Below are 72,089 nucleotides of genomic sequence, written 5' to 3' on the forward strand. Positions count from 1 at the left end.
GTTGGGTGGCACGGGATACATGCGGACGTGCATTGTCCTGTTGGAACAGCAAGTTCCCTTGCCGGTCTAGGAATGGTAGAACGATGGGTTCGATGACGGTTTGGATGTACCGTGCACTATTCAGTGTCCCCTCGACGATCACCAGTGGTGTACGGCCAGTGTAGGAGATCGCTCTCCACACCATGATGCCGGGTGTTGGCCCTGTGTGCCTCGGTCGTATGCAGTCCTGATTGTGGCGCTCACCTGCACGGCGCCAAACACGCATACGACCATCATTGGCACCAAGGCAGAAGCGACTCTCATCGCTGAAGACGACACGTCTCCATTCGTCCCTCCATTCACGCCTGTCGCGACACCACTGGAGGCGGGCTGCACGATGTTGGGGCGTGAGCGGAAGACGGCCTAACGGTGTGCGGGACCGTAGCCCAGCTTCAGCTTCATGGAGACGGTTGCGAATGGTCCTCGCCGATACCCCAGGAGCAACAGTGTCCCTAATTTGCTGGGAAGTGGCGGTGCGGTCCCCTACGGCACTGCGTAGGATCCTACGGTCTTGGCGTGCATCCGTGCGTCGCTGCGGTCCGGTCCCAGGTCGACGGGCACGTGCACCTTCCGCCGACCACTGGCGACAACATCGATGTACTGTGGAGACCTCACAACCCACGTGTTGAGCAATTCGGCGGTACGTCCACCCGGCCTCCCGCATGGCCACTATACGCCCTCGCTCAAAGTCCGTCAATTGCACATACGGTTCACGTCCATGCTGTCGCGGCATGCTACCAGTGTTAAAGACTGCGATGGAGCTCCGTATGCCAACACCGCGGTTCCTGGTGTGTCCGCTGTGCCGTGCGTGTGATCATTGCTTGTACAGCCCTCTCGCAGTGTCCGGAGCAAGTATGGTGGGTCTGACACACCGGTGTCAATGTGTTCTTTTTTCCATTTCCAGGAGTGTATATATCAGGTCGACAGACACACAAACAAACACAAACATACACACAAAATTCAAGCTTTCGCAACAAACTGTTGCCTCATCAGGAAAGAGGGAAGGAGAGGGAAAGACAAAAGGATGTGGGTTTTAAGGGAGAGGGTAAGGAGTCATTCCAATCCCGGGAGCGGAGAGACTTACCTTAGGGGGAAAAAAGGACGGGTATACACTCGCACACACACACACACACACACATATCCATCCACACATATACAGACACAAGCAGTTTGTTTGTGTGTCTGTCGACCTGCTAGCACTTTCATTTGGTAATTCACATCATCTTTGTTTTTAGATATATTTTTCCTACGTGGAATCTTTCCCTCTATTTTTTATATATATATATATATATATATATATATATATATATATATATATATATATATATATTAGGCCAATGTCAACATACCGTCTTCATACCCAGACTCATGAACAGGGGTCGATAAGAGGTTTGTGAACTTACACCACTTATTGCCCAAACCACCCGTTTCTGAGCCAAAATATCGTTTTATAATGGGAAGAGTTACCCCAGAATATAATACCATATGGCATAAGCAAATGAAAATAAGCAAAGTAGACTACTTTTCGTGTCGAATGATCACTTTCTTCAGATACTGTTTGCATAGGAAAAATGGCAGCATTAAGTCTTTGAACAATATCCTGAACGTGGGCTTTCCGTGACAGTTTACTATCTACCTGAACACCTAGAAATTTGAACTGTTCAGTTTCACTAATCATATGCCCATTCTGTGGAATTAAAATGTCAGGTTTTGTTGAATTGTGTGTTAGAAACTGTAAAAACTGAGTCTCAGTGTGATTTAGCATTAGTTTATTTTCTACAAGCCATGAACTTAGGTCATGAACTGCACTATTTGAAACTGAGCCAATGTTGCTCACAACATCCTTTACTACCAAGCTAGTGTCATCAGCAAACAGAAATATTTTAGAGTTACCCGTGTACTAGAGGGCATATCATTTACATAAATAAGGAACAACATTGATCCCTGGGGCACTCTCCTCTTGACCATACCCCATATCACAGCCATTCTCGACACTGTGAACAATGACCTATTGCTGTCTGTTGCTAAAGTAAGAGGTGAACCAATTGTGAGCTACTCCCCGTATTCCGTAATGGTCCAACTTCTGAAGCAATATTTTCTGATCAACACAATTAAACGCCTTAGTTAAATAAAAAAAAATATGCCTAGCATTTGAAACCTTTTGTTTAACCCATCCAGTACCTCACAGAGAAAAAAAGAATATATCATTTTCAGTTGTTAAACGACTTCTAAAGCCGAACTGTACATTTGATAGCAAATCGTGTGATGTAAAATGATCTATTATTCTTACATACACAGCCTTTTCTATAACTTTAGCAAACACTGATGGCATAGAAATAGGTCTAAAAATTACAAATATGGCTAAATACAGGGCTAACATGTGCAGCACACTACTTTAATATTCTGCTAAGCACTCCATCATAACCATGAGTGTCCTTAGTCTTCAGTGATTTAATTATTGACTCAATTTCCCCCTTGTCTGTATCACAGAGGAGTATTTCAGACATCAATATCGGAAAGGCATTTTCCAAGAAAGTTATATGATTCCCAGTAGAAACTAAATTTTTATTTAATTCACCAGCAATGCTCAGAAAATGATTGTTAAATACTGTATATATATCTGATTTATCAGTAACAGAAATATTTTTACTGCGAACTGACTTTATATTGTCGACCTTGTGCTGCTGATCAGACACATCCTTCACAACTTACCATATGGTTTTATTTTTATCCTGTGAATTAGCTATTCTATATACATACCACATACTCTTTGCCTTCCTAACAACATTTTTAAGCGCCTTACAATATTGTCTATAATGGGCTACTGCAGCTTGATTGTGACTACTAACATTTTGATATAGTTCCCTCTTTGTTCTACATGCAATCCTTATCCCACCAGTTAGCCACCCCAGGCTGCCTATTACTGCTAGTACCCTATTTAGAATGTTCGAATGGAAAGCAACTCTCAAAGAGCACAATAAATGTGTTAAGGAAAGCATTGTACTTATCATCTATGTTATCGGCACTATAAACAACCTTGAGAAGGTTTAAAAAATTCTCTACTGCTGTTTGATTAACGTTCCTACATAGTTTGTAATTATATGTGACGTTTGAGTACAAAAGCCATTTAGTTTTAAAATTTGTGCATCATGGTCTGAAAGGCCATTCACCCTTTTACTACTAAAGTTTATTTATTTATTTATTCTCCATGGACAAATACAAGGATTTGTTTTGGATAGTTTACATATTGATCATTTCCCCTTATAACATTGTGGGAAACAATTATATAAAATAGGTCTAACAGATAAAAAATTATGTTGCTTTTTTTGTACATGTAAATACTATTTATACAAATGAAAGTATTCCACTCCTCTGAGAGGAATTCCTTAGTGCTATAAAAACACTTATTGCTGAGGAACTCCTTCAAGGCAGCTTCCACTTAAGGTTTTTAATTTTTTTGGAAGTTTGTTATAAAATGCCCATCTAGTAATGAAGAATGAATAAAAATATTGTCTATGGCTGTGCTACTGTTCTCCTCCACCCTAGTTGGAAAAAACACAATCTGCATCAGATCATACGAATTTAGGAGATCTACCAACATCCTTTTTCTTGCACCATCATACACAAAATTTATAATGAAGTCACCACGCATAACTAATTTCTGGTACTTCCTACAAAGTGAATCAACAGACCTCTCTAGCTTGAGCAGAAATGCTCTGAAGTCAGAGTTAGCGGGCCTATAAACAACAACAATTAGAAGTTTAGTTTCACTAAATTCAACTGCCCCTGCACAACATTCAAATATCTGTCCAGTGCAGTGATGTGATATGTCTATGGACTCAAATGGAATACTGTTTTTTAATTACATAACCACTCCCCCACCCCACAAACTGAGAACTGCAACATTATCAGCATATACAGCCAACTTTGTGCTCCTTACATCTGTGTGTCCCGATATTTGTAGTTTTCTAAGGTCAAACTGAAAAGTGTTGTCAAAATAACAACAACATCTCTAACTCCTTTATTGCTGCTGGAACAGATAGTTAATTCACTATCCACTGTCACCATTGCCTTGGAGCGTGCCAAGATTGCTTTAATAACCAAAATCTATTTGGACGGTATACCAAGCAGTTCTATATTTTCTAACATCCCTATGGATTGACAGTAAACCAGAAAAAGTCAAAAGTAATGAACAGTGACATAAATGAGAATAGTAATTGACTTAACATCAAAATTGGTAATCATGAAGTAGATGAGATAAGGAATTCTGCCATCTTGGAAGCAAAATAACCTATGATGGACAAAGGGAGGAGGACATGAAAATCAGACTAGCGCAAACAAAATGGTCATTCCTGCCCAAGAGACGTCTACTAGTATCAAACATAGGCCGTAACTTGAGGAAGAAATTTCTGTGACTAAATGTTTGGAGCACAATATTGTATGAAAGTGAATCATGGACATTGGAAAAACTGGCACAGAAGAGAATCAAAGCACTGGAGATCTGGTGCTATAGAAGAATGTTGAAAACTTGGTAGACTGATAAAATGAGGAATGAGGAGGTTCTCCGCAGAACTGGCAAAGAAATGAACATATGGAAAAATGGTAAACACTGAGAAGGAGAAGAAGAAGAAGAAGAAGAAGAAGAAGAAGAAGAAGGGACAGGATGAGAGACAATGTGTTAAGACATTGGAGAATAACTTCCATGGTACTAGAGGGAGCTGTGGAGGGTAAAAACTGTGGGAGAAGAAAGAGAGAATAAATCCGACAAATAATTGAGGTCATAGGGTGCTAGTTCTAGTTTGGTGTTAGTTGAGGAGATAAATTCATGGTGGACTGCCCAAACCCATCAGAAGACTGACACAAAAAATAAATGAATATAAAATAAAAAACTAAAGTCCATACACATCTCTTCCCTATTTCAACTATTGAAGGCCTGGTTGAAGTCCACATAGCTATTTTTGACTTCTATATTATAATCATATATTTTCTCCAGTCCCTGTCTCAGAATGAATAATTGGTCCACAGTTGATCTATTAGATCTAAAGCTGCACTGATAATAACCCACATGGGGCTAGTCAACAGTACAGGATTCTGGATAAAACCTTAAATGCCACATTCAATAGAGTGATTCTTCTCCGTTAGAGCAACGCGACTTGTCACATTTCTCATATACGGACTGAATCACATCTATAGTCCATTCTTCTGGAATTCTTTCGTGATTTTAATTCCATATTAAACAGATTAGCAGTTCGGAAATTATTCCATCATTTACTGGAGGTTTGCATTTTTTATTTTTATTTTATTTTTTTTATAGTTCAACACCTTCTGTACTTTTGCAAGATTACGAGCTTCTATTTTTTGTCCTACTGTAAGCTACAACTGTTGCTCTCTGCCAGTGAAATAACTGTCCAACATTTCTTTGAAATATTCTCTACACCTGTCCTTCACTCTCCACTATTCTGTCAGCAGGTTTCCATCTTTATCCTTCCAACCTATTATTTTAGGCCTGTACCCATGTGTTCCTTCTTTTAACATCTTTTAAAACTTTCTACTTTCATTCCTATTATAGTACCCTTTAATATCTTATTTTCCTCTTTAAGGCTTCTCTTTTCTTTCTTCTGAATATCCCTGCCACTTCTATCCTATTTTCATTATACATAGCCCGGTTAATTCTTGTATTTTGTTGGAGACATTTTAAACTCGCTCCTTTCTTCCACTGCACCAACTGTCTACATTCTTCATCATGCCACTCACTATTTCTAGGTCTTCTAGATTCCCCCATTATGTCCTTTACCACAGTAATTTCTGGGATTAAAATGGGATAATGATGCATAAAACATGACTTTAGACAAGATAAAAATCACATAGCGTCTTCTACTCAATCCTGCCCTCACCTCCAAGGTGGCAAATCCTGAGAAGCTGAGCAACCCTGTGGAAGACTGGGTGCCCAACCACAGTGGTGAACAGTGGCAGGGGCAGATGAGCATGGGAGAAATAGTCCTCCAAAGATAGAAGGTTGAGTGGAGGGCCAACACCCCTGCCTTGGAAAAAAAATTACTGTTGCAAATAACTTAACAGAGAAACTTGGAGTGACCTCACAAAGACAAAATAAGTTAAGGAACAAGGATACACAAACAGAACTCTTAAATTTGGAACATGAAATATACTTACCCTGCTACAACCAGAAGCAATGAATATTGTAGCCTAAGAAGTGTTGAAAAACAGGCTGGACTTAGTTGCCCTCCAAGAGATCAGATGGATGTGTAAAGGAGAGATACAGAAGCAAAATTTTACATTAGATTACTCTGGGAGAAATGATACACAAGATCAGGGCATTGCATTGATTGCAGCAAAAGATATGCACAAATCTATTCCCACATTTACACCATTTAAGTATAGAATATTCATCCTCAGAACAAAAGGTAGATTCCAGAATACAACTTTTGTAAACATATACGCTCTAACAGAAGGATCAGATGAGGATCTGGTGGACAGCTTTTACATCAGCTGCACCAAGTCTGTGAAAAGATCTTTGCACATGATTTAGCTGCACCAAATCTGTGAAAAGATACCTGCACATGATTTAGCTGCACCAAGTCTGTGAAAAGATACCTGCACATGATTCAAGAATAGTCCTGGGAGATAATAACACAAAGCTTGGAAAATAAGAATCTTTCATTGCCCTTTTTGGTAAAGAAAGCTTGCATGAGAGAACACGTACTAATGAGCTGAGAGCTGCCCAGTTTATAGCTGCCAATTATATTAAAGCAGTAAGCATGTATTTTCCAAGATAAAATATTAACAAAGGGGCCTGTAAAATTCCAGGAATGAATGAAACAAATCAGAGGGACCATGTATTGGTGTCCAAAAGATAGGTGAGTGACATTGAAAATGTACTTAGGTTTTGTGGATGAAACTCGAGACTTGGGCCACAACCTCGTAGCTGCAAAAATGAGGCAAAAGATTGGTATTGCATATAAAGGAAAAATTATGAGAATGCTGAAATGGAAGTTAGACTAACTGAAAGACAGAGATACTGATTTTGGATATCAGAACAAATTGAAACAGAAATTACAGATAGTGGTGCACAGTAATTTCAGTTATATTTACAACACTGTAAGATAGATTAAATATCACTGATGTACATGGAAAAATGAGGAGAGCTGAGAGTGAAGTCCAGGGGACTCCAGAAAGCACAGTTTTCCTTTGTGACTTCTCCTCTGTGCACTTGAACCATTTCATTAAAAAAAAAAAAAAAGAAAAAAAAATCTCCCCAAACTGCAGCAGTGTTAAAATCATAATTTGACATCTGAATATGACTTATTTGATAGAGCCCATCGATTTGATTAATGTAGTTGCTGTGCTATGGTGTTACAGAAGCATTATTGATATTTATCATGGATCTAATGCGATTCAGGGTAGTCCATTGGCTGTTCGTGAACTATTTACTCCACAGCTTTAGATACTGCAGGTAATATGCTGACTGACCTGAAATTACACAGTGATTTTAATTTAGAACTCTCTTGCATTGGTCTAAAAATATAATTGTCATGTCATTTGTGTGAAAGTGCCTCCTTAAATTCCCTCTAGAATAATATTGTAGCTACTGGTCTCTATTGGAGCCACCAATAAAAACGTAATCTTTCTGAGATATAAGCAAGGACAAGCTTTATTGGAAAAGCTATACCACACTAATTTTGGGTTGTACATTGATGGCTCCAATTATTTTTAATGTGAAATCCATTTTGGAACATAATAACTCTGCTTCTCTTTCACCATTAATGTCCAACACATATAATATTTTGAATTTTAAATAACAGTGACCATATGCAACTGTGTACTACTTGCAATCAGCTTATGACCTCAGAAATAAAGTGAGTTTGAGGAAATACTTGGTTTGAGCCACACATCAGCAAAGGAACTATTAGGAAGATCACCTGAAACAAGCAGCTCTGTGATATGTCCCCAGCATGTTACCAACAAGCTTGCCTGAATCACCACTACCTGCTGCCAGGAAGGGAGAAATGACAGGTATTTGTTCAGGAAAACAGAAAGCATCATTTCGGGAAACTTCGTCTGAGAAACTTGATCCAATAGGAGATCTGAAGTCCCTAGAAGTAAATGAACTTGCTGAGAAAATTACACCAAACATCCAAATTGCGGCAAAAGGGGTCTCACTCCAGAAATCTGACAAGAACAGCCGACTTTCAGTTACTATCATTCAGAAGAAAGGAATACAATGGACACAGATGCAGCAGAATACACAACTCCTAATAAGATTATCTGGAAAGAAATAAGGAAAGATCTGAGGAAATTTTATAATAATTTGATCATACAAGCTTTTGGAAACCACCAAAACATGAAATTTTTAAAGACCAGTATGTCTACGGGAAGATATAAAATTATGAAACTCAAGAACAAGAAAGGAGATGTAGTCACAGACATGGTGAAATTGTTACAGATTTCTGCCAAGAGTTGTATATCATAGCCATTACAGAATGCCCAAGGAAGAACAAGTGGCTCTGAATGTTACACAGGAAGAAGTGCTGGAAGTAATCAGTGCTGAAGTTGAAAATGCACTTTAAAAAAAAAAGTCTCCTGAAGAAGATAGGATAGTGAAGGTTTGAGCGCACAGAATAGGTTTTAGATATATGAATGGCTTGAAGACTTCTCAAGTAACAGAGCCCAGTATGTTGTCTTGATGGCGAGTGTTCATCACAGACAAGGATATCATCATGAGTGCCCCATGGAAGTGTGATATGACCACTATTATTTTCTATGTACATAAACGATCTGGTGGACAGAGTGGGCAGCAATCTGCAGTATTTTGCTGATGATGCTGTGGAGTATGGAAAGGTGTTGAAGATGAGTGACTGTAGCATGATACAAGATTGGTTAAGACAAAATTTCTACTTGGTGCGATGAAGGGCAGCTGGCTCTAAATGTAGAAAAATATAAGTTAATGAAGCTGAGTAAGAAAAACAAACCCTTAATGTTCAGATACAGCATTAGTAGTGTCCTGCTTTACACAGTCACATCATGTAAATATCTGGGTGTAAAGTTGCAGTGCAATATGAAATGGAACAAGCATGTGGTAAAGAAGGTGAATGGTCAACTTCAGTTTATTGGGAGAATTTCAGGAAAGTGTGGTTCTTCTGTAAAGGACACTGCATGTAGGATGCTAGTGCAACCTATTCTTGAGTACTGCTCAAGTGTTTGGAATCCACGCCAGGTCAGATTAAAGAAATACATTGAAGCAATTCAAAGGCAGCCTGCTAGATTTGTTCTCAGTAGGTTTGAACAACACACAAGTGTTATGGTAATGTCACGAAGTCAAATGGGAATTTGTGGAGGGAATGTGATGTTCTTTTCAATGAGCACTATTCAGAAAATTTTGAGAACCAGCATTTGAAGATGACTGCACAACGGTCCTACTGCCACCAACATACATTTCACATAAAAACCATGAAGGTAAGATACGAGAAATTTGGGCCGATATAGAGGCATTTAGACAGACATTTTTCCCTTGCTCTACCTGTATCTGAGAGTGGAACAGGGAAGAAGACAACCCTCCACTGTGTGTCATATGATGGCTTCCAGAATAGAAATGTAGATAACAAATGAAATGCTGAAACTAGGTGGAAGCAACCTGCTTAAAGCTGTGAGGATGTACATCTACGAAGGTACTAGATGTTAGAGTTCATGGTGTTGAAGTGTTTAGTTTCGAGCTTCATGAAAAGAACATGTATGAGGCCACGGTTTGACTCTCGTTCAGACTTAATTTTTAATCTATATTTTTATGACTGGTCATATTATTTAATTTATATGACATCTGAGAGGTAATATAATTAAAGAAAACACATTTGTTTCCATGAAGTTTTAGTGAATTTCACGTTGTTTGTCTACTTACTATTTTTAATTAAATTTAATTATTAGAAGAAGCAAATTTATAACTATCGACAAGTAAATGAACAAACACACAGAGTTTTCCTGAAAATGTACGCCCATTGAGATTTGTGATATTTCTTATACATGCAAACTGGTAATGTACCCAGAACTACTTTGCATCTTGATGCTTCAAGCAGCAGACAAAAAGCAGCCCCCATTTGGCAGTTATCTGCGTAGTGGTGAGACATTGCTAACGTAGCAAGAATGAATAGTGGAGGTGCTAATGTTTTGAATACCACAAAATTTACACTTGTACTACAAAAATGAAGTTTTGAATGGGCGTTGAACCATTGCCTCATACATGTTTGTCTTACGAAGCTCGAACGCTAACCACTGGACCACAATGAACTCCACAATCTGGTGCCTATGCATAGATACAGCAGTTACACAACAGACATAAAACTTCTCTTGCGATGTTCTTGGAATTGCCAGTGTAGTGCACCTTACCACCTGCACATTATGTTGTTTTAATGGCTTATTAAAGATGTACAAAGTTTGAAGTAAATCCGTGATCCCAACATCGTGGCTTCCCCTTGTTAGATTTATCCTGACCAGCAAGGATGTCCCAAATAAACTGAAAGCTAAGATCTATTATATGTGAATACTACCACTTATAACCTACAGTCTGCAAACTGTGACTCTGACTAAGGCAAGTGCTTGTAAACTAAATTGCACACAATGATGCATAGAACGACATACACTAGAAGTCAGCCTCAGATATAGGATTTGATCAGGGGCCACTGGAAACATATGGAGCCGGTCTACATCCAGCAGTGGATTGAGATAGGCTGAAGAAGAAGAAGAAGGAGTTCAAGAACGATGAAATTTGTTATCATTCCACATATGTACCAAACGTCATCTGCAGGTCTTGGTGAATTATGTACTGGATAAAATAAAATGTGGAAAGGAGGAGATTGCTGAATTACCAGAAGTAGTTATGGGGAAGGGATTAAATGAAACTGATTTATGTAATCACAGGAAGACATCAAAAGTTCAATGTGTTGCCAGTCGAGATTCACTAGAAATAAATAGAAATATAGCCATCAATCTAGATTTAGCTTGCTGTGAAATTGTAGATAACACAAAACTAGTGATTAAAAAGAAAGTTATCTAGTTACGAGGTCAGACTGAGACAACAAAGTTTAAAGTAACAGGTCTCAGACTAATTAGGCTGTCATATGTATAAAAAATAAACTAACTAATAATACAATGTAACAGGACATACACAAACATTTTAATGTGTATCCCTTGTGTTTCCAGAATTTCATTCCACGTCTGTAATGTTCATTACTGATTTCCTGGCCTACACTGTATTAACTTCAAAAAGAGTATCCTGAGTTCATAAACTGCAAAACAGAGATGATGATGTGGAGTAAAGGTAACAACTCAATAACAGAGGTGTCAAGTCATCTTATTTATAGAAGGCCGAGACCCATTATAGCTTTAGTATGAAACCTTTTTACACACCTGTATAGCTACAATGTGCTGGCTGAATACACTGTGCCAGAACTGCAGCTTGGCTGAGTGTCGGGTGAGGGGTGAGGGGAGATGGGAGGCAGGGGGCAGATGGGAGGGTTGGGGAAGAATGGCTGGTGGTTGGGAGGGAGGTAGCCAGTGTAAGTGATAGGAATGTGGGTGTGAGAGGTAGCAGGTACACCAGATAGGAGGGAATGTGATATGAGCACCTGCAATGGTGAGTTTGTGCAGCACTCGATGATGTGCAGGAGTGGATTGGGAGGGGGACACAGAACAAAGGAAAGGAAGACTTCAGGGAGGAGGGTTTGGAGGCAGGATGAGTGAAGTTAGGATCCTGGGGCAAGATGGAGGTGGGTGTGGGGAAGAGTACTAGCAGTGACTGAAGCCAAGAGGATTACGGGAACAAATGATGTGTTGCAAAGAAAACTCCCATCTACATAGTTCACAGAAGCTGGTATTGGGGGAAAGGATCCCGATGATACGTGTTGTGAAGTAGTCATTAAACTCAAGCCTGTTGTGCTCAGTAGTATATTGTATCACTGGGTGGTCAACTCTGCTCTTGACCACAGTTTGGCAGTGGTCATTCATTTCAGTAGTGCATTTGTTGGTGGTCAATATGCTGTGCAGAAATTGAGCAGAGTTGGTATATGACACGACTGCTTTCACACGAGGTACTGTCCATGGTGAGTTTGGCTAAGCCTGTGACAGGACTCGAATAGGGTATGCTGGATGGGTCTATCAGACAGGTCTTGCACAGGGTTATGGCCCATATTGCATGAGGTTGGGACTGGGTGTGGCACAGGGATAAACTATGATATTATATAGAATGGGTGGTCAGCAGCATACCACAATTGTGCACCCCAAAGTGGTGTTAAAGGTACAAACGAGCATTATGTATTTTTCCAAATTTTGCAATACTTTCTTGCGATTACCAATCCGCCCCAGCGGCTCTGCAGCAATGAAGATGGATCCCACACTTGGTTCCACTGAGCTAGGGATGCTATCAACAAGGTTGCTGAGTAAGTAACGCCTTCAAAATATTCAAAGCCAACCAATGACAGAGTAGAAATCAGTCATGTATGGTGCGCTGGTGAGACAGTGGCTGCAGCTGCGGATCTCTCTCGTCTACTAGCCCTCCCATACACCATGGATATATCTGCCTGCTCCTCCCATCGAGGGCAAAATACTCTCAACCATTAGGCTCAGTTCCCTACGCGGTCGTAGCAGATGATAGACCAAATGCACCGTATAGAATAGGAGAAGTAGAATGAATCTCCATTTTTTTGGCAACTTCCTTTTTCATTTCATATGCTAGAGTGAACGGGATTGGTCCTGGATGCCCACTTACGCTCCTTAATCCATCCTGACACATGCACTATTCAATGAGTTATCTTTACTCATATTATTTATATTCCACCAGAGCTTTAAATTACCTTAGTCAGATCTTTCACCAGAGTTATTCCTGTCTTGGTAAGTTCTTTCACTTCCGCTCTTTTCTGACTGAACGTAAATTTAGCTAGGTTTCATGGCATCTTGTAGTCCGCATTATACTTGATGGCTTCTGTCTGTGTTCATCATGTTTACCTATATGTCAAGCTTAGCAGTTACGAGAAACAAATAATTTGCATTCTTCCAGTAACTTTGTGGTAATCTGTAAATCCATAACTGTTCTTCATGCTGTGGTGACAAGGATCGTTGGAGCAAGACAGAATCATTTTGCAACATATTAGACTTTCATTTTTGTGAAAAGTTAAAATTGTGTGCTATCAAAGACATTATATGAGAATGCTTCACAGATAAATTCACAGTTTTAAATTGTTACTTGTTTTCCTTCTTAGGTTCAAAGCTACACTAGCATCACTAGGAGAATTTAACAACAGATGACAAGGAAACAATCTCAGGGTTGTTACCGAGAAATTGTTTACACTATGAGAAATATACAGTTCAGTTAACATTTCTGAATAATGTTAATCTCTACCTTTGTAAAGCATCTTCCTTATTTTCTTTTTACCAGTGAATCCTTTACGTTCTCAATTCCAGTTTGTATGATCACCCAGAAAGTTCATGCACTTGTTTAGCTTCATACAAGGAGTTTTTGACTCTTGTGCAGCTTGTCCAATATTTTCCCCATTAGTATCTGTCCTTTTCACACAATAAGTGTGTGTCCATCTGCATGAACAAAAACCCAAGTGGAAGTTGAGCATTTGTTGACTTCCCATTTTATCAGATATGCAAACAGTGCTTTTGTACTCTCTGTGTTTGTATCCTGACAAAAAGTAGGTTGTCTACTGACAACTTCTTTAAAGACTTCATCATATCCGCTACAAACTAGACACCTTTCTGTGTATAAAAGGGAAATATTTTAAAATGATCCTTCTAACAACCAAGAATACCTTTTTAGAAATACTTTTATGATAAAATTCATGTTTTGAACTGAAAGCTGCTGAGTTTTCTAAAACCCTTTTCACTGAATGGGTGTTGCTGCTGCCAGGTGGTTCATCTATCATGTTGAAGTCGTTTTCATTAGAGGGATCTGAAACTAAGCATCATCATATTATTTGTGCTAGCCTAACTCAACTGAGGTGCACCCGATATTGCCCAGTAACTTGTTTCAATTCAATAGCCACCCACATCACGACATTTAACACTGAGATTAGGGCCATTTCTATTAAATGATCAAAATCTGTGTCATTAAACATTGATCCTCATGCACCATGAGACACAGTTTCAGACTTCACACCACACAGTGATTACTAGAGTATGTCCAGAGCTTACAGTCAGAGTGGTGGCCCAGACCAGCCTCCAGCTTAGGTCCCCTAGGTTCACCACCAGCATACTTGGCCAAGATGTTGCAATCTCTATGGTGCCTGCCATGTGGCACAATGCAGGACACATGTTGCTAACTGTATGTCACAAATGTGCAGTCTTAACACCATTATAATATTCAAGAACACTTTGGCAAAATTTCTGTACAACTATTTGATGGCTGTACAAATTGTGGAAATGTGAAGCCTTCTCAGTTGAATGCGACATCTGTAGACAAATCAGTGTGCCCATGGCCTTCATTTGTGTGAGAGCTGTTATTTTGTTTTACCAGAAAAATGATAACTGCAATAAGAGAGAAACAAATTGTCATAAATTTTTGCATAACTTGGAAAACTGCAACCAAAACATATCTTTTACAAAAAGAATTGCATAGTGAAGACTGTTTACTATATATGAGTTTTTTAGCCGTTCATGCATTACCAAGATGGTCAAGACGACGTTGAGGATGACACACACCTGGGACGCTCTTCAACAACAAAATGGATGAAAATATCGAAAAAATAGGTAATCTCATGTGATCTGACCATCAGCTGAGTTTTTGATCAATTGCTGGAACTGTAGGAACTGACAAAGAATGCACAAGACGAATTTTACATGACCAATTTAACAGGAGAAAAGTGTGCGTGAAACTGGCGCTGAAAATTCTCATGATCGAACAAAAAGCAGCTCACGAAAATGTTTGTACTGACACTTTTAATACTATTGAAATTGAATTTAATTTCTTGGAAAGCGTGATAACATGTGATGAATCTTCGTGTTTTACTTATGATCCAGAAACTAAGAGCCAGTACATGCACTGGAAGGGCCCAACTACATAAAAAAAGAGCTTGAATGAGCAAATCAAGATTCAAAGCAATGACAACTGTTTTTACTGACATTCAAGCATTCTTATGGTTCTTGCTCTCTTCCAGAGGAGATTACCGATTAATGTCCCATTGACAATGTGATCATTAGAGACAGAGCAGAAGCTCAGATTAGGGAATGATGGGGAAGGAAATCGGCCAGGCCCTTTCAGAGGAACCATTCTGCCATTTGCCTAAAGCAATCTAGGGAAATCATGGAAAACCTAAACAGGATGGCCAGATGCGGGTTAGAACCATCATCCTCCCGAATGTGAGTCCAGTGTGCTAACCACTGTGTCACCTCGCACTTGCTCACTTCCATGGGGGGAGTGGGGGAAAGACCCCAAATTGTGGAAGAACAAATCACAGCTTCTCCATCAACACAACACATCAGCTCATCCCATTGTTAGGCCACTGACCTTATTCATCTGACCTAGTACCATGTGACTTATCTTCTCCCATAGGTCAAATCTACATTAAAAGGATCAAGATTTCATACTGCTGAAGCAATGAAAGAAAAAGCGGCATGTGTTATGAAGGAGCTCACTGAGGAAGACTTCCAGCACTGTTCCCATAAATAAATAATTTGCGTGGTGTTTTGTAGGGATAGAGGATGGGAATATATTGAGGATGACAATAACTAAATAGTATGTTTTTTAAATAAAATTTTTTACAGCAGTAGTCCCATTATTTTACAGCCACGCCTCATAGGTGTGTAATACATTCATGGAATGAACAAAATCTACCAAATATACAATTTTACACAAACTTATCCAAAATGTCTTGACATTGTAGCGATATGATCATAGGTTCAAGTTTGTAACACAGGAGTTGATACGTTTTGTTCTCACACAAGTGTCTTCTAATAGTTGACTACAGGAAACAACTGAATAATATAAGCAGCTCATGGTGGTCAGAAGACAAATCTCTTAACATTTAGTCTCAGTTAAGAAATTCAAAGTTACTTCTGGTTTTCTCAGCAGGAATGATCTGTCAGCAGCCCACATCAGATGTTTCATTTTGGGTGGTTGAAACACATTCAATTATAGCTTGCAGTTTCGAGTACCATAGGGGCAAACTGCTGCTGAGATGAAATGTGGCAACATCCGCATAAAAGGTAAAAAATGGCCAGCAGTAATGCAAAGCCAATTCAGAATGATGTAAACAACTAGTATCAAGTTTACTATCTCACCCATAGCACAAAACACTTTTGCACTGATCACAAGGATGTTTCACATTAAATTATCACAGTATCTGGCAAATTGACTAGTTAGTCAACATGAGGTTCAGAATCCATTATGAGACCAATTTCTACATCAGGAACAACAGAATGTGCATCAAAAAATTTCAATCAACTACTAGGAACCAGACATTTATTCTAAAAGATGTTTTCATAGTAGCATTATAACTCTTGGCGAAAATCTGTGAACATTAACTGGGTATCCATCAACAATATGTACTCAGTTTTCATGTATCTGTAATACTTTCTTGCACTCAACACAAGTTATTAAAGCAACAACAGAAATTCTCCAGACAACACTTTACTGTGTATTATCACACTGTTTATTCAGTCTCCTTACTGTTTCTCGTCATTTATATTTTGCAGCCAGCTCAATACAGCAAGTGGGTTAACAGCATCTAACAAAAACTAAATGGAACATTGAGCACAAATACAAAATAATAGAATACTTGGTAATGAAATATGCAAAATATAATAATAATAATAATAATAATAATAATAATAGCTTTATAACTTTATGGTCATGAAGCATTCCATCAGTTGAAAAACTTCTATCACAATAATACTTATCAGAAACTGAATGCTAAAAATCCTATTACATACTTTGAAACCATCAGTACAATTTAAAAGTTCCCTTCATACTAAATTAACAACAGATGCATGTAATGCAAATTCTTCACTGCTTGTACACCATTTAGAAAAGTTACTTACAAATACAGAGTTCTGGAAGTAGAACATGTGTATTATCATTCCCAACACTGAAAACAGGTACTATCTTGATACAATGGGTGAAACGACAATCATCCAGAAAATACATAGACACTTATAGGATAATGATTTATGTGAACTACACCACAAAAAACTTATACACAAGAAATGAAATAATCTGTTGTGGCACACACAGCTGTCTGTGTGAAAAAATGATTCTGTCTATTTTGTTGCTGGTCATTCAGAGACACAGTTATTTAAGACAGATTTTATCCATGTGTTTGACTGCTTCTTTTAGTTTCCACACCAAGTTCTGTAGCTCACCCACAGAACAGGAGAAAGTTATTGTATTTTCCTCTATGTCTGTTTTGCCCTGACATCTTTCAACTTCAAGTTGTATGTTGTAAGTGGCTTCACGGACAAGACCCAGACTGCTCACCTACAAATATCAAGAAAAATGTAAGTGATAACAAAATGCCAATAAGCATAAATCATAATGAAGAATAAATATGCAGGGCAAATAATTATCACTCATATTACCAAAATAACACACACTAAGTGTGTGTGTGTGTGTGTGTGTGTGTGTGAGAGAGAGAGAGAGAGAGAGAGAGAGAGAGAGAGAGAGAGAGAGAGAGAGAGAGAGAGAGATTGATTTAAGTCTATCATTCCTGCTTGTTATGTTACATTTGATGTTTTTCTATCAACAGAGTAGAGTAGTTAAAAATATATCAATGAATGTGCACAAGAATCAGTTAGTTTGCAAACTGAAGTACATGTGATAGTCTGACTTGCTGTGTTGTTGCTGCCCTTTGGTATCCATCAACACTTCCATAATAATATGCAAGCCACTCTAAAATGAGGCTAAGCTCAGTTGCCCATAAAATACTTCTACATATATTCTCATTTGTAGAGGTTTCAAGGGAATGCAGGAGGAGTGGAAGTAGTATTTAAGGCTAACATTAAAATCTGAAGCATCATGGCAATCTATAAAAGCATCTAAGCATCTACTTTGGTAAAACAATAATTTTTAATATTTTATGTACTAATACCCTCAAATATTTTTAATCTACTATTTGCATCAGACATGTGATTCATGTAATCACTGATAGTTTTGTGAAGAGAATACTTACAAACATTCTGAAAACAAACTTTTCAGCACACTGATGATATATTTTCTACTGCCCATCATAAATGGTTCAGTCTATTACTTTCATTTTAATTACATACCTTATAACTATTTCTTTAGTAATCATCATACAAGTTCCTAAAAAAGAGCCCTTTCATTTGCTTTTCCAATCTGGGTATAAGGAAGTTTTAAAACCACCAAAATGTGCAATTAAATCAAATACGTTCTAAAAATTAAGTCATATGAAGTAATGCAGAGAGGATAATACCAAGGTAGCTATCATTTCTTAACCAAGTTGTCACATACTTTCCATCCCAAATGAATATGTTATATCCAATTAACTACAAAGCAATTACACTTATTTACAGAGAGGAACCATAATGTTCTAACAAAACATTAACAACATATTTAGTTTAAAATTTCATGAGTAACCAGTTCCTAGGATGGGACTTGACTTGTTTGTCTCAAAATGATGGATATTTCAGTACAAGTCTGTTTTATGTATCATAAGAAGTGTCTAACAAACTGTTCCGTAATGTTTAAAATATGAACTGTTGAACCATGATAAATACATCTGCCTCTGGGAGTAACTACAATTAATTACAGAAATATGGTTTAGAGCAATACTCTACCTTAACACAGTAATCCATTTCCCATTTCACATCAGTAACATGTGGAGGATGCTGTCCAAAGTTAGTAAGTGCAGCCCTTATTTTGTTTTTATTGTTAATATATGATTGCATTACACTACTACATCGCTTAGCATTAAAGCTGTACTCTTGCTGCAGTGCAGTTCCAAGTGAATCTGGTGTTAAATTAAATCTTGAAGCTTCCACAAGCAAAATTAAAAGAGCACCATAAGCACCACTTATAGGAGATTGACTGTTCACCTGCTCATCCAACTCAGCTGAAAATGAAATGGCAATATGTAAAATGTTTCACTGCAACATATTTTAAACCCAATTACAGTGCAAGAGACACAAAAAGGAATGTAGACTAGTGTATAATTTCTCATATACATCAGTTGGAGAGATACAAAGGATCTTCAATAAGAATTGGAACTTTAAGGATTTCAGATACTTAACCTTCTTGCACAGAATGTCATTGACAATGAACTGTATATCAGCATTTCTTTCACATTAGTTATTATTTACCTCAAAAGAGTCTACAACATTCACATATACATATATATATATATATATATATATATATATATATATATATATATATATATATATATATATATATATATATATATATATGTATAGGATTCTGTCTTTTGTATCATCTCAGAATGATTCTTTCCTCAAAATGATGTGGAACGAGTGAGTTTACAGGATGTGGATGCATGATTAGTGTTAACATTAATGACCACATTATTTTTTAATCTTACTCGTGCAACTGAACTTAAAAACTAGTGTTTCTTTCCCAGGCCACCACAGTTTACCAGATAGTTAAGTGCAGGCTGGGCGTTTAATTATTACCAAATAATGTTCATAAAAGGATTACTGAGTGATTTTCTACAAATTGCCTCATTCTCACTTTCAAAAAGACAACATTCAGTTCTAAAGGTACGACACCAATGATAAGTGAAATACACTGTGAGGAAATCATAACTAGCGTGGAAAAATTTTGGGTGTCCGAATAGGTGCAAATTAAAACTGGAAAAAGGCGTGCTTTAACCCCTAAAACAACTCAGTTCATCCACATTCGCACTTCAAATCATTGCAAATCTTAGGGAGAAAAAAATTAGTATGTTGATATATTTTCATTCAACAATGTCATATGGAATAGTCTTCTGGGGTAACTCACCTTTAAGAAAGTCTTCATTGCTCACCCATGATCATCTTGTGGACATCTGTTTAAGGAAATTAGTAATCTACGGCTACACATTATAGTTATTTCTTCATGAAGTTCGTTGTAAATGATCCACTGCAGTTCAAAATCAACAATGGCGTACATAATTATAAAATCAGAAGAAATACGGCATTACTCTAAATTACAGTTGTCTTTAGAACAAAAAGGGGTGCACAATGCTGTCAACAATATTTTTGATCACCTAACCAATGACATATAATGTGTGACAGGCAGCAAAGTTAAATTTGAAAACATACTGAAGAAGTTTCTCCTTCAAAATTCCTTCTATTCCATGGAATAATTTCTATTTTTTTATCAAACTTGTAAATGGTCATATGTAGCAATATTAACATATGAATGTAAAATTCCACATAATTATGATTTGTGCAAATGATCCATGGAACATGAAATTAACTAATGGTCAAAGCATCGACACATTCTATCCACTGACAATTTGGGTGTTATACATGCTCGATACGATTGTCAGTCCCTCCATCCTTGTGAAAGTCAGCTGTTAATGGTGCTGTGAAGGAGAAGCAGAGACCTTTCCTGATATGTGGGGTCTCATTACAATGCTCAGTTACTGCAGTCAGTCACTTGAACAAGGTGACAAATGGAAGGACAGGGACTCCAGATACAAAAAAGTGTTTACTGAGACTAAAAAGTAATTGGAGTAAACTAGGAACAGTGTTTGGGAAGGAGAACTCAGTGCACAGGCGGGTCCAGTGAGAGGCCGCCCAGGGCCAATTACTGCAGCAAGAGGTATGCCCTCCATGCCCATTGAAGGGTCCAATATACACTCCTGGAAATGGAAGAAAGAACACGTTGACACCGGTGTGTCAGACCCACCATACTTGCTCCGGACACTGCGAGAGGGCTGTACAAGCAATGATCACACGCACGGCACAGCGGACACACCAGGAACCGCGGTGTTGGCCGTCGAACGGCGCTAGCTGCGCAGCATTTGTGCACCGCCGCCGTCAGTGTCAGCCAGTTTGCCGTGGCATACGGAGCTCCATCGCAGTCTTTAACACTGGTAGCATGCCGCGACAGCGTGGACGTGAACCGTATGTGCAGTTGACGGACTTTGAGCGAGGGCGTATAGTGGGCATGCGGGAGGCCGGCTGGACGTACCGCCGAATTGCTCAACACGTGGGGCGTGAGGTCTCCACAGTACATCGATGTTGTCGCCAGTGGTCGGCGGAAGGTGCACGTGCCCGTCGACCTGGGACCGGACCGCAGCGACGCACGGATGCACGCCAAGACCGTAGGATCCTACGCAGTGCCGTAGGGGACCGCACCGCCACTTCCCAGCAAATTAGGGACACTGTTGCTCCTGGGGTATCGGCGAGGACCATTCGCAACCGTCTCCATGAAGCTGGGCTACGGTCCCGCACACCGTTAGGCCGTCTTCCGCTCACACCCCAACATCGTGCAGCCCGCCTCCAGTGGTGTTGCGACAGGCGTGAATGGAGGGACGAATGGAGACGTGTCGTCTTCAGCGATGAGAGTCGCTTCTGCCTTGGTGCCAATGATGGTCGTATGCGTGTTTGGCGCCGTGCAGGTGAGCGCCACAATCAGGACTGCATACGACCGAGGCACACAGGGCCAACACCCGGCATCATGGTGTGGGGAGCGATCTCCTACACTGGTCGTACACCACTGGTGATCGTCGAGGGGACACTGAATAGTGCACGGTACATCCAAACCGTCATCGAACCCATCGTTCTACCATTCCTAGACTGGCAAGGGAACTTGCTGTTCCAACAGGACAATGCACGTCCGCATGTATCCCGTGCCACCCAACGTGCTCTAGAAGGTGTAAGTCAACTACCCTGGCCAGCAAGATCTCCGGATCTGTCCCCCATTGAGCATGTTTGGGACTGGATGAAGCGTCGTCTCACGCGGTCTGCACGTCCAGCACGAACGCTGGTCCAACTGAGGTGCCAGGTGGAAATGGCATGGCAAGCCGTTCCACAGGACTACATCCAGCATCTCTACGATCGTCTCCATGGGAGAATAGCAGCCTGCATTGCTGCGAAAGGTGGATATACACTGTGCTAGTGCCGACATTGTGCATGCTCTGTTGCCTGTGTCTATGTGCCTGTGGTTCTGTCAGTGTGATCATGTGATGTATCTGAACCCAGGAATGTGTCAATAAAGTTTCCCCTTCCTGGGACAATGAATACACGGTGTTCTTATTTCAATTTCCAGGAGTGTATGATAACTGTCATCTTTCCTTCCATTATAAACACTATCAGTGAGCAATCTATGTCTTCCTGTGTGTCCTCAGACACATATGATTGGTTAAATTCCCCCAAGTTTCGCTCTCATCCTTCTTTGCGCAGTACTGTCTAATTTCAATTTCTTACAAATTTTCATGACACATCCTACTGTAGACTACCATTATACAGCTGGCTGCCCTCCACTGCACTCCTTTTATCTGTTTTGACAGGTATCTTTGCTGGGAATTTTATATCCCTCCATGTCTCATACTGAGCATGTAAGCTTTCTCCTATATGTCCTCACCTGCACCCTACAGAGCCCTCATCAGCATGTGCAGACACTTTTACAGCTTGTTTACTGACTCACCTATGTGTAACCCCCACTGCAGTTTGCCAGCACTTTGTGTTACAACTACGTATGAACACTGTTGTCCTGTGACGTCAGATCCCAGCTGCTCAGGAATGTACAGCTGTGCACACCTCAAAACAAAACAAAAAAATGTAATATCCTATGGCTATAACATCACTGAGTCACAGTTGGAATTTGCCAACTCATACAACTACCTGGGTGCAACACTTTGTAGGGATGTGAAATGAAATGATGGCATAGGCTCAGCTATGGGTAAGGCAGGTGGTAGACTTCTATTTATTTGTAGAATACTGGGGAAATGCAGTCAGTATAAAAAGGAGACTGCTTACAAACCACTTGGGTGATCCATTCTGTAATACTGTTCAAGTGTGTGGGATCCGTATCAAATAGGACTAGTAAGGAATATTGAATGTATACAGAGAAGGGCAGTCTGAATGGTTACAGGTGTGTGTGTGTGTGTGTGTGTGTGTGTGTGTGTGTGTGTGTGTGTGTTGTGTGTTTTGTGTTTTGTGTTTGTGTTTGTTTTTTCTACCCACAGAAGAGAGGGAAGAGTGGCACAGAAATGTTGAAAGTGAACTAGCCCAAAAAAGGCTGCTTACAAGTGTTCAGGAACCAGCTGTAAATGATTACTCCTGGAAGACACTACAACCCACTACATATCCTCATATAGGGGCTGTGAGGATAAGATTAGATTAATGACAGCATGTACAGAGGAATTTAGATATCATTCTTCCTGAACTCCATTGTGAATCAAATGGGAAGAAACCCTATTAATTGGTAGATGGGACGTAGCCTCTGCCATGCACTTCACAGTGGTTTGCAGATTACAGATGCAGATTTAGATGTCCTCATCAAATCTTCTAGCACTCCTGTTGTTTGAGAAGGTAGCCATTTGACTCTTACCTGTATTTTCTAACACCTCATTTCTCGGGATCCAGTTTCTAGTGACTTCTAGATCCTTTTGCAAGACTTTAACATCTTCTAAGTGTCGTCCCACCCCCCCCCCCTTGCAAATTGTCATCAGCAAACAGTCTTAATTCTGAATTTACACTTACCCCAATATCACACACATAACTGAGAAACAGCAAGCACCCTAACCTACAGCCTTGTGGTACACTTTTCTATAACACTGGTACCCTTGAAGTGAAGTGTCCCAGTCACCCCTTCCGTTTCCCATGATTTAGATATCTTGGTTAAAAGGTGCTTGCTGTAACTCACAAAAAATCTTGTTCTGCATCCTTGTTGGCTCCTACACCTCTGCCCACATTTCTGCTAAAATTCTCTTACACACTGAAGCGCCAAAAAACTGGTATAGGCATGCATATTCAGATATAGAGATATGTAAACAGGTAGAAAATGGCACTGCAGTCGGTATCAAGTGTCTAGCGCAATTGTTAGATCAGTTACTGTCATTAAAATGGCAGGTTATCAAGATTTAAATGATTTTGAATGTGGTGTTATAGTCGGAGCACAAGCGATGAGACTCAGTATCCCTGAGGTTACGATGAAATGGGGATTTTCCCATTCAACCATTTCACAAATGTACCATGAACATCAGGAATCCAGCAAAACAATGAATCTACAATGTCGCTGTGGCCGGGAAAAGAACCTGCAAGAACGGGACCAATGACGACTGAAGAGAACTGTTCAACGTGACAGAAGTGCAACCCTTCCGCAAATTGCTGCTGATTTCAATGCAGGGCCATCAACAAGTGTCAGTGTGTGAACCATTCAACAAAACATCATCAATATGAGCTTTCGGAGCCAAAGGCCCACTCGTGTATCCTGCATGACTACAAGACACAAAGCTTTACGCCTCGCCTGGGCCCGTCAACAGTGACTTTGGACTGATGATTACCGGAAACATGTTGCCTGGTTGGACGAGTCTTGTTACAACCTGTATAGAGCGGATGGACATGTACGGGTGTGGAGACAACCTCACGAATTCATGGACCCTGCATGTCAGCATGGGACTGTTCAAACTGTCAGGGGCTCTTTAATGGTGAGGGGCGTGTGCAGTTGGAGGGATATGGAACCTCTGATATGTCTAGATATGACTCCGACAGGTGATACATACATAAGCATCCTGTCTGATCACCTGCATCCATTCATGTCCATTGTGCATTCTGAGAAACTTTGGGAATTCCAGCAGGACAATGTGATATCCCACACATTCAGAATTGCTACAGAGTGACTCCAGGAACACTCTTCTGGGTTTAAACACTTCTGCTGGCCACCATACTCTTCAGATATGAACATTAATGAGCATATCTACGATGCCTTGCAACATGCTGTTCAGAAGAGATCTCCACCATCTCGTATTCTTACAGATTTACGGACAGCCTTGCAGGATTCATGGTGTCAGTTCCCTCCAGCACTACTACAAACGTTAGTCGAGTCCATGCCATGTCGTGCTGCAGCACTTCTGTGTGCTCGCGGGGGCCCTATATCATATTAGGCAGGTGTACCAGTTTCTTTGACTCTTCAGTATATATTTATCACAGATCTCATCAAATATTTTACTTACAATATAGGTAACACTTTTCCTTTGCTGCTTTTCCTTATATACAGATATTATTACAGCTTCTTTCCGCTTATCCACTTATTTATACACAAGTGAAATCGAAACCACAAGGCCTTATATGTCAACTCTCAATTTTCAGAATTTCTCTACTTATTCTGCCCCTTACTGCCTTCCTTGCAACAATTACTTCTCTGGCAATATATACATATATATTCCCATATTTTCAAATGCAAACCCTCTGATGACAATACTCACTTGTCCCTTCACTTCTTCCACCCGCCCTTCACCAGCCTTAACGTCTATTTTACAGTATTCCAGGTTAAATAGTTCTGCCTTTTCTGCATCCCTTGGGGGACACTCAAATGAAACAGAAAGAACTTAAGTAAACTGTTCAATATTTTGAAAGTAATTGCCATAACCATTAATACATTTATCCCATTATGAGACAATATAGGCAATGCCTTCATGGAAATATGTTTGAGGTTTCCTGTGGATCCATGATGGCACCCAGGTGTGCACCTCTTTGCCCAAAGCCAATTGACAGCCAAAAATGTCTTGCTTCCCAGCTATAAAATTATGGAAATTACATGGGGAGAGATCGGAACTGTAGGGGGATGTTGTAAGTGCTTCCCAACAAAACTTCTGCGGCATAGTCAAAACAACCTTGGTAACATGTGGGCTCACTGAAGAAAGACACTTGTGGCTGTCTATTGCTGTGGACAAAGAGGTGCTTGCCCAGATATAATCATGGTTCCATAAGGAACCACAAAAAATTTTCCATGAAGTCACTGACTGTCTTGTTTCACAGTGCAATAAATGTATTAACATTTATGGTGATTGCTTTTGAAAAAATAACCATTTTACTTAAATGTTTTCCATGTCTCATTTTCATTTGCCTGCCCCATATACTTAATGGAAATACGGAAGCGTCCGATCCCACCCGTCTGCTTTGACCCATGACGTCACAAATATGGCGGCAACAAAAACAAACACACACACACACTTTCCACAAGAAGCCTAATGACACTAACGGGACAAGCGCGGGAAATGGGGTGTTTTGGGTGGGGGGGCAAACTAAATATAAACAAATTTAGACTTCTTGCGTAGCTACAACGTGTAAGTGAAGACAGCCATGCATGAATACCCACCCACCTCCCCAGGGGTCGTAACCCCTGCAACCCATAGAAGATAAAGATGCTTCAGTAGCTGATTAGTGTTTTTTGTCTTTTTAAAAAAAAAATCTCACGGGATAGAACAAACAGATCAGAAAGATAAATATAATAAACTAAAACAGAAATTGGAGGAAACAGATAATTAAAATAAGTAATAAGTGTTTTTAAATTTTAAAAAAATCTCACGAGATAGAACGAACAGATCAGAAAAGTAAATAAAATAAGATAAAACAGAACTGGAGACAGCCACACTCAAACCAAACTCCGCGCCGTCATGACGTCACACACGACAACACCCTTACGTCACGGGTCAAAGCCGACGCGTGGGATCGGACGCTTCTGTCGACCCTACTTAATTTGCAGCTTAAGTGTTTGGAAATGTCCTTTGTTTTCCTTCATGACTTCTGTTATACCTTAACATGCTTCTGCAGCTCACTTGGTACCCCGCCCCCCGCAACAAGCAACTGTTTCAAGTAGCACTTTTTTTTACTTTTCTCAATCATATTCGTCTTTCATTATGACTTTCAGACAAACTGAGCTATCCTGTTCCTTCCTGACCTTATTACTCTGCATTCTCATGACTAACTCACCAACTTTTACAATCAATAAATAATAAATAGCCCCATTCGGTAGTTCCTGTGACCTAAGGCATCTGACTGAGTGAATCGCAATATTCTCTTAACTAAACTGAAGTTCTATGGGACTGATGGTATAGTCAACCAATGGATTGTATTGTATGCGACCAAAATACTTAAGAAATTGTACTTAGTAATTCAACCAATATTCCATCTAATATACAACAAGTAGAATTAGTTCTTTTGCAGATGACAATAGTGCTGTATTCAGTCCAAGCACACATAAAGCAATAGAAGATATGCCAAACAATGTTCTTAAAAGTATTGTTGACTGGTTTTCCGTGAATGGTCTCACTCTTAAGTTTTAAAAAGACGTAATATAATCAGTTTTGCAAATCTAGGGGTATTGTACCAATGGTAAGTGTAACATATTGAGAGGAGCCAATCAATAGGTTGTAAACTTTAAAACTTTTAGATGTACATGTTGTTGAGAATTTAGCCTGGAAAAAGCACTCTCTGGAACTCCTAAAACAACTTAGTTCAGTCATATTTGCACTTAAAATCACTGCAAATCTTTTGGGAGAGAGAAACCAGTAAGCTGACATATTTTCATTCAATAATGTCACACACAATAAAACTCATCTTTAAGAAGAAAGACTTCCATCACTGAAAAATATGTTATAGGATATGTGGTGCTCACCCATGGTCATCTTGTACACATCGCTTTACGGAATGTAGAAATTTGACTTCTGCTACACAGTATATTTATTTCTTCATGAAGTTTGTTGTAAATCATCTACTGCAGTTCAAAAGGAACTATGCTGTAGATAATTACAATACCATGAAAAATGGCATTCATTATGAAAAATTAAGGTTGCCTTTAGCACAAAAAGGGATGCACAATACTGCAACCACAATTTTTGATCACTTAACCATAGATAAAATGTGTGTCAGACAGCAAAATAAAATTTGAAAACTGAAGTAGTTTCTGCTCGACAGCTCCTCGTATTCCACAGAAGATTTTTATTATTGTGATGTGGAAAAGTTGGTGGGTAGGTTTTACTAACTCAAATCTGCAGATCTTTCTTTTTAAAAACATTGTAGCCTTATTTATAAAGTTATTTCGGGTGCAAATATGAAGACTCATTTCAAATCATTGCAATTTGTCATGCAAATGATCTGTGGAACATGAAACTAACTTTTCATTCTTCTCACTGCTCTAGTGTATTAAACTGTGTCTGAAACTGTGTTACGAATACTCAAGGAATATATTTTGTTTTACTTTCTGATATAATCTGATTCAGTTATGACCAGACTTACGTAACACATTTTCTGTACATAATCATTAACTGAATATCTCACCTAAGTACTTTTCTATTTCCCCCATATTTGCTTTCCAATTTCCAGCAACAGTTCTTTCCTATTTCATGTCAGCCTTGTGGGCTCTAAGCATACGTCAACTAATATAGCCTTACAGCCATTTATCCTCACAATTATGTTGATTTTCTGCCATACATCGCCAGGCCTTATATCATAAAAACATCACACAAATTACCAGCCCCCTTGTATTTTTCGTAACTAATTGTTCATAACCCCCTTCCCACATCAGACTGTTCATGCCCACAAGGCCACTTTTCCTTTGATGATTCCCAAAATCTAACAATTTTTCCACTATATCATCCTATTAATTTCCCACCCTATATGTACTTATTACATCTAACTTAGTGTCTTCAAGTGCTGCACAATAGCTGTAGAACTTCACTAACACTATTTTAGAAAGTCTGTTGATAACTGTGTGCCTCATGCACTAAAATACCCATCACCTATGGTAGCTCTGTCCCTTCCGAGTACAATATTTGGCTCAGATTCCTCAACTAATCTACTGAAATAAATTTCTTGACTATGCTCTTGAAGGAGACACCTCAATGCCCTTCTAGATAATCTCTCATTCACCACACGGACTGAAATTACTTAAAATTAATGGAGACCAAGACAGAAAATGCCACTTGTAGCTACTATTAGCTGCTTTGACTGTATGAAGCTTGTTAGCTTTCAAAAATAAATATCAACTATTCTGGCTCGTCCTAACTTAAGTACATAATGTAATTTCATTTTCAAAAATCTATTTACATGTGAAATACTGAAATTACTAGATTTGCAGGTACTAGTTCTGCCGTTAATATTTGTTATGATGATATTTCCCCTACAACTGTCTGCTTCAGATACATCAACAAACACGAAAGCTTCCTCAAATGTCTATGGCACCTGAAGATTTAAGAAATATGAAGTGCTGGTCTACGTACATATGACTGATTGATGGATATGTTTATTCATCCATATAACAATACAAATTGTATTGATGTCATCAATTGTGTCTTATGAACTGAAACATACATGGGTTCTTACAATGTTTCCGATTTTCTTACAATTTTCACAGGTCAATTCTTACAATATTTATAATTATGCCTTTAGCTGTCGCTTTATATAGTCGTGTGTGGTATTTGTATCTACTAAATAGCTATCTACAATTATATCTCCCAGCACCTGTAGGTTAGGTTAGGTTAGGTAACGGTGTTATTCAAACATAAATGTAGTTGACAGACTGCTTCAAGGCAATGAGGTTTTTAATAAATCTGTAAAAATATTTTCGTTATTAAAGTAGTATGTTTCTGTGTTGCAATGGGCATATTCAGTTCCATTGCGTAAAAAGCTCTTCGGAAAGCAAATATAAACAAGCTGTCATTCAAACCACGGGGAGTGGAGCCATAGACACAATTATTGGTGTCTTTCGCATTTCCCAGTTAATAGGTTTCTCATCCCAAATTTATTTCGTCCTACTTTCTTTATTTCACCTTTAGAGATCTACAAAATTTAAAAGCTGAAAGTAAGTTATATTATATTATGAAACACTTACGGGAGGTAACTGACTTCCCTAATATAGTAGCAACAGCTTTAGGTAGTAGCTGTTCAAACCATTCTTCCGATATTTTACTACAGTCACCCGCTATTTTCAAATACTCCACTACTTCTTTTGACAGCTCCATTTCCGCCCGCTTCGCACTTTATCATAGATAACATTTGCAATTTTGCACCATAGACCAAGGATGCTAGTATCTATGGAGATTATGGAGATGCCCTAATTATTCCCATGGGTCTGCGATTACGCACTGAAATACACGGACATGCACAAAAATTTGTGGAAGGAACGCATATATGCTTGGGCGTTCTCGTGTCCACACGTTACCTCATTGCGCGATTTATTGCGTTTATTATGTTGAAAAGGCTACAGAAAACGAAAAAGAGACTGTAGGGAAGGACGTAACCAGAGGGGACGGGGGAGGGGGTGGGGAGGTCCCAGTTACCACGCAGTGAAATTTAAAGATATTTTGATTTTCAGTCATAGACGAAAATGTGTCCGATGTAAATAATCTACTCATCCATAATACTGTCGGCTATTGCCAATCATTATTTTAATCAAGACCAACTGTTGGCCTTCCTAAAGCTCATTTATTGTTTTCTTAATCTGTTCAGTTCTTACTTGCAGTTGAATGTAATATAAGTGCTGCCGATTATTGCTTTGTGTTGTGTGCTTTGTGATAGTTCCTAATTATGGATAAATTTGTGACAAAAAAGAAGGGGAAATCGATTTTAATTCGCTCGCTAGCGTTATGGTAAGTTAAAAATACGTACGCATTATTATAAATGCCTAATTGCGTATCTAACGTAGTTTAAAGTTAGCACTGGAGCCGTTGTTTGGAGGCTGGTTGAACTTTGGGGTTACAAGATTTCAGTAATTCTCAAGGCAGTGGAGCAGTAAATACTACAGATAATCTTAAATTAAAATCAGTGCATAAAAATACTCTTAGATTAGTCTGTCGCCCAAAAACAGCGCTGATAAAAAAAATCGCGCGAACGGTGATGGTTACATTTCTTTAAGCAGTTTGCACAGTATTCCATCATTAGTGAACCAAATGGAAAAATGTCGTACAATCTGGTCACCCGGGAGGTACTCAGTTATGAAAACCAGTTCTGATACGAAACAATGGGGATTGACGGCTATGTGGTGGCAGCACATTCTATAATTCGTTTATTTCTAAAAGATTTTTTTACCAGGCTGCTTGAATTCGTCCGAACCGACTGCACCCTACATCCCTCCCTCCCCATTACATCCAAAATCTATTTACGCTCTTATAATTTTATAGTAACTGAAGCCATCAATTCCCCACACAGTTAAATCTTAAAATTAGAACGCATTTGTGTACTATCAAATGACAAAACGTACATAATTGAAGGAAAGACGTGCAATGTTAGAAGTCAATCTTTTGTTGTGATGCATTTTATTTTGTTTTATAACAGTGTACAACACAACCAGTTTTTCTAAACTCTCCACCGCCTTGGGGTAGCTCTCCATGATGATTCGCCGAACTAGCAATACCTGGATTCACGTGAAGAGGTGGTTTGAATCTAGTTGTCAGAAAACTTGAAAATAGTTTTCTGTGGTTTCTCGTTTTCGGTTTAGGAAAAGTCAGGGTTGGTCCCTTACCATAGACCACAGCCAATTCCTTCTGAATACTTTTCCTTCCTGACAGATTCCAATTCCCTTAAAGAGGTGCCTCTCTGCTCAAATACACTGAAGTGCCAAAGAAACTGGTATAGGTATACGTATTCAAATGCAGAGATATGTAAACAGGTTGAATACGGTGCTGCAGTCGCCAATGCCTATATAAGACAAGTTTCTAGTGCAGTCGTTAGATCGGTTACTGCTGCTACAATGGGAGGTTATCATGATTTAAGTGAGTTTGAACGAGGTATTATAGTCAGCGCACAAGCTATGGGACGCAGCAACGATGAAGTGGGAATTTTCCCGTGCGACCATTTCACGAGTGTCCCGTGAATATCAGGAATCCGGTAAAACGGTAAAATATGAAATCTCCAACATCTCTGAGACCGGAAAAAGATCCTGCAAGAACGGGACCAACGATAACTGAAGAGAATTGTTGAACGTGACAGAAGTGCAACCCTTCCGCAAATTGCTGTATACTTCAATTCTGGGCCATCAAGAAATATCAGTGTGCAAACCAATCAACGAAACACCAGAGATATAGGATTTTGGAGCCGAAGACCCACTCATGTACCCTTGATGACTGCACAACACGAAGCTTTACACCTTCCCTGGGATCGTCAACACCTGCATTGGATTGTTGATGATTGGAAACATGTTGCCTCGTGGACGAGTCTCGTTTAAAATTGTATCTAGCGGATGGGTGTGGAGATAACCTCATCAATCGATGGACCCTGCATATCAGCAGGGGACTGTTCAAACTCATGGAGGCTGTGTAATAGTGTGGGGCGTGTGTAGTTGGAGTGATATAGGACCGCTAATACGTCTAGATACGACTCTGTCAGGTATTTCATACCTAAGCATCCTGTCTGATCACCTGCATCCATTCATGTCCCTTGTGCATTTCGACGAATTTGGGAAATTCCAACAGGACAATACGACACCTTGCACGTCCAGAATTGATACAGAGTGACCCCAGGAACACTCGTCTAAGTTTAAACATTTCCACTGGCCACAAAACTCCCCAGACATGAACATTATTGAGCATATCTAGGATGTTTTGCAACGTGATATTGAGGAGAGATCTCCAACCCCTCGCACTCTTACGGATTTATGGACACCCCTGAAGGATTCATGGTGTCAGCTCCCTCCAGCACAACTTCAGACATTAGTTGAGACAATGTCACGTTGTGTTGCAGCACTTCTGCGAGCTCGTGGGTGCCTACAAAATATTAGGCTGGTGTAACAGTTTCTTTGGTTCTTCAGTGCAAAAAGTGTTGCATCGAATGCGTGTCAACCATCTCTTTGGAGATTCCTGGTGCTAAAAGCCATATGAAAAAATGGTAATAATCCTAATTCTCCTCATTTAGGCTCATGCATCTGTCAGCTGGGACATTCTTTAACACAGAAAATGATCTTTCTTAAACTGCAAGAAGTTTCAGATGCATACTTAAATGAGGAAATCTGGAAAGTCTAAATTTGAATAATTCCAGATTCCTTGCATTTTCGCCACAAAAAAATGTTCTAGCTTTTCTGTTGAACATAGACCTCTTTATTCCGAAAGCCCTGTCAGTAATAATCATGGTGTCCCAAAACATAATCGCTCGTTCATTCCTGATCACTTTCTCTGCTTAAATCCACACTGAAAGAAGAAGAGCATAAACGGATCTTGGAGGGTGAATGGAGACTGGAGGATGACTGCTTCGTAGTGGTTTGCCACAGTACAGCACCCTTAAATAACAAGATTATATCTCCACTTGGTGAAAAGTCCGAGATCCTTGTCGAAAAAAAGCATATCGTGACTTATGGAAACGCTCAGAATAAATGAAAACCTTACGTCTTTTTAAGGTCCTCTTTAACAAATCAGACCCACCCTTTTTTCTGACAAAATCCTGGCCATGTCCTTGCTGTAGATAAAGAAATATCCAAATAACAGAGATACAAGAAAAACAAAGCGGTGACAACCTTTCGTTTGCAAAGTTCATAAAGCACCAGACCATCAAGTATTGCATGAGCAGTGACATATTTAACAGGTATTTTATTCTTCTTATCACCACATGTAGCAGTCAGCTCAATATTCTCTATAAACTTACACACTGTATGTTTTGAACGACGACAAAATCTTCGTCATTATTCAAGTGTGTAAGTCTATAGACAATAAAATCGAATTTTAGTCTAGATATTTATAATACTTTTCCTCATCGTGATGGCTGGGTTACAGTAGCTATTGTAAGAGTACATAGTGTTGTAATTAATGAACATGGTCTTGAGAAATTTGCTGAACGTATTGTTATAGCTTTTCGTTTTTTTCTTTGTTGTGGAACAGGCTAATAAGGATTCTGGGAAGTCCTGTTATCTGTCTCCATCTCCGTTTAGCTTATATACTCGTCTCGTCATAAACGTAAGATGAATCCTGAGGAAAGTGTTCACGTCTGTGTTAAAGATAAAGGTGTATGTGAATACGTAAAAATGAATGCTGATTGTATCGTATATTATCGTAAGTAAAGTTGTTTTGTGTTTGAAAAAGCTACACATTGATCTTGTCAAAAGCTGACAAGCGATTTTCTTGGTGTTGTAGGTCCCTGGGGTACACTGGGACGCACTCTGGAACACCCTGGCATGCCCTAATTGAACATATGCTCCACTGGGAAAGAGGCACGAGTCATGTATCTATTTTTCGTGCGCTACCTTGTCACTACGATCTTACGCCATCGGCGCCGAGTGGCTACAGATCCTATCCTTACACTGCTGCGATAAGGGTTGCACTTGGTCATGAATTTTTTCTAAGTTGAATTGAATCTAGAAGGCGAGCGCCAACACAGTTAGGAGTGGTCTGCTGCTGCACAGGCAACTGCAGTGGTTGCACACTCCAAAAACCACTCAAAATTGCAAATAAAAGTTTTAAAAAAAATCAAGGAACATGCATACGATGTCAGAAATCAGCACTTCCGACAACACATTAAAGGCTGTATGGAATGCATTGATACAAGAGACACGATAACCAGCCACAGAACAAGGCAACACCACTACCAATCTGAACAGAAGGACTATAAATGAGGAATCACTGGTAGCAAATGCATTTCAAAATCATTTCTTAAATCTTGTAGAAAGCATATGGACAAACACTTCAAGAACAAATCACAGCAGTATGCTGAAAATGTAACTTTCATAAAAATAAATCACATGAAAGTATCACCAACTATTCCTTCTGAAATTAAGAAAATTATATGTTCTCTCAAAAATAAAACTCATCTAGTTCTGATGGTGTTTCCAATAGAGTACTAAAAATTTGTTCATATGTGATAAACCCAGTCTTATCTAAAAACAAAAAAAACTAAAGTCTACCCACACAGGCCATGAAGGCCCAAAAGTACCGACCGGCTGTCGTGTCATCCTCAGCCCACAGGCGTCACTGGATGCAGATATAGAGGAGCATGTGCTCAGCACACCGCTCTTCTGGCCATATGTCAGTTTACAAGTCCGGAGGCACTACTTCCCAGTCAAGTAGCCGCCAATTTGCTTCTCAATGGCTGAGCGCACTCCGCTTGCCAACAGTACTCGGAAGACTGGATGGTCACCCATCCAAGTGCTAGCTCAACCCAGCAGCACTTAACATTTGTCATCTGACGGAAACCAGTGCTACTACTGTGGCAAGGCCGTTGGCCCCTGTCTTATCTGAAATATGTAACTCACCACTAACTCAAGGCATTTTTACAGAGAGACTGGAATGTACCATTCTTTAAACCCTCATTAAGAAAGGTGACAAGAGAAATGTCAATACCTACTGATGTGTTTCACTGCTGACATCATTTTCCAAATTTTTTGACAAGATGATGTATTCTGGAATAGTATTTCACATTAGCAATGAAAGTATCCTTAGCCAGTTACAGTTTGGGTTTCAGAAGGATTGCTCTACCGAGAATGCCATTTACACGTTCACTCACCAGATTTTGCAAGCATTAAATGACAGTATAGCGTTAGCTGGCATTTTCTGAAACCTCTCTAAGGCATTTAAATGTGTGAGTCACAGTATTCTCCTAGATAAATTGGCGTTTTATGGGATATATGATATAGCCAACCAACGGATAATGTCATATCTAACAAAAAGAAAACAGAAATTTGTACTTAGTGATTCAAGAAATATAGTCTAGGTATATAATTTTTACTGGGGAGAAATCACGTATGGGCTTCACCAAGGTTCAATCTTAGATCCACTACTGTTCCTCATATATGTATATGATCTTTTTTTTATTTACACGTCAAGTTCAAAAAATGGTTCAAATGGCTCTGAGCACTATGGGACTTAACATCTATGGTCATCAGTCCCCTAGAACTTAGAACTACTTAAACCTAACTAACCTAAGGACATCACACAACACCCAGCCATCACGAGGCAGAGAAAATCCCTGACCCCGCTGGGAATCGAACCCGGGAACCCGGGCGTGGGAAGCGAGAACGCTACCACACGACCACGAGATGCGGGCCACGTCAAGTTGTGTAGCACCAAATTGAGGAGCAAATCTCCAAGGTCATGGAACGTATCAGTACATGAAATTACAACATAAAAGTAATAACAGATAAAAATAAAACGTTTATGAACCCAAAAAAAGGCAAGCCATAAGTCTAAGTAAACTCAATCAACAATACCACAAGAATCAGCTTAATTTTTCAAGGAACTCCCCGATAGAATAGGAGTGACCTATGAGGAAACTCTTCAGTTCCGATTTGAAAGCATGTGGATTACTGCTAAGATTTTTGAATCCTAGTGGTATCTTATTGAAAATGGATGCAGCAGTATCTTTTTGCACAAGAGTTAAGGAAGTCCGATCCAAATGCAGATTTGATTTCTGACCAGTATTAACTGAGTGAAAGATGCTTATTCTTGGGAAAAAGCTAATATTGTAACAAGAAATGGCAGTAAGAAATATATATATTGAGAGGCCAGTGTCAAAATACCCAGACTCATGAACAGGGTTCGATAAGAGGTTTGTGAACTTACACCACTTATTGCCTGAACCGACCATTTGTGAGCCAAAAATATACTTGTAGAATTGGAAGAGTTACCTGAGAACATAATATAAGAAAAGCAGACTCTGTGAAATTAAAATGTGAGGTTTTGTTGAATTGTGTGTTAGAAACTGTAAAAACTGAGTCCTACTGTGATTTAGCATTAGTTTATTTCCTACAAGCCTTGCACTTATGTCATGAACTGCATTGTTTGAAACTGAGTCAGTGTTGCACAGAACATCCTTTACTACCAAGATAGTGTCATCAGCAAACAGTACATATTAGAGTTACTTGTAATACCAGAGGAAATATCATTTATATAAATAAGGAACAGGAGTGGCCCCAACAATGGTCCCTGGGGCATTCCCCTCTTGACCGTACCAAACTCAGACCCCACATCACAGCCATTAACAACACTGTGAACAATGACCTTTTGCTGTCTTCTGGAGCAATATTTTCTGATCAACACAATCAAACACCTTGCTTAAACAAAAGATATGCAAACTACTTCTAAAGCCGAACTGTACATTTCATAGCAAATCGTGTGATATAAAATGATCAATTATCCTTACATACACAGCCTTTGCGATAACTTTGGCAAACACTGATGGCGTATAAATAGATTAAAATTTTCTAAATTATCCCTTTCTCCCTTTTTATAAAGCGGCTTTGCTACTGAGTACTTTAATCATTCAGTAAACTGACCATTCCCAAAGTAAAAATTATAAATATGGCTAAATACAGGGCTAACATGTGCAGCACAGTACATTAATATCCTGCTAGGCACTCCGTCATATCCATGATAATCCTTAATCTTCTGGGATTTAATTATTGACTCAATCTCCCCCTTGTCTTTATTACAGTGGAGTATTTCAGACATCACTCTCAGAAAGGCATTTGCCAAGATAGTTGTATGATTCACTGTAGAAACTAAATTTTTATTTAATTCAGACCAATGCTCAGAAAATGATTGTTAAATACTGTACATATATCTGATTTATCAGTAACAGAAATATTTTACTGCGAACTGACTTTATATCGTCGACCTTCTGCTGCTGATCAGACACTTCCTTCACAACTGAACATATCGTTTTAATTTCATCCTGTGAATTAGCTATTCCATTTGCATACCACATACTCTTTGCCCTTCTAACAATATTTTTAAACACCTTACAGTACTATTTGTAATGGGCTACTGTAACTTGATTGTGACTGCTGCTAACGTTTTGATATAATTCCCACTTCGTTCTACATGATATCCCTATCCCACTAGTCAGCCACCCGAGCCGCTACTGCTAGTACCCCGTTTGGAACGTTCTAATGGAAAGCAACTCTCAAAGAGCACGAGAAATGTGTTAAGGAAGCATTATATTTGTCATATACGTTATTGGCTCTATAAACATCCTACCCCTCTTGTTCCTTAATGAGTTTTAAAAAAACTCTCTTTTGCTGTTGGATTAACATTCCTACATAGTTTGTGATTATATGTGACATTTGTTTGAATACAAAAGCCTTTTAGTGTTAAAATTTGTGCCTCATTGTCCAAAAGGCCATTCACTCTTTTATTAACAGAATGCCCATCAAGTAATGAAGAACGAATGAAAATATTGCCTATCGCTCTGCTACTGTTCCCCTGCACATAAGTTGGGAAAAAAAGCAGTCTGCATCAGATCACATGAATTTAGGAGATCTACCAATATTCCTTTTCTTGCACCATCATACACAAAATTTATAATGAAGTCACCACATATAACTAATTTCTGGTACTTCCTACAAAGTGAATCAACTGCCCTCTCTAGCTTCAACAGAAATGCTCTGATGTCAGAGTTAGTGGACCTATAAACAACAACAATTAGAAGTTAAGTTTCACTAAATTCAACTGCCTTTGCACAACATTCGAATATCTGTTCAGTGCAGTGTCATAATATGTCTATGGACACAAATGGAATACTGTCTAGTGTACAACAAACATAGGTAATTCTTTTTGCAGATGACACTATTGTTGTAATATTTCCAAGTATACATGCAGAAACAGAAGAAATGGTAATCAAATTTCTTTAAAATATCATTGACTTGTTTTCTCTGAACGGTCTCACTCTCAATTTCAAAACGACACAACATATTCAGTTTTGCACATCTGGAAGTACTACACCAGCGATAAGTGTAACACATGATGAGGAAATAATAAATAGCTTGGAAACTTTAAATGTTGTGGGTCACATATTAATTAGAATTTAAACAGGAAAAAACACATTTTGGAATTAGTAAAACAACGAAGTTCAGCCACATTATTACAAATCTTGGGGAGAGATAAATAATTAAGTTGACATATTTTCCATGTTTTCATTCAGCAATGTGATATAGAATAGTTCTGGGGTAGCTCATCTATAAGAAAGGAAGTCTTCATTGCACAAATACATACTGTGAGAGAACTATGTGGTGCTCGCCCACGATCGTCTGTTTAAGGAGTTTTGCATTCTGACCATTGTTTCACAGTATATTTAGTCCTTCATGAAGTTTGTTGTAAATAGTCCACTACAGTTCAAAAGGAACAATATTGTACATAATTACAATACCGGAAGGACAAAAGAGGTTATTACTTCACACTAAGGTTGTTTTTAGCACAAAAGGGGGTGCACAATAATGCAACAAGGATTTTTGATCACTTAACCAGTGATGTAGAACGTGTGACAGACAGAAAAGTAAAATTTGATAACAAACTGAGAAAGTTTCTCCTTGACAACTCCTTCTATTCCGTAGAAGAATTTCTATAACTGTAATGTGTAAAAGGTGGAGGTTAGGAATTTCTAACTCACATCTGTATGTCTTCTTTTTTTTGAGAAAGAAATGATTACAAATGTTCAGAATGTAATTATATTTACAAATTAATTTGTAATGTGAATGTCAAATGACTTTGTCCACATCATTAAAATCTATCATGCAAAATGATCCATGGAACATGAAACTAGCTAACTAACTTTTCACGCCGCCCCATTGTGGAGAACGAATGACTGAGTAGCGTAAATCTGATTTCGCACATGTAACTAATGCGACGCCACAGATTGTGACCTTCTGTAGTGGAACCGTGAGCTACCATTAACACAAGACGCCACAAATTCCACGTAGCAGTGCAGCTTTCAATATAGCATCAACTGAAATCGTATGGGTGGGTATTAACGTTATAGTGCAGATTTGGCATTAGAGCTGCGACAAAGCTAAACAAATGGAAGACCCAATCCAAATGTTGGATAAGAAAACAGGTTTCGTGCAAGGATAAATCAGTGCCCACAAACACTATTATAAAGGGAACAACACTCAAACATGAAAATGCTGTCTGCTGTGGCAAACTAACTAACAACTGGTATGTAAATTCCATCTTCAGACACGACACTCTTCCAAGGTATTGCATTCATTGATGTAAACATTACAAATAACAAATTTTTTTGTTTTTATAGCTGCTGAATCAAATTCAAGTGCTATTTCCCACATATAATTTACAATTTGTACAGTGTTTTTGTTAGTCTCACAAACCACAATGTTTAGAGGACTCGCTATTTTGATTACATAATAAGATTGTTTATTTATTCATCCAGAAATCTTTCATGATTGTGGAATACATAACTCGTTTGTTAATATTGTGTGTGCATGTTACGTTACATTACGTTAATACTTGTTCCATAGGTCATGAATTCCACATTCTGTAATGATCCGGACCATGTCAGTATAACATAAGTTTTCTTTACAGCTATTGATTAGAAGGAGTTGTCATTCGGTAATTCTTTTAATTTTTTTAAAGTGTTGGTTGGCTATGTATCAGACTTTTAATGCTATTTGGCAAATGACCAAAGATATCTGTGGCAGCATAATTCACCCCTTTCTGTGGCAAAGTTATATTTGACCAATAATATTGAAGACCATCTTTTCTTTTAGTGTTTAAGTTAGGAGCTTTGCTACTATTTTTGAATTGGGATGGGTTATTACCAATAAATTTCAAAAGTGAATATACACTATGTCATCAGAAGTATCCAGACACCACAAAAAACATACGTTTTTTATATTAGGTGCAGTGTGCTGCCACCTACTGAAAGGTTCTCCATATGAGCGACCTCAGTAGTCATTAGACATTGTGAGAGAGCAGAATTGGGCGATCTGCGGAACTCAGAGACTTAGAACATGGTCAGGTGATTGGGTGTCACTTGTGTCATACGTCTGTACGCGAGATTTCCACACTGCTAAACATCCCTAGGTCCACTGTTCCCGATGTGATAGTGAAGCGGAAACGTGAAGGGACGGGTACAGCACAAAAGCGTACAGGCCGACCTTGTCTGTTGACTGGCAGAGACCACTGACAGTTGAAGAGGGTTGTAATGTGTAGTAGGCAGATATCTATCCAGACTATCACACAGGAATTCCAAACTGCATCAGGATCCACTGCAGGTACTATGACAGTTAGGCGGGAGCTAAGAAAACTTGGATCTCATGGTCGAGTGGCTGCTCATAAGCCACACATCACGCTGGTAAATGCCAATCGACGTCTCGCTTAGTGTAAGGCGCGTAAATATTGAACGGTTGAACAGTGGAAAAACGTTGTGTGGAGTGATGAATCACGGTACACAATGTGGCGATCCGATGACAGGGTGTGGGTAGGCGAATCCCTGGTAAACGTCATCTGCTAGCGCGTGTAATGCCAACAGTAAAGTACGGAGGTGGTGGTGTTGTGATGTGGTCGTGTTTTTCATGGAGAAGGCTTGGACCCCATGTTTTGCGTGGGACTATCACAGCACAAGCCTACATAGACGTTTTAAGCACCTTCTTGCTCCCCACTGTTGAAGAGCCATTCGCGGATGGTGATTGCATCTTTGAGCACGATGGAGCACCTGTTCATAATGCACGACCTGTGGCGGCATGGTTATACGAAAATAACATCCCTGTAATTGACTGGCCCACACAGAGTCGTGACCTGAATCCTACAGAACATATTTGGCATGTTTTGGAACGCCGACTTCGTGTCAGGCCTTACTGACCGACGTCGATATCTCTTCTCAGTGCAGCACTCGCTGCAGAATGAACTGCCATTCCCCAAGAAACCTTCCAGCACTTGATTGAACGTATGCCTGCGAGAGTGGAAGCTGTCATCAAGGCTAAGGGTGGGCCAACACCATACTGAATTCCAGCATTACCGATGCAGGGCGTCACGAACTTTTAAGTAATTTTCAGCAAAGTGAGCGGATACTTTTGATCACATAGTGTATGTATTGCAAAGGTACTGTGAGTATCCCAAGTTCCTTAAATAAATGTCGGCAAGGTGCTATTTGGTGGGCTCCTGCTGTTATTCTGATTGCATACTTTTGTGCAATGGTTACTTCTTCTCTTAATGATGAATTCCTTCATGTGACAGCAGTGAATGAAAACAGCCACAGTAGGCTTATTTTATTGATATGTCTATCACCGTAGTTTCAAATAACCAATAACATAAGCAGCTGAACGTAAATTTTTCAGCAGATCATCAGAGTGTTTCTCCCAATTCAATTTCTTATCAGTTCACACACCCATAAATTTTAAATATTTGCTGTAGCAACAGACTTCAGTTCAGAGTCTATATTTATTAATGGTTTTATGCCATTTACGGTACAGAAATTTACATATTGTGTTTTCTCAAAATTTAGTGAGATTCCATTTGCAGAGAACCACTTGATAATTTTCGGAAACACGTTATTTACAATTTCCTCATCAAATTCTTGTTGGGAAGGTGTGATTGCTATACTTATATCATCAGAAAAAGAACTAGCTTTGTATCTTCATTAATATAACGTGGCAAGTCGTTAACATATTAAGAACAATAAGGGACCCTAGACTGATTCCTTTGGATCACTATTCTTGAGACATCCCCTGTTAATAGTCTCTGCTGATTTTTGGAGAGTATCTGTACTGCTAATTTAAATCTTCTGCATTCTTCCAGTTAAATAAAAATTAAATTATTTGTGCACTGTCCCATTCATACCCCAATACTTAAGCTTATCTAGAAGAATTTCATGATTCATGCAGTCAAATACCTTTGAGAAATCACAAAATATCTCAGTGGCGATGTTCAGTCATTCAGAGCTCCAGAAGTTGCGAAAGCGTACCTGCCAACAACTGTTTTCACTTAGTTCAGTAACAAAATGAAAAAGACCGTTACAACCGAATGTAGTGCAGGAACAGTTTCTCAACAGAGTGCTTGATTTTCGAAATGTAGCTTTTTACAGTGATGCCATTGAAAATTGGGCATTCATACATACAACTGCAGTGTCACTGCACTATGCCGTCAACTGTGGCGTCACTTCAGTTATGTGTGTGAACTCAGCTTCAGTGCATCGCTGTGTTCTCCATCGAAATAATAACGTAAACTTGTAAGAAAATAGTTACTTGTGTTGCCTATGGATTCACAAGCAAAGGCAGAAAGTTAGCTGCCATTTTCTGTGGATAAACACTTTAGATAAACTTATACTTTTAGTTTAAACTTGGAAAATTCGCTTCGTCGTTTATACTTGCCTCAGTTAGTTGGTTAATAGTTAGTTTCGTGTTCCATGGATCATTTGCCCGATAAATCTTAACGATTTGGAGCGATTTATTTTACATTAGCATCGCAAATTAATTTGTAAATATGTTTCACGATGAAAATTTACGCATTTTTTTTAATTATTAAATAGCCAGATGTAAGTTAGCAGCTCGTACCCACCACACTTTACACATTACAACAATATAAAATTTTCTACATAGTAGTAGGAGTTGTAAAGGAGAAATTTTCTCAGTTTGTTACCAAATTTAATTTGCTGCTTGTCAGAAATTTTATGTAACTGGATAAGAGATCAAAATTTTAGTTGCAGCATTGTACAGCCGTTTTGTGCTAAAGACTACCTCGCTTAATATGGTATGTCCCTTCTGGTATTATAATTACATACATCATTCTTACTTTTCAACTACAGTGGATTATTAGCTATAAACTTTACGAGGAATAAAATATCATGTGTAGCAGTAGTCAGAAAGCCCTACTCCTTAAACAGATGTCTACAAGGATATGGTGGACGGGCACCATATATTATTTTTGCATCTCGTTTTTGAGCTATGGAAATTTTCTTTCTTAGAGATGAGCTATCCCATATTATTATTCCATATGGTATTAATGAATCAAAATACGAAAAATATGTCAACATAATGATTTCTCTCTCCCTAAGATTTGCAATGATTCTCAGCACAAATGTGTCTGACCTAATTTATTTTAGGACTTCTTAAATATGCTTTTTGCAGCTGAAGTTCTCATCAATGTGGACATCTACAAATTTTGAAGTTGCCACGCTTTTTATTATTTCCTCGCCGTATGTTATGCTTGTCATTGGTTTAATATGTCTTGTGCAGTGCTGAATATGTTGTGTCTTTTGTAATTGAGAGTGAGACTATTCGCATAAAACAAGTTAAAGAGACTGTTAAGAACATTGTTTACCATTCTTTGTTTTGTTGCATGTATGCTTGGATTGATTACAATATGAGTGTCATCCGCAAAAAGAAATAATGTTGCTTGTCGTATATTAGGTGGAAGATCGTTGACATATATGAGGGACAATAGTGGACCTAAGACTGAGTTTTGGGGAACTTCTTACATGATATCTCTAAAGTCAGAACAATGTCCCCAAACTACATAGGTTGAATTTTTATGTAGGCTTTCTGCATTCTTTTTGTTTGGTATGAAACCAATCATTGGTTGTCTGTAGCATCAATTTCATAAACCTTCAGTTTATCTTGGACCATACTGTGAATCACACAGTCAAATGACTTAGATAGGTAGCAGAAAATACAACTAGCATTAGTTTGTTATTTCTTGCTTGCAAAATTTGGTGTGTGTACATATAAGTGACATTTTCAGTAGAGAAACTTCTGAAATGCAAACTGTGATTTACTGAGGACATTATGGCTGCTTAGGTGAGATACTATTATATTATGGAATACATCACCTTCCCAAAAATTCTGGAAAATGAAGTCAGTAGTGGAACAGATTAGTAGCAATTGACATCTGTCCTATCACCTCTCTTATAAAGGGATTTAACTACTGCATATTTCAGTCTCCCTGGAAAAGCACCTCTTGTTAGTGATGTTTTAAACACTGAAGATAATGAGCTTATTATACAGGAAAAAATCTTTACTACCCTATAGAAAACCCATCATATCGTGATCAGTTCTTATTTTTGAGAGAATACATAATTTTCTTAATTTCAGTATGAGAATTTGATGATAGATGGACATGGTTGTACTTTATGAGAGTTGCTTCTTCAATGAACTTTCTCTTAGATATTTTCCCCCTATATTTTCTACTATACTAAGGGAATGATTATCAAGCATATACACTACATGTGACTGATCATTTATAGGCCTTCCATCTAAGTTAATAGTGATTTTATTCTGTTCTTTGGCTTATTGTCCTGCCTCTCGTATTACTACATTGCACATAGCCTTAAGTCTGTTGTTATAATTCCTGATTCCTGACATTATATGCATGTTCTTTGATTTTTAATAACTTTTTTCAGTAATTGTGTTTAATTTTTGCAGTCTGCTGGATCTTTACTTGTTCTTGACAACAGATATAATTCACTTTCCTTTAACAAGACACTTTAACCATCTAGTGATCAATGAGTTTTTAGCTGCAGATATTCTGAAACTTAACCCCCCACAAAGTTTTAATGACATAAATGTACCACCCATAACTGTTAATGAAATAAAAAGAATAATTTACTCATTGATAAGTAAAGGATCTTCAGGTATAGATAACATCTCTAGTAAACTGTTGAAAGCCTGCAGTAATGATGTACATGTAGTACTTGCTCACATTTGCAACACGTCTCTTTATGTGGGAGTTGTTCCAGAGAGAATGGAATATGCCATTGTGAGACCTCTTTTCAAGTCTGGCGATGCTACAGATGTCAAAAATTATCGTACTGTCTCTCTCTTAACAACGTTTTCAAAGGTTCTTGAAAGGGAAGTGTATAACATGATTGTGTCACTTCTTGATGAACTTAATATTATTAACCATAGATAGTTTGGATTTCAAAAAGGGGTTTCCACAGAGTGTGCCATATACTCACTCACAAGTGATGTCTTGGAGTCTATTAATAGTAAGAAGTCACCAGTTAGTGTCTTCTGTGATCTTTCCGATGCCTTTCATTGTGTAAACCAGAAGATACTCTTGGAGAAGGCCCATCGTTACGGAATCCTAGGGGCTGTAGGTAACTGGCTAAAATCATATCTTGAAAACAACAAGCAAAAGGTAGTTCTAAATGGCTGCAACAAAGGATCTTCTAATCTAGTGGTTTCTGAATGAGGCAAAATACAGCATAGAGTTCCCCAGGGATCTTCCTTGGAGCCTTGCTGTTTTTAATATATATTAATGATTTACCTCTGTCCAATATTAAAAATTGTGAATTCACAAGGTTTGCTGATAATACAAGGTTTGTAGTAGATGGTAAGTCTACTGCTGATCTGGAGACTGATGTTAATGATATACTCAGAGAAGTTACAGCTTGGTTTTCAATTAATTATCTTTCAGTTAATATTAAAAAACGATTTTTATACAGTTCTACACAAAAATAAAACTCCAGAAACTGTAGTAATTTCTCATGACAACCAGGAACTAGAACAGGTGCACTCCACTAAATTCTTAGAGGTTCACATTGACAGTAGGCTCAACTGGGAACAGCATGTGTCCCTTAGTCTAAAAAGTCTTTCATCAGCAACTTTTGCTTTAAGAATCATTACTCATTTTTGGTACATCAACATTTTAAAATCAGCTTACTTTGGATACTTTCACTCATAAATAAGTTACGAAATAATCTTCTGCAGTAATTCACCAGCCTCAAAAAAAAATCTTAACTGCTCAGAAGAGAGCAGTCAGAATCGTGTGGGGTTCCTCAACGACCTCATGTAGAAAACTTTTCACACAGTTGGGTATACTGACTACAACATGTCAGCACATACAGGGTGGTCCATTGATAGTGACTGGGCCAAATGTCTCACGAAATAATCATCAAACGAAAAAACTACAAAGAACGAAACTCATCTAGCTTGAAGGGGGAAACCAGATGGCGCTGTGGTTGGCCCGCTAGATGACGCTGCCATAGGTCAAACGGATATCAACTGCGTTTTTTTTATTTAGGAATCCCCATTTTTTATTACATATTCGTGTAGTACGTAAAGAAATATGAATGTTTTAGTTGGACCACATTTTTCGATTTGTGATAGATGGCGCTGTAATAGTCACAAATGTATAAGTACGTGGTATCACGTAACATTCCGCCAGTGCGGGCGGTATTTGCTTCGTGATACATTACCTGTGTTAAAATGGACCATTTACCAATTGCGGAAAAGGACGATATCGTGTTGATGTATGGCTATTGTGATCAAAAAGCCAAACAGGCTTGTGCTATGTATGCTGCTCGGTATCCTGGACGACATCCTAGTGTCCAGACCGTTATTTATGGAAACAGCAAGTGTTCAGCCACATGTGAAACGTCAACCACGACCTGCAACAAATGATGATGCCTGAGTAGGTGTTTTAGCTGCTGTCGTGGCTAATCCGCACATCAGTAGCAGGCAAATTGCGCGAGAATCGGGAATCTGAAAAACGTCGGTGTTGAGAATGCTATGTCAACATCGATTGCACCTGTACCATATTTCTATGCACCAGGAATTGCATAGTGACGACTTCGAACGTCGTGTACAGTTCTGCCACTGGGCTCAAGAGAAATTACGGGACGATGAAAGATTTCTTGCACGCGTTCTATTTAGCGACGAAGCGTCATTCACCAACTGCGGTAACGTAAACCGGCATAATATGCACTATTGGGCAACGGAAAATCCACGATGGCTGCGACAAGTGGAATATCATCGACCTTGGCGGGTTAATGTATGGTGCGGCATTATCGCAGGAAGGATAATTGGCCCCCATTTTATCGATGGCAATCTAAATGGTGCAGTGTTCTACGTAATGTTCTACCGATGTTACTACAAGATGTTTCACTGCATGACAGAATGGCGATGTACTTCCAACATGATGGATGTCCGGCACATAGCTCGCATGCGATTGAAGCGGTATTGAATAGCATATTTCATGACAGGTGGATTGGTCGTCAAAGTACCAGACCATGGCCCGCACGTTCACCAGACCTGACGTCCCCGGATTTCTTTCTGTGGGGAAAGTTGAAGGATATTTGCCATCGTGATCCACCGACAACGCCTGACAACATGCGTCAGCGAATTGTCAATGTCTGTGCGAACATTACAGAAGGCGAACTACTCGCTGTTGAGAGGAATGTCGTTACACGTATTGCCAAATGCATTGAGGCTGACAGACATCATTTTGAGCATTTATTGCATTAATGTGGTATTTACAGGTAATCACGCTTTAACAGCATGCATTCTCAGAAATGATACGTTCACAAAGGTACACGTATCACATTGGAACAACCGAAATAAAATGTTCATACGTACCTACATTAAGTATTTTAATTTAAAAAACCTACCCATTACCAACTGTTCGTCTAAAATTGCGAGCCATATGTTTTTGACTATTACAGCGCCATCTATCACAAACCAAAAAAAGTGGTCCCACTAAAACATTAATATTTCTTTATGTACTAAACAAATATGTAATAAAAAATGGGGGTTCCTAGTTAAAAAAACGCAGTTGATATCCGTTTGACTTATGGCAGTGCCATCTAGTGGCTCAACCATAACGCCATCTCGTTTCCCCCTTCAAGCTATACAAGTTTCGTTCTTTGTGGTATTTTCGTTTGACGATTATTTCGTGAGATATTTGGCCCGGTCACGATCAATGGACCACCCTGTATATTCTCTGATGAATGTTGTTAATCAAGACTATGCTCAGTATGAAACAAATTGTTCATACTATAACTACAATACTAGAGGTAAAGATGGTCTACATGTTGAACTAAAATATTTATCACTTGTACAGAAGGGAGTAAAGTATGCTGCTATAAAGACTTTTAATGCATTCCCTAATTATATTAAATGTACAAGAGAAAATGAAATACTGTTCAAAGGTACGTTAAAAAATCCCTGCTTGACCATCCACTGTACTCCTTAGATGAAGTCTTTTCCAGAACTAATGCACTACCTTAATAATAGACGTATTTAGTCTCTCAGTTATTAGATGAATGATACAATATTATGTTAATGTTATAGTGTTAATGTTATATCTATAATGTTAAAGTGTGAATTGCTATACTAGTTAAATGACAGCTTGTAAATGAGAAAAAGTGATACTTATTAATATCTATATCATTGTATTATATTACTATTCTGTAGCATTAATTGTATGTGTACAATTGTATTGACATGTTCCACATCAAGGCGAATCACTTGCATGTATGGATCCAAGGAATACGCATACCAAATAAAAATATTAAAAAATATTAAACTATTAAAAATATTAAAATATAGCAGTTTAATGTCCTTCCTGACTAGCATATGTGGAAATCCGTTATAAAATAATTTTATGAATTTATCATGGAGTGGATTAATTTTATGTCAGCTTTTGATTCATTATAAATCTCATTGTACATCATTTCCTGTAAACTAGTTTTAAAAACATTGTTCTCAAGTCGGTGATTACTCTATTAATTACTCTAACTGATCTCTGCTGAGGACTACATACACTGCAAGGCACTATCCTATTTATCCTAATTAACTGTGCATCATCATCATCATCATCAGAGGTAGCGTTTATGAATGGGTATAGAGTTATATCCTTGCTTTGTGCTTCATGAGATAAAACATAGGGTCCTACTGTCTTTATCCACCAGTGTTGGAAAGTTAATTACCGGAATTACATTGCAGGACCCAAATAAGGTTTCAGTTTCATTTTTGTAATCGTAATACTTTATAAAATGTACACAGAAATCAACACAGGCTATGAACTGCTTGCTGCTGCTTGTCAGATAGCATAGTAAGGAATCCAAATTTCTCAGAAACAGTTTAAAATTATCCAGCAGGGATCCACATATAGTTCCAATTAAATTTTTTCAGCATTAATTCACAAGCACACGCTTCTGTGTAGTGATCTCTACAAAATCTACTTTTTTGAACTTGTTTTCTGTCTTAATATATCTAACAACTCAACGTAAGGCATTCACAGCGTGTACTATGCATAGCATTTCTTCATACATGCTGAACATAAGGTCCACTAGTGATTGTTACATTTCAGTACATTATAACTATTTATTTAACAGCATTTGTTGTTAGATTTATTTTCTTTTGCTGCTGGCAGATTATATTGCAGCAGTTATCGATGCATTTCTATTTTACTTCAGTGTTTACATTTGAGATAATCTGGTGAGTGGATCTTGTGATCAGGCAACAAATCATTCATTAAAATTTTCATCACATGAATTCCTTTTTTGTTCATAGATTGTGCTCTGTACTAATTTTTCTGTTTCAGGAACTACTGTTCCAGAAACCAGTAACAAGTTCTGTGCATCAAAAACTCGAGATGTACTTCTAATACTTCATACATCTATTTGTTTTTAGTGTTGCTAAATCGTGTTCCTCTCAATCCAGTAGCATCACCTCATGTAACTGCTGTACACATCAAGAGAAAGTGAAACACTGTGTGTGAAGTAAATATGCAATACAGGAAGAAAATCACGCTTCTTCTGCAAGCAAACCGTCGCCTCAATCAATGGTGTGAGAACAGCCTTGCAGAAGAAGTACTACATAGATGAGGAGTATATATCAGTGTTTAAGAGTGTGTCAGGTGTAAATTAAGAGTTGTCATTTCCATTAGCCAAGAGAACGTGTGCTGTATTTCAAACGAAATGTGGCTGTGCTTTATAGTCTTGTACGTTACCACTTAACTTTTATTCTGCAATGGCATATGATTAGGCCAGGGCTAGAAGTAACTGGCATCAGTGTGTGCATGAAGCATCTGGTTTCACTAGTGATGCCATATGTACACCCAAAGAATTCCATCGATTTAAGTGAAGTTGTATGTGTAAACAAGACTTTACTTCTGAACTTGAGTCACCATGCGAGTCGTCAATTGTCACTTGATAACCACTTTCTATTAGTGATAAAAGCCATTATGGTCTATTATGGCTCATGCAGTGAGAATTCTCGAAGTCTTTGCCCAGATAAATAAAGCTAGATCAAAACAAGAGGCCAGCTGTTTTTCAATGAGAGTGAACTTGTTTTGTAGTAAAGTGGTTAACAAGTTTAAAGTTTGTTTTATTTGAGAAAGTGAAATAAAGATTTGATTTCCCAGAGCACTTGTGTACTGTTTTGTAGTAAATGAAATGATTATATAGGTGCATAACTTATTTGCTGTTGAAATTCCTTTTTTAGGTAATCATTAGTGAATATACCAGCATGGGCTATAGTGACTGTTATGATAAGCTGAAAATTATAACTGAATATGTATTCCTGATTGTGAAAAATTGTGAACGAAATTGATAGTGTGTAGAATAACACGAACGTTTTAGAAGGGGGTGAAATTTGTGTGAGAGAAAGAGGCTCTACCTGAAATTAAGTATACATGCCGCATTTTAACAGGATTGCATAATGCAACGAAGCTCAAACAATTTTCATACAACATAGTCGTGTTGTACCGACTAAAAGCACCATTTATGTGCTGAAATTCTCAAGCTCATTAATTTTGTTAGTGAAATGGTCAGAAGGTTCTAGTACTGCGAACTAATATAGCTAATAACAATTACAAAAAGGGCAGATTGCTGCTCACCATAAAGATGATACATTGATTTGCAGACAAGCACAATGATAAGATTGTTACAAACTGAACTTCTGGCCAGAGCCTTCTTCAGAAAAGAAAGGATCTCCAGTCCCTCTGGCCCAACTGCAATTGTTGCCTTGAATGAAAGCAGCAATCCCGAGTGGGTTAGGGAAGGGGGGCATAGCAGGATACAGGAGAGGTAGAGAAGAGCACTATCTGGCAGAGTGCACAGGGACCAGAAGGTGGCAGGACAGGGCTTCCAGGTGCAGCGTCAAGTGGCTATGGGGTGGGTAGGGTGGGGAGCGGAAAAGGAGAGGAGCAGAGAGGGGAAAAGACTGAGAGATGCATTGTCAGATTGTGGTGCACAGTGAGGGTGAGGTTATGTGAAATGGGAGGAGTTGATTGGGCACAGGGCACAGAAAGTGTAGGATACAGAGTGTGGTGAGAGCAGGTTATCATAGGTTGAGGCCAGGATGATTTAGAGAGTGCAGAATATGTTGTAAGGATAATTCCTACATGTACAATTTAGAGATGCTGATGGTGGAGAGGAGGACCCAGATGGCCCAGGTTGTGAAGAAGCCATCAAAATCAAGCATATTATGTGTAGTAGTGTGTTGTGCCACAGTGTGGTCCACTTCGCTCTCGGCCACAGTTTGGAGGTGGCTCTTCATCCTGGTAGACAGCTGGTTGGTGGTCATGACAATAGAAAAAGCAGTGCAGCGATTACAGTAGAGCTAGTATATGATATGCCTGCTTTCATAAGTAATCAGGCCTCTGATGGGATAGGATAAGCCTGTGGCAGGACTGGAAGTGCCGGGTGGGTGGATTGGGCAGATCTTGCACGTGGGTCTTCCATACAGACATGGCCCTTGTGGCAAGGGGCTAGGATTGGGAGTGGCATAGGGTTGGAACAGAACATTGTGGAGCTTGAGTGGGTGATGGAGCATCGCCTTAGGAGGGGAAGGAAGGATCTTAGGTACAATCTCCCTCATTTTAGGGCATGATGGTAGATGATCAAAACCCTGTCAAAGGATGTGGTTCAGCTGTTCCAGTCTGGAATGGTATTGGTTGATGAAGAGGGTACTCCTTTGTAGCTGGTTCTTGTGGGTGGTGGGAGGATTGCTGGTGTGGGGGGTATAGCACGGGAAATCTGTCTGTGGACTAGGTTTGGGGAATAGTGCCTGTATGTGAAGTTTTTTGTGAGATCTTAAGCATACTGGTCAATGGAGTTCTTGTCACTGCAGATACGAAATCCGCAGGTGTCCAGGCTGTATGGGAGGGACTTTTTGTTGTGGAAGGAATGGCAGCTGTCGAAGTGTAGGTACTGTTGGTAGTTGGTCAGTTTAATGTTGACAGAGGTGTGAATGGAGCCATCACAATGGACAAGGTCCAGGAAGGTGACACACTGGGTTAAGGAGGACCAGGTAAAGTGGATAGGAGAGAAAGAGTTGAGGTCATGAAGGAGAGGCGGTAGGGTGTCTTTATCTGAGTCCATGAATGTATTTTCAATGAACCTGAACCAGATCAGGGAAAGGGATTTTGGGAGGCCTCTAAATGGCCCATAAACAGGCTATACTGAAGATTTGTTCACAAAAGAAGTAGTTGTGTGTTATGACAAAGTTATTAAGGTGTATGAGGAATGAGGTAGTGGGTTTGGAGTCCGAAGGTAGTGTTCAACGGCGGCAACACCATGAACATAAGGCATGTTAGTGTGTTGGGAAGTGGTGTCAAGTACGGATCCATGAGGTAAAGGGATGGGGATGGTGGAGAGTCAGTGAAGGAAGTTGTTGCCATCTTTGACATGGGAGGCTGGATTTTGGGCAGTTGGTTGGAGGTTTTAGTCAATGAGGGCTGAAATTCTGGGCGTACAATAACCAGCTACCAAGTGACGTCCAGGATTGTTGGGTTTGTGGATTTTGTGTAGCATGTAGAAGGTGGGCATATGAGGTGTCATAGAAGTAAGGAGGGAAATGAATTCAGGGGAGAAACTCTGGGAAGGACCTAAGGGTTTAGGTAGAGATTGGAGATTATTGTGGACTTCTGGGATGGGATCACTCTGACAGAATGTATACGTGGAAGAGTCAACAATTTGAAGAGGCCTTCCACCAGGGAGTCACTGCAATTCATAACGATAGTGGTGGAACCTTTGTCTGCAGATATAATGTTTAGGTGAGGATCCATTTCGAGGTCATGTATGGCTGTCCTTTCCTCTGCTGAATGGTGGTGTAGCTAGGTAGGGATTTGTGGTGAGGTCAAATTGGACTTAAGCAGTTCTTAGAAGGTACCGAGGGGGGAGGGGGTGTTAGGTGCGAGTATCACACTTGGGTGGTGGTCGTGTCATATTTATGGTGATTAGCGATATTTTTTTCATAATTATTGTTATTCTGACCTGTGCTTTCGATTGTTTGATACAGCTAATAGTTATACTTATAATGAATGATTGGCTCTTTTGCCACAATGTTGTCCACACTCAACTAGTGAGATTTTGCATTAACTGATGCAACAGTCTAATTATTAGTATTACTCCATGAAGGTATGTCATATCTAAGTACATACTCAGATGTGATTGTCATTTCAGTGGCTTCAAGTAGAGAGGGCCACTGACAAGTGTTTTAATGCAGAAACCCATATTTCGATCTCTGCAAGATGGCGCATTTCCATGCCCCCCTGGCGTCAGCCAATGCCTGTTCACAGCGTGGATAAAGTCACCTTCCCTTATTCTAATCTCCTTGTCAAACACCTTGCTGAGAGAACAGATTTTCAGTCTGATGGCAGTTGTGTATATGTTTGCCCATCTGTGGTCAGTGGCAGGAGGGTGACACACCTATAGGTACTCCAAGTAACACGACCTTAGTTCGCTGCCACGCCACTTGGAGTAGTAGTAGTAGTAGTGGCAGCTTTATTCATCCATAGATCTCTTTTTACAAGGATATAGGACATATCAAAGTATTTACAAATTTAGATCAATTTAAAGTAACCTAATTCGTATACTCATATATTTACAGACTTCTAGTTAGGACAATCATTAGATTTACTCCTGGTATACATTACTTTTTTTTACGAATAACGTATTAAATAATTTAATACCACACTGTTCATTCATATCACACTATCAGTCACTGCACACTCTATACACACATTGTTTAATAACACATCACACACACACACACACACACACACACACACACACATGCACACACACACACACACACACACACACACACTGCTGATCTTTGGGCCATTTTCTGTACTGCAACTTCCTATTTGCTATCCTGAATAACTCAGTCAGCATCCCTCCATAATGAGTGAGATGTTGTGCTCATAAAGAGGAAGAGGTGTTAGTATTGTGCTATGCATAGCTTGGGGGTAGGTATTTCTAGAAAGGAAAAAAGAAGGAAAAAAGATAAAGTGAAGGTGTTATGTGGACTATTGGGTATTTTATAGTCATTAATGTTATTATTTATTTGTATAACATTTTTTATCAAACCCCTACTCTGTTTTAGCTAAGTAATTCTTCAATGTATAAAATGTAATGCATAACAGGTACTTCTTAGCTGCCTTTTTAAATAAGTGTCTTTTTCGAATTTCTTTAATCTCTTTTGGTAATTTATTGTACAGTTTTATTCCTTGGTAGAAAATGCTGTTTAGAGTTTTATGTTTATTTTTTCTTGGTAAATGTAAGTTGAGTCTATCTCTTGTTGCATGTCATGGACAGAGCTGTTGATGCAGTAATTAACAATGTTATTTTTGATGTGTACAACTGACTGGTAAATTTATTCACATGGAGCAGTTAAAATCCCTAGTGTTTTGAACAGATCTTAGCAAAGAGCTTGACTAGTATTTTTGGGTATTATTCTTATGGCTCTTTTCTGGAGTTTGAAAACTGCTTTCATATTTTGTGCATTTGTTCCCCGAAAAAGAATACCTTAGCTAAGAATTGAGTGTACATATGAATAACATGTAACTAAAAGACACTGCCTGTTGCACACTGATGATAGGATTGAGAGTTTCGTTTGCTTTCTCAGCAAGGAGTTCTCTTGTTTCCTCAGTGACTATAATATTGCTCACATCAACGAAGAGAATTTTTTCACCATGAGTAACACTATTGGGAAAGTCATTGATGTATATCAGGAACAGTATTGGTCCTAATATGCTACCTTGCAGAAGCCCTATATTAATGTATTTTGGTTCTGATAAGTGTTTTACTAAATGTTTGAAGTATGTGTTATCTCTACTCTTTGTACCCTATCTGATAGGTATGATCAAAACCATCCATTAGCTACCCCTCTTATTCTTGATGCTTCTAATTTATTTAATATAATCTTGTGGTCAACTGTATCAAACGCCTTAGAAAGATCCAAAAATATACCGCTTATGTACGACAGTATGATAAATTTCTCTTTATTACTCGCTTTGTTTTTGCTTCTCACATTGTCTAACATGCACTGGGTGTAATGCACGGAGAATAGCTATTTTGTTGGAATACGTGACAGAGGTAGCGTAGCTACTTGGATTGACTGTCTGAATGTGACACGGCACATACTTTGTGGGCCGACGTCTTAAGCACTCCGATTCGTCTCGAAGGTTGGTGACTAGTGGCCTGTAACTATAGGGCCATTTGTGTTAGTTTATGGTTCACAGCGTGACCCAAAGTGCCGTGCTTTCTTCTCCACATCAATACGTCCAGGGGGGTTACTTCCTGTTTTGTTCCATCACCATCATAAACTTGATGTCAGAACGAAAAGAATGTACATGCTGTAGAAGCGCTTTCAGCGATGCAGTGCCATAGAGCCAGATTACAAAAGCTGTCATAAACATATCTTCAGAAGCTCATAGTTTTTAATTCCACCTACTGGAGTGCTTTATCCTCGAGATCTTCCATACAAAGATTAGCCACAATGGGTGACATGGGACTACCCATTACGACACCATCAGACTTCAAAGTATTGGTCACTGGATAAGAAATAGGTTAAGGTGAGCAAGTGCTTAAACAAATCTACACGTCCCTTTCATGCTTCTCGACAATGAGCAACAGTGATTCAGGAAATGACACTCAAGTGAAATGTGGTATCACATCAAAACTCACACGTATATCCAATGGTGCATGTCAGTAAGTTCTTGAGCTGGAGAATGAAGTTTTATAAGTTGTGTATGAGGTGCTCACATTTTCCTTCTAGATGAATCAGTGGTGTTGTTAGATGTCTTAAAAAGCTGTACGGAGGCATCCCAACATTACTCACGACTGGAGAAGTCCTATCAATTGCTTCCATATATTTGCTTGTCTATAATGAGGTGAACTGATTCATTAACGCCTCTTTTATATGTATTTAGGTTTTATGTTCAGCCTCGTCTGTGTCTTGGAAAGAGTATCTTAAATGTCGCTTCACTATGTGTAGCTCCTGCGCTTTTTCTTGTACGGAGGATGCTTGTTGTACTATATTAGTAAAAGCGGTTGTTCGATTTTTGTGTCCTGCAGAGTAGTATCTAGTTAGAGTAGTAATGTTAGTCTTGATTAGTTTTATAGGTAAAAACTTTCCAGTTAAATGCATTGTATAGCTGCCTTAAGGTTGACAAAAAATTCCTTAGTTTTTGATTCCAAAATTCATTACCCTTCATGTAACATTTGGTACATGAAATAAATTTTGGTTTGTAAAGTTTAGTTCATCGTTCGTCTAGCTTTACAGACTTTATTTGTATAACAAGAGCCTTTTGCCACACCTGTATGATGTCTATTTCCAATTGTGAGTCACGAAGCAAGGAGGAATTTAGCTGCCACATATCACATCCTCGTTTGCAGTTTATTCCTGAATGCAGTGTGGTAGACCGTGTGGCTCAAAAAGTTCACAGGTAACAACTCACATGTTTCCTCATTGTGGAGGAGGAATTGTTGGGCAGAAATCCTGTCTAGTCTACCCACTGATGTAGCGGTCACATGGGTCTTTCATTTGTGGCTGAGGTTGCCTAAATGTTAATCAATTCAAAATTTTGTGATTTCATACCTATGCTTCACCCCAAAAGTAGGATGTCCTGTGGTAGAAATTCCGCTCCTTCTTTGTATAATATTGGGGTGCCCCATGTTTAGGATGGCATTGCAGCCTGGAATATTAGTTAAAAGAGCCAAAATTACCTCTTGAAACATTAAGACATCTAAGTTTGCCATGCAAACATAGAGCTGAAAACTAAATATTTTCGTATCTGAAAAATTCTGTTTTCATTGATGGTATCTACTTCGAAAGTTGGCCTCATGGTAATGGTTTATGTAAAAATTGATTCTGTAATCTTAATATTCCTTTCGTTTGTGATGAATTCAGAAACTACTTTCGCTGTTTTGCCTGAGTTTTAGGAAATCTGCTGACTTGGGCATGACACTTCAAAGACTGAGTTTGCATAATGAATGTTTCATAGACTGAGTAGGTGTGATTTTGCTTATCTATTATTGGTTCCTCCATATGTTTATATGTACATACATGCAAAGATACACTGAATATACACATAGAAAGATACAGGATGAACTAGAACCCCACTGACAACGTTTCAGAGGTGGCGCCAAAACAGAAATAAAAATCTTGTAAACATGGATGTAAAATGCATACCATAAGAGCTATAAGCTCTTGCTCATCTTTGATAATGGATACATATCTTCTACTGAAGGTTCGTTGGTTTCCATATTTTAAGAGGTGGTAGTGTGGACCAAAACGAGAAAAAAATGTAAAGTAAACATGGGTTTTAAAGAGCATGCTTAAGAGATATGAGCACTTGTTCAGTAGAGGAGGTGTTTCTCAGAAGCAAACATGAGCAAGTACTTGTATCTCTTAAGGTATGCATTTTAGAACCCATGTTTACTAGACTTTTTTCCTTCCTTTGGTCAATACTACAACCTCTGAAAGTTACTGTGTGGAATTCTCGTTCACCCTTTATACACACATGCACATGGAGATTCACATAATGTAAAATATGATTGTCCCTTTAGTCTCTATGTTTCAGTATCCATTCACCACAGTTTCAAAGGTGGGTTATACACTCCTGGAAATGGAAAAAAGAACACATTGACACCGGTGTGTCAGACCCACCATACTTGCTCCGGACACTGCGAGAGGGCTGTACAAGCAATGATCACACGCACGGCACAGCGGACACACCAGGAACCGCGGTGTTGGCCGTCGAATGGCGCTAGCTGCGCAGCATTTGTGCACCGCCGCCGTCAGTGTCAGCCAGTTTGCCGTGGCATACGGAGCTCCATCGCAGTCTTTAACACTGGTAGCATGCCGCGACAGCGTGGACGTGAACCGTATGTGCAGTTGACGGACTTTGAGCGAGGGCGTATAGTGGGCATGCGGGAGGCCGGCTGGACGTACCGCCGAATTGCTCAACACGTGGGGCGTGAGGTCTCCACAGTACATCGATGTTGTCGCCAGTAGTCGGCGGAAGGTGCACGTGCCCGTCGACCTGGGACCGGACCGCAGCGACGCACGGATGCACGCCAAGACCGTAGGATCCTACGCAGTGCCGTAGGGGACCGCACCGCCACTTCCCAGCAAATTAGGGACACTGTTGCTCCTGGGGTATCGGCGAGGACCATTCGCAACCGTCTCCATGAAGCTGGGCTACGGTCCCGCACACCGTTAGGCCGTCTTCCGCTCACGCCCCAACATCGTGCAGCCCGCCTCCAGTGGTGTCGCGACAGGCGTGAATGGAGGGACGAATGGAGACGTGTCGTCTTCAGCGATGAGAGTCGCTTCTGCCTTGGTGCCAATGATGGTCGTATGCGTGTTTGGCGCCGTGCAGGTGAGCGCCACAATCAGGACTGCATACGACCGAGGCACACAGGGCCAACACCCGGCATCATGGTGTGGGGAGCGATCTCCTACACTGGTCGTACACCACTGGTGATCGTCGAGGGGACACTGAATAGTGCACGGTACATCCAAACCGTCATCGAACCCATCGTTCTACCATTCCTAGACCGGCAAGGGAACTTGCTGTTCCAACAGGACAATGCAGGTCCGCATGTATCCCGTGCCACCCAACGTGCTCTAGAAGGTGTAATTCAACTACCCTGGCCAGCAAGATCTCCGGACCTGTCCCCCATTGAGCATGTTTGGGACTGGATGAAGCGTCGTCTCACGCGGTCTGCACGTCCAGCACGAACGTTGGTCCAACTGAGGCGCCAGGTGGAAATGGCATGGCAAGCCATTCCACAGGACTACATCCAGCATCTCTACGATCGTCTCCATGGGAGAATAGCAGCCTGCATTGCTGCGAAAGGTGGATATACACTGTACTAGTGCCGACATTGTGCATGCTCTGTTGCCTGTGTCTATGTGCCTGTGTTTCTGTCAGTGTGATCATGTGATGTATCTGACCCCAGGAATGTGTCAATAAAGTTTCCCCTTCCTGGGACAATGAATTCACGGTGTTCTTATTTCAATTTCCAGGAGTGTATTTCGTTTCTTTAATAGAATGTATTATCTCGCCATTAGTGACACACTTCGGTTCCATTATATCTATTTGGCTGCCTTTGGCTTTCAGAGGCCACTACTTGAACTAACAACCTTAGCTTGTCTGCTGCTTCAGCAGCTCCTCCATGAGCAACACTATTCTTTTGTCCAGAAATTATCAGCCTTTCTCATCTTTCTGAAAGACGGTTGCATTCTTTTTTAATTTTTTATTGGCGTGATATGCGTTTTCCGTAACCCTTAAAGGATGGTCATGTGTGTCAATGGGCTCTGACATTTCCTGTAAGGGTATTTAATGCCAGTCTCTGAGTGTTTTTGCTGTTCTCTTTGGATTTTGTCAACTGCCAACTGGAAGTTCACTGGAACTTTTACTATAGTTGAGTCAGTGTAAGTTAATCCCTTACAGTTGTAGGTGAATAAATATATTGCAAAGGTGATGATAAACTATGTAAGTGATAGGAAGCTTGGTCTAACCTTCAGCAGTTTATTTTAACTACTTATTAGTGTTAACATAACATAGTTAATATGCAGAAATGCAACTAAAAAACAGACTTGATGAGGATCACATTACTACAAAAGTGTGACTAATCGAAAGGTTTATTCCAGTCCGTTCTGGAATGGAGGCACAGGGTTCAAGTACATGAACATAGAAAAGAATTACGCAATACAGCATTCGTCGAGAAACCTTCCTAATTCAAACTATGCAGTGCATGAGTTAGATGGTACTTTAGTAGGAATATTTGTCAATAAAAAATTATGCAGAATTACTATAACTAAAAAAGTCCAATAACTGTCAAAAGCTTGTAGACCAAAACACAATTAATTTATAGTCCCAAAATTGGTATATAATTCTATTGTCACAAGGAGGAACTTTCGGTGTAAAACAAGAGGAAACTGCAAACCCAAAATATTCTACTAATATAATGCAAGTACAACACTCTAATTTTCAGATAAAATGCTAAAACAAATGTAAAACAAGACTAACAAATTAAGAACAGTACATTCATAACAAAGTATCATGCAGTGGGGAACGGATTAGAAGGCACGTAAGGGAGAGCGATTATTGGTGAAATAAAGTAAAATGACTAAGGCAAAAGCAGAAACTATGGTTGTGAAGAAAATATAGGCTATATGATTAGTTTATAATGTAAGAACTGCCATGAGCCTCTGATGTAAATATCAGGAAACGTCAGGATAAAGCAAAAAAAACTAAAAATGCGAAGTACACTATAGAGAATTATGTAATTACAAAATCTGGATTCTTATAGTAAAACACATAAAGAGAAATAAACCTAAAAAAGGCCTTATTGATCAAAAGTCACTGTGAGAACTCAAAACTTCTTTAAAGTTAGAGATTAAGTAGACAAAAAAAACTAGGTGCTTACTGGCAAATTGATCACTGAGTAAGATATCCTTCCTAGCATGCGAGTGCTTAACGATTTCGGTCTTCTAGAAGGTTAAGTCTCCGCCCTTTGGGGTCATGGTGTAAAATCATTAACTTCCCAAGGGTGAGTGGCTGGTAGCCACTAGATCTGCGATGCTCATTAAAGGTGGGATCATGTTTTACCTGTCCGTACCCCGTAAGCAAATGTTCTTGGAATCTAGTTTTAAAGGTCCTACCCATTTGACCAGGGTAAACTACATAACACTCATTACACCCAATCTTATACATTCCAGAAGTGGCATACACATCTTTACAGGGTCGATCATTGTGAAAATATTGTTGTAGTATCTTCTTAGAACTGATGAACACCAGTTTTGAATTAATATCAAAGAAGACTTTGGCAGCTCCATAAGACGCATTGCCTAGATACAGGAACTTACCGCACCTATAATCCTGCAGTAAAGGGCTGTTGGCATCTCCATGCTCACTTGGTGTTGTCTTTACCTACACAACTTGTCATGATGGAACGACAATATCATTTATTAAAAGCCACAGACTTAAAATTTTCCAGCTCCCTATTGATTGATTCAGCTATTAGCGGCATAACAGAAATATGATGAGTCATTGTTCTAATGTAAGCCTATCTTATATTTATGGGGAATGACAGGAAGCGGTATGTATTATGGAGCAGTTTTTCGAGGACTTACAGTAAATATAGAATGTGTCAAACTGAGTTAGATGAGGATTCTCTCATTATATATAGCTTCATGCATAAAGATCGCTTTGCCATGGAGCCATTAAACTCTTCTACATGTGCAATGTTGTGCTCATCACCGTCGAACACAAAGCAAATGACATCTACATAACATCTATAAAAACAGATTTAGTGGAAGTAGTGGAGGCCTGGGAAAAATAATAATGTTCCAAATAGTTGAAAAATATGTCAGCGAGAAGCCTTGCAAGACAGTTTCTCATTTCTAAACTAGCTAAGCATCTGATTGCCTATCAAAAGTAAAATAATTGTATGACAACTAAAATCTACTTAAAGTTATGAGGTTCAACTCTTCAGCTGTTCCCAAACGTTGAACAAATTTCTTGGTTTGAAAATATTGTGTTCATTCCTGCACACACACAGACACACACAAGAAACATATGTTGTTCTTCTTGTAGTTCCTGAAGCTACAAAAGTATAACTGCTGATTGCTGTTTTAACTTTTTTCAAATGTTCAAATGTGTGTGAAATCTTATGGGACTTACCTGCTAAGGTCATCAGTACCTAAGCTTACACACTACTTAACCTAAATTATCCTAACGACAAACACACACACCCATGCCTGAGGAAGGACTCGAACCTACGCCGGGATCAGCCGCAGGGTCAATGACTGCAGCACCCTAGACTACTCTGCTAATCCCGTGCGGCATTTACTTTTTTCAGTAATAAAATCCAAACGTACTGAAACTGAATAGAGAGCTGCAATAATTCCTCGATAGTGGCATATCTACGAAAATTCTGGGACAAATTTTTAAAATATCTCGATAGGAAACTATTATTATAGTTGTGCTGTGTACCCTGTTTAACAAATTATCTATACTGACAAAGGAAATTTTAATTTAATTAAAAACTACTTTATAAATTTTTTCTACGTAAATAAATTCAACAAATCATGTTCATCAAAATCAATGAACGAAATTTTCGTTTAATTAAAAAAATAAATTTTTTCTTTAAAATAATTTCTACAGATTATATATATATATATATTAAAAATTCCAATACACTTTTTCTTTATTAATATGTTCATCAAATCAAATACAATTATTACAATTAACGAAACTTTAATTTAAAAACTAAAAATGTACATTTCAGCTGTAATATTTTAAAACATAAGAAGCTAATTTTTATATAGGATTGGGGAGAAGAGGAGTTTGTGGCACAACTTGACCAGAAGAAGGGATCGGTTGGTAGGACATGTTCTGAGGCATCAAGGGATCACCAATTTAGTATTGGAGGGCATCGTGGAGGGTAAAAATCGTAGGGGGAGACCAAGAGATGAATACACTAAGGAGATTCAGAAGGATGTAGGTTGCAGTAGGTACTAGGAGATGAAGAAGCTTGCACAGGATAGAGTAGCATGGAGAGCTTTATCAAACCAGTCTCGGGACTGAAGACCACAACAACAATACGAAAATATGCATTCCATAGCTGAACTATTTCAAAACTTAGAAAACCAATGTAAAGAAAAACTGGTATTGAATTATAATGATTTAGAAAAGTATTGCAAAAGTTATTCAAATGCAACTAAAAAAGATGTATTAGGGATATTTGATCATTTCAATCTGAAAAATAGGAATAACAAAGAAATAAGATATAAGACTATTAAAGAAATTCGATCCATTTGTAAATCTAGAAATTTAAAAGATTATTTTAAACTTATCGAAAATTAAATGGTATTTTTTAAATGTTGTTGAAAATATTATCGGTAGCGATAAGGAGTTGAAGAATTAATCTTTAAAAGATCTCCATAAAATCTGTAAACCGAAATAATGAAATAGTTTCAGTAATGTTAATGAGCATCAGTTAATCGACCTTATCAGAAAGTCTAAAACAACATTAATAATAATGATAACGATTTGAATAGAAAAATCTGTAAAACGAAAAAATTAAAAAGATTATTATAAACTTAATAAAGGGCAATTAATAACTCTTATCAAAAGAAATACCAACAGTAAAATGACTAAAAATTATTTTCTAAAGTTTCTATGTGATAAATATCAAAAAATTACTGCAGAATATTTTTCAGGTTATAACTTAATAGATGGTTATGATTTTTTTTAAACAGCTACATGAATTACCAGGAAAGGAACTGCTTTTAAATGTAGAATTATATTTAAAAACATTAATGATGTCGGTAATATTCTTGAACGACAAGAATATTTTAATCAAATTAAAGAATAAGTAGTCACTAAATTTAAGAAAATTTTAATACAAAGATGATGGATGATAGTTAACATGAAATTTTATTGTAGTTTTAAAACGCAACACGAACTACAAGAATTAAATTTAAACCATCTAAAGATATTTCATCAAGAACAAATGATTTAGAAAATTAGTATTAAAGTCAATAAATAAACCATTAACTCAAATTGAAGAAATGTGAAAAACCTCCTGTCAGTCTTTGTTTTGTATTAAAAATTAAAATTTAAGTGGTAATAGACACAATCCAATTTCGGTTTCATCTTATATCGATTTACCAAAAGAAATTAAAGACAAAAAAATGGTAATTAATGTTAAGATACAGATTAGAATGTTTAATTATTCAGGAAATTCAGCTTTATATCCAGTAAAATATCTTCTGGAAAGAGTTTAATATTTTAAATATTGGAATTAGAAAAAGATGGAATATACTAAAAAGAAAAAAATTCATTTTCTTGTTCAATTAACAAATATTAAATTATTTGAAGGAAATTAAATACATTCCAAATAATGTTTATGCTTATCATGAAAAATTTATTGTATATCAACTTTATCACACAAAGACTAAACAAAAACTTCTATAATTTCGAAAAACAAACTCACATTATTGTTAGATTAATGATTTTTGTAGATTAATCAGTTCACAAACAAATAATTGTGATGGAAAGGTGTAACCGTGTGATAGATGTATAAGTTACTTTCAGTCTAAAGAAAAATTAGACAAACATGAAAACAGTTGTAAAAACCATACAGAAATAAACATATATATGTCAGAAAAAAATGCAAAAGGTAAAAGAATTAAATATTATGGTAATTCATTATGAGTACCTTTTGTAACTTATACAGATTTGGAGTGTTTATTAAATGACATTTGGAATTTCAACAAAATCCTGAGTGATATTACATTAATGAATTTCTAAAGCTTATACAATGTTGGTTTAGTTATTATGTCAAATATACTAATGACGATTCTAAATCTCCTGTAACATATATTGGGAATAATGCAGCAGAAAAATTCATTGATATGTTAAAACAAGAATCTAGCAAAGGGAAAGAAGTATATGATCAAAATGTATAAAGGAAACTTGCTAAAAAATATAATAAATTTTAAAAATTCAAAAACTTGTTATATTTGTGAAGAAGAAATTACTGTTGGTGACAAGAGTACGAGATCATTTACAATAAACAGGTAAATATGGAGGAGCGTTGCATGTTAATTGTAATCTTACTAATCAAAATGCTTAATTTTGTACAGTTTAAATTCACATTTTAGAAAATTCATTTCTGTATTAAAGAATTACCAATAGATAATCAAAATACTGAAACTATTCAAAAAATGAAGAAAAATATATTTCATACAGTCCAAAGTTGAAGAAGGATTAAGATTTTCATACACATTAAAAATTAATTCACCATGTAATCTCAAAGAAGATCATTTTAAAGAAACTTAAAAATATTTCAGAAAAGAGTTTTACCTTTACTAATTAAAAATTTATGAATGCATAAATTCTGAAGAAACAGTAAAGAAAGAAATTTACTTACAAAAATATTTTTAGCAAGACATAATAATTCAAATATTTCTGATGAAAATTATAATTGAAAAAACCTTGTTTGCAGATAATACAAAATTATAAAAGAAATCTTATGTTTTAATATTAGCAAAAAAATTTGAAAATTTTAGAGATATGAATATAATATTGTAAATTTCGTCTCACTTCGTAGTTTACTGTACTTGGTTTATCTTCAGACTATATGTTAAAAATGCCAAATATTGAACTGCATAATATAAATGTTTATAGCACGATTTTATTTATTCAAAAACCAATCGAGTAGAAATCTTACAAAGTATTAAAAGGTAATCATAATCAAATAATATTTATATGGAAAATTTTCTACCAGAAAAAAATCGAATTACATTACATATTTAGACACAAATAGTTTATACGCCTGTACAATGTCACAATTCTACCATTTAAAAATTGCGAATAGTTAGATTCAGAAAATTGTGAAACTGAAAAAGTAGTGGAAACATCATATTATATTAAATAAAGTTATATTTTAGAATTCGATTTAGAATATCGAACTGAATAACACAACAATATACCACTAGGCACTGAAGGAGGAAATAAATTAACAACATTAAATTTGTTATAAAAGGAAAATATTTTCCACATTATAGAAATCTAAAAAATCCTACAAACGTCCTCCAAAATTACCATACATCCTTTGATTCTCGTCATTGGAACAGTCAGATTCGTTGAAGAGACATATTGATTTTAATTCAGAAATGAGAAGAAGTGCAGTAAAGAATTTGAAAGAGATTTTTATAATACAATGAAAAACACAATTTTTGGTAAAAACTTGGAAAATATCAGAAATAGACAGAATATTAAAACAGTATCAAACTGAAAACAATACATGTATTATATTTCCAAACGACATTATGAAAATACAACGCTATTTTCTGATAATCTAGCAGCACTTAATATGAGACAAACAATAGTAATATTTACGAAACTAATTTACATTTGCATGAGTATTTTGGATTTTTCAAAAACAAAAATGTGTGATTTTCATTTTAATGTAATAAAACCGAGATATTGTAAAAATATTCAATCATGTTATACAGACAAACATTCTTTTGTTTGCTTAATGAAAACTGAAGATTTTTACAGCAATATAAAACCAAAGATAAACGAATTTCATAAACTAAATAAATAAAAAAAATTAAAATAAAAATTGTGAAAAATTATTTTGGAGCATGTTAGTTTACGATGGAAAATTTATGATTATAAAGCAAGGACAAGAATATAAAAAAATCAAAACGGTTAAAAAATAATATGTAAAAAAAGAACAATTAATGATAAAAAATATGTTTTTATGTGCCAAAATTAAACAGTGTAGAATAACGAATTTCATTAGATATATAAAACACAAACTATATACTATCGAATGTTATAAAATTGTTATATATTCTAAAGATGGAAAACGAATTATATCACAAGAGGGAATTGAACATTGCCATATGCTCATTATAATATAATTAAATTTAAACATTTAAAAAATATAAAAACCTAAAATATATAATTTTCAAAACTTAGTAATGTATATATATATGTGATTTTTCAAAAATATAATTTTGGAAACTGTGCAATCATGCCAAAAAAATATTGAAAACTTAAATGATGTAACACATGCTTTTTAGGACTTAAAATTTTTTAAAAACTTTTAATGAATACACAGATAACTTCTTTAAAAAATGAAAAAACATTGTAAAATCTGAATTAAGATCAGTTCATATTTTTTTATTGATATGGTAATTTTTAATGAATGCTCAAATATATTGCAAAATGGTATTCATACTTATGACAATATCTATTTTTGAGTTTCTGAAAATCTTAACCTTTCAAGCTCATTCTCCATTTTGGTAGGTTATAATCAAATATATATATATATATTGAATTTCATTTCGACAGATTTCACAAATAAATGTTATGTTCTCCCGGTTATTTACAAGTTTTTACATGTTCGAAATTGTGTTCCCTATAAACTTCTCTTTCATGTTTATACAATTTGTAACACCAATTCTTGAAGGAGTGTATTGTTTTGTTGTTCAAATTTCATTCTTAATTTTTTCCTTGTATAGGGAATAGGCTAATCACTTCATTTGTTCTTTTCCACACATAAAGAAAAAAATTGTATATAATTATAAGATATAAATTTAATAAGTTTTAATTATATATACGTCTAAAAAAACCAAACATTTAATACAAACAACAATAAATAGCTGTTAATGAAAATAATAAAAATTGATTTTAAGCTAAAAATATTACTGATATTTTAGAATATAAAAATATAGACACAGCAACTAGAAAGCACGTAGATATCGTTGACAAACTTAAATGTGATTAGTTTTTAAACTTGAGTGAATCATGGGCAGTAAAAGGTATTGAAAAGTTTTCAATATTTATTAATGTGTCTCATTTAAATTGTTTAATAAGAAAATCAAAGAAGTAGAAGTCAAACAATACAAAATACGTTGTCCATGAAGTTTTACCATCAGATCGAAAACATAGTGAATATAAATTAAAAGCTAATGTAAATGTACAATACAAAAGTCAAATAAATCATTCAAGAGGTATGAATAAGTTGTTGCTCAATTAACTCATGAAAAATTAAGACCTCAGTTTCTCATTTTAAAATGAGATTATTATGTTATCAATTATTATGTTATCTGGACAGTGTCAAAACATGTTCAAAAACGAATATAAGTTATCTGAAATAGACATTTAAATTGAGAACAAATTTTACGAATTTAGTATTTAAGAACTTCGGCAAATTTTTTGAGACAATAAAGGAAAGATTGGAAATTATTTGTTAGCGAAGTTATTACGTTATTTGTATTAATTATTCAGAAAAAGAACTCTTTGATGGCATAATTAACTTTACGGAAGTTTCTTAGAGAATAAAACTCAATTTCCAACTCGTTATTAATATTCGAAATTAATACAAGTTTCATACCGATTTGTATCTTTACCTAATAATTTAGAATGATAAAAACCACATGATTCAGTTATTTCCTACTTAAAATTTGTAACGTCTAGTAAGAAACAAAAACAACATATTACATAGTAATTAGAAAATTAGGTGTATCATATTGTGTCATTGTATAAAATTATGTATTTTTTTTATTATTTATTTTTGAGAACGTCTGCGTCGGCGAGTAATAAAACCGACACAGAAGATAAATGTTAAACAGAGATTAAAAAAGGAACTAGTATATAATACGTGATGAATATGAATGTCTTTGTCTTCTTAATTTGGAAGTTGTGCGAGTAAGATCTCCTGTGTTGTCGTAGAGAACGCTAATGTAGCATTCTTTTGTCGAGACTAAGCAATGTACGCCATTACGTGTGAATTCACAAAGGTCTGTAATCACTGAGATATTTAAATGTTTTAATAGAGTTGTTTAAATGAAAACTTGTATTATTAATTGTTAAAGCTTGCTTGCCTATTATCCCATCCTGTTGAGACATTTTTCAGTTATATAAATATTATCTGTGGTGCTGAGCTGCGTGGAGAACGAAGAGCCGCTGCCGTGGCGTATTTAAACGACTTACAATATAGTCGAGCATACCGCAAGGAAGCGGTAAAATAATACTAAAATAATATTATTTCTTTTAGCTCCCAGACTGGCAGTGCAGATCAGCAGATTTTATGATGTGTTGCAGGTTGACGTGGGCTGCTGATAGGATATAGTACCAAGTACAAATAAGTTAATGTACCTTCAGAATCTGATAGGAATCTTGCTGTGCTCCGTTCTGGTCTGGCAAACTTTATAGTGACAACGTATTTTTTTTTAATGAGAGTCTCATGTTCTTGGGCTAGGCGTGGTATGAAATAGTATTTTACCGAGAAATAAAATCCACTGCAAACTTGTGTTTTTGAACGATCATACGACTTGTAACATCAGTGTTCATAACAAAGTAATTTCAATTTTCAATAACTATGAAGTAGGGAAGATATATTGATTCTTAGCATGAGTTACAGTTACAAAAAAACGTTCCTTTAATTATAGGCCAGATACAGAACAATAAGACTTCAATATATATATATATATATATATATATATATATATATATATATATATATATATATATATATATTGTTTTGCTAAAAGGTAATGATGATAAAGAAATTCAAAGCACAGCAACGAAAAAAGTATTTCACGTAACTCTTTTCATATATGCGTTGGTACGCTAATAATAATAATAATAAAAATAAATAAACAAAAGAGCAACAATTTACAATTCACGAGTTACGTGAAACTGTCGCCCAAAAACGCGGGGCCCGAATTTGAAGTGGCCACAAACATAAAATTTTATGTATTTTTCTTTCAGTGTCTATTGTTATGTATGTATATATATATATATGTATTTAGTGATAAATGTATGTATGTATATCATGATCAATGCGATGTATTAATGAATGTGCAAACACTCTTTCATGACAAAACGTACTACTGCAAGCGAGTCTGAGAAGACGATCCTGATAGTACTGAGAAACTGTAACGACTACGTAATCCGGGGGCAGCCGAACCCCGAGATCAGATAAACTAAAGGTAAGACTACAGTGTAGTTGTCCTGTTTGTAGAAGTTGAGCTCCAGTGAAGTGATCTCATTTCGCTAGTGGTGTGCATATTGTGCGTAGTTTGATGTTAGTGTTTGTGACAGGACAAAGTTGATGGTAGATAGTAATTTTTAGTGTGCAGTGTAGGGTAGCTAAATTAACGTATTTTGTGTGCAAGGGGCAAAACTGTCAGATTTTGTGTTTTAGTAAGCAATTTAGGAATATGGTTAAGTTGCGTAGTCAGCGTCCGAGCAATATGGATACTGAGGAACAACAATTAGTTAGTGCAGGAAATGTAGAACCGGGTACCTTAAGCAGTACAAGTACTCTCTTTGAGGATATAACATGTGAGAATGTGGGGGCAGGGGCACAGGAAGTGGTGCCACCGCCCACTAGTGCTCAAGGAGATGTAGATAAAGAAATTGTACCACCACCAGAAAAGCAGGAACCAGAGAGTGGTAATCTGCCTGGTGGGTATTCACTTCAGGCTATCTTAGAGCGTGTGTTAGATTACCAGGCAAAATTTGCGCAACAACAAGCTGAAAAGGACGAGAAAATTGAGATTTTTCTCGCACAGCAAGCTGAGCGAGATCGCCAATTAACAGAAAATTTACTTGCCCAGCAAGCTGAGCGGGACCAGCAAGTTGTGCAATCTTTAGAAATTATGAAAAAGGACATTGCCTGTATGAAACAGAGTTATGAGTCGATACCTAAGGCCGTGCAGGAGTTGACGGAACAGGTCAACAACCTGCAAGTAGCAAACACTAACATGGTAGATGAAATAGGTGTATTAGCCAACCGAGTAGAAAAGCTAGAAATAGATTCCACACAGCTTGTAGAGCAGAAGTGTAACGAACAAGCAACTAAAATCGAAACCGAATTCAACTCATGGCTAGAAGTGAAGGAGAGTGAGATTGACAAAAATATTAATTCTAAAGTACAAGTAGCCATAGCAAATAGAGATTCCGAATCGTTCAGTACCGCAGTAAATAGTCAGGTACAGAACGACGTGCAAACCATCAAACAAATACTCAGTGAGGATATTCCGCAGTGGCAAGTGAATATGAACAAACGGATATCCGACCTGGAGAAGGGTTTAGCACAAAGCAGAAAGCATTTGGACCAGGAACCTATGTCGCCAACAGACCATGGTTTTGGCAACGCACAAATTTATACGCGATACAACAATGGGGAATCTGTAGTCGATAATGCGAAGAGCTGTAGCTTCGGTTCAGAGCACACAGCATATGTCCCAGGAGCAAACCCATGTAGTTCAAAAATATTAGTTGAAGAAAGTTTAATCAAAAATAGGCAATTTCAAACATTTACTACTGAACGGAAATCAGTACACCCAGTAGTATTCATAAAAAGCTTTAAAAATATCTTGCCCAGTGTGTGGAACGAAACACAGAAAATTCAATACGTAATGTCATACATTCAAGGTGACGCAGCGTTGTGGGCTACAGAAGTAGCAGGCAGCTGCAGGACATACGAACAGTTCGAAAGGGCATTTCTGTCGAAATATTGGTCGCCTTGTATACAAGAGCGGCTAAGAAAAGAAGTATATAATCCCGAACCGTACTAACCCCGTCTTGGGAATTTGAGGCGGTATTTTGAAAAGTATATAAACAAAACGCGCTACTGGGACGAGCCTGTATCACCAAGAGACATAATAAGACTACTAAAATCACATTTACCCATTCGTATCAAAGAGAAATTAATACATGTACCAGAAAGCGACATGGAAAACTTCCTGTCTGTTCTAGATTCAATAGACTTGATCCAGTAAGACGCAAAATCAGCGTGCGATCACTCGCGGAATAATGGGTCAGGATGTAAACACGACAGAAATAGTAGTGCACAAAACCACAACCATGGAAATG

General features: G+C 37.8%; 1 protein-coding gene across 1 annotated transcript; it reads right to left on the bottom strand.

Moving 5' to 3' along the window:
* Positions 1 to 16,671: 16,671 nt before the first annotated feature.
* On the bottom strand, positions 16,672 to 30,022 carry LOC126248574 (COMM domain-containing protein 3-like). The gene is made up of 3 exons (XM_049949679.1): positions 29,843 to 30,022; positions 18,838 to 19,112; positions 16,672 to 17,518 (listed from the first exon to the last, which is right to left on the bottom strand). Exons 1-3 carry the CDS (start codon positions 29,970 to 29,972, stop codon positions 17,333 to 17,335), a joined length of 591 nt encoding a protein of 196 aa, XP_049805636.1. The 5' UTR covers positions 29,973 to 30,022; the 3' UTR covers positions 16,672 to 17,332.
* Positions 30,023 to 72,089: the final 42,067 nt, after the last annotated feature.

The sequence above is a fragment of the Schistocerca nitens genome, chromosome 3 (assembly GCF_023898315.1).
Source record: "Schistocerca nitens isolate TAMUIC-IGC-003100 chromosome 3, iqSchNite1.1, whole genome shotgun sequence".
Lineage (NCBI taxonomy): Eukaryota > Metazoa > Arthropoda > Insecta > Orthoptera > Acrididae > Schistocerca > Schistocerca nitens.

Excerpts from the sequence above, each read along its gene's own strand:
- LOC126248574 (XM_049949679.1), bottom strand. The coding sequence starts at position 29,972 with ATGGAGCTGTCAAAAGAAGTAGTGGAGTATTTGAAAATAGCGGGTGAC. Across the intron at positions 19,113-29,842 it reads AGGGAAGTCAGTTACCTCCC|CTGAGTTGGATGAGCAGGTG; the intron begins GTAAGTGTTTCA and ends TTTCATTTTCAG. Across the intron at positions 17,519-18,837 it reads AAATGGATTACTGTGTTAAG|GTGAGCAGTCTGGGTCTTGT; the intron begins GTAGAGTATTGC and ends TGATATTTGTAG.